Raw genomic sequence first — 72,089 nt, forward strand, 5'->3', positions numbered from 1 at the left:
GGGCTGCCCATGTGGGCAAGGGCAAAGACTGATATGCAAATGGCTATTTCCCATCTGTGAAAGGTACAGTGAGCAAAACGCGTGTGCTGCAAACTCTCATCTCAGAACAGGTTCTCATGCCATGTTCTTTCTGGAGAGGAGCGCCTGCTACCTTTGAAATGTTTGCAAGGAACTTGGGGTTGGTCACCCTGAGTTACCTGGGGGCAACCAGACGTGGACTCCCTGCTCACTGTGCTCAGAGAGACAAAGCTTCAACTCACTGATGAGGCCCAACAAGGATGAAACACGTGTATGGGGTTGCTTTTGGTACTCTTGTTCAGAGAGGAATTGCCACAGCATTTCGGTGCTGGACTGCCCATGTGGGCGGGACAAAGACTGATATGCAAATGGCTATTTCCCATCTGTGAAAGGTACAGTGAGCAAAATGCGTGTGCTGCAAACTCTCATCTCAGAACAGGTTCTCATGCCATGTTCTTTCTGGAGAGGAGGGCCTGCTACCTTTTTTTGAAATACCACATGAGTATAGCAATGTTCATGAAGCACTGGGAAGTTACCCATAAAGAAAGTCAACAGAGCGCTCATTACTCCCATAAGCGTGGAAGTGTCCTCAGAGAAATGTGAAGTTTCGCACATAAACCCTTAAGGGCTCACCATGAACCTTTAAACTCCTTCTCATCCCCAGTGAGGGTGGAAATTGGCCAGTCGCTTGTATAAGCCATGTAAGGGTCACGCAATGACCAATTAAACGTACTTGGCCCATGAGTATCTTGATCCAATATCCTTGAGGAAATGCCAGAAACATTCCAATGACATGAAGCTCTACACACTTGCCATTGATAATATAAACCACAGGAGGTCTGCAGTTTAATCACAGCTAAGATCTATATCAGGCCAACTTCAGTCGCTTACAAGGAAGGTTCTAGTGCATCTACTGAATCACGGCATGGCGTTTCCAAAGAATTATGACCGGTTCTAGCACAGGTATTTGAGATTACTGTGGCTATGAACCCAACATCAGGCTCTTTAGCCTTTAGTTTAAATGTTGTCTTGTCTGTAGTTTACATAAAGTTGACACCAAATTATATTTCCATATTGTGAACTTAACCCTCCTCCCGGGCCCCACACAAACCTCATATCTAAGTGTGTAGTAACCACAGTCCCACTGTTAATCCAGAAGCTCAGTGAAATTCTCAACTTCTCAGCTCTTATGCAAAATCACCTTCCCCAAAAAGGGAGGGGGTTGGAGTGTTGGGTAGGATGGCGAGAGAGGGGATCCTCATTTTGAAGGATATGTTGTAACACATCTGGGTGCTCAATCCTCTTCCAAACTTCCAACCGGTATCCAGACATTTTTTAAATATTTTTTTAAAAATTTTTATTTGACTTAGCTTTACAAAAAAAAAGTAAACTTTTTGTCAACATTATCTAAATGATCTTGATCACATTTTCGATGGTTCTTTCGCATGTACTTCCATCACTTCTTTTACCAGATATAATGTCTATTTATTATACAAGAGTTTATTTATGCATAGTTAATTCGAGGGGAGAATATTGTCCATAAAGTTTATTACTCCACACGTCAATTGTTGGTTTGTGCCGGAAATTAAATAACTCCACCAGTCTTTCATGTTATCATTTTTTAGTGCGTATTTCCCAATGTGCAGTGATCTCTATGCAGAAATTTCTGGACAAACTGATTATTAAGTGTTTTAACGATTCAATCTCTTTATTACAAAAGCGACATACATTGTCTGATGTTTTTGGATCATTTTTCAATGTAAGTATCTCTTTCGTTTTGTATAAGTTTAGTCGAAGTCTGATGAATTGATCTCTATGGTACCGTGAAGCTAATTTAGAGAGATATTTCGGAAGAACTCCGACTTCATGAGTTGAAAGACCAAAATCGCAAGCTGTCTACATTTGTATGTGTTTTTCTTCATTGGTAATCCAATTCCATCGACACATCCGTTTTTTTGCAATTTGAGGCATCTGCAGTACCCGTTCTAAGGATATGTCAGCCTCATCTAGTATTTTAATTAGTTTTGATTCCCATATTTTTAGTAAGTCGTTTGAACGGTGTACATCTCTCCGGTTTAAGATCTCATATGGTTTAGCTGACGGTTGTAAACACATTTTCCGTAGCATTGCTATCGATTTCCACACCACTGTATTATATAGTGCCTCTATGCTTAGTTCGTGTCGAATGGCAACCGCTGACACATTTGATGGTAATTTCAGTATCTTTCGCCAAAATAAAGCTTCCATTTCATCCCAGAATTTTGCACTTAAGCTCCAACCAGCTTCACTCCCAAATGTTAGTGTTGGGACTACCGTTTGTAGATAGAAAGTTAGAACTGGGGCCAATGTAAACTTGCCAAACGTAGCATGTAATTTAGCTCCTTGCACAGCAAACGTCTGCATTCTTGTTCTTAGATTTTGTTTCCAGCACCGTTCCTCGATTGAGGTATTAAACATCATACCTAAGTATTGAAATTGTGTTGGTTTGTTCGATCGTTTTTCCATTTACCTTCCACTGGAATGTATTCTGACGTGCTTGAGGTTTATGACCAAGAGATATTATTCTCGATTATTTTACATTTATTTCAAGGTCATTTTCCGTTAGAAAAAGCTGAAATGCAGAGAGAAGTTTTTGAAGACCTATTTGCATCTGATCTAAGAGCACAATATCATCTGCATATATTATCCAGCTGATGGATTTGCCATTGATTTTTGGAGGGAAGGTCCTTGGCTGTTTTAATGCTTTTGGTAGATCTGGGATGTACAATTTAAACAGGAGAGCTGCCAATGGACATCCCTGTTTAACCCCGCTTTTGGTTTGGATTTCGTCAGTTAGGAGTCCCTGTTTATTTAATCTTACTCTGATTGTAGTATTTGAGTATAGAGCCATTGTTGGTTGCAACAGAGTTTCTGGACATCCCCAGGCCTTCAATTTGCTCCACAAGATCTTTCTGTTAATGACGTTGAATGCCTGTTTAAGATCGACGAACCCCGCAAACAGTTCTTTGTTGTTCCTTAAGGTTTCTAACTTTGCTATGTTTAGCAGTGTTAGGTTTAACTCCACCCCTACTCCTTTGGTGAAGCCGGTTTGTCTCTCATCAATCACATTGGCATCTTCGGCCTATTTCGACAATTTGGATTGTAGAAATGTAGCAAACACTCTTCCAGTTGTGTCAAGAAGAGCGATGGGGCGATAATTAGCAGAGTCGCTCCGATCGCCCTTCTTAAACACTGGCACGATCACTGCTTTCTTCCAAGTTTCTGGGATAGTTTTCGCTTTTGCAATTTTCTCAAATAGGATCTTGATAAAAAGGGCCCATTCTGTTTTATTTCGTTTGAGTGTTACGTTTGAGATGCCATCTGGCCCAGGCGCTCGGGAGTTTTTTAGTTTTTGGATGGCTTTCTCTATGTCTTCTTGTGTTTCTGTTACTTCCCATGTTGATTTTCTTGGTGGCTGACATAATGTAGTCGTTGAAAAGTCAGATTTGAAGACAGTTGAGAAGTGCCTCACCCACTTTTCAGCATTTACTCTGTTTGACATAGCAAATGATTGCTAAAGCTGACCCGTGTTGATTATTTCCCAGATGTGTCTGGTATCTTTTGACATAATTAATTTTAACATCTGTTCAGCCTGATCTTGTTCTCACACTGCATTAAAAGATTTCAGCCAATTTCGATATTTCTGGCGCCGTTTATTTCTCAAATTTTCTTTTCCAGCGCTTGTGATTTTCTTATGATTCTTAGATCTTGTTTGAACTTTTTTTTAGCTTCATCAACTTTGGCACTGTAAGAATGTCTTGCGGTTAATAGCTCCATTTTCTGGCCATTTGACTTGATTTTAAATTTTTGTAACAATGGTTCATAATTTACTCCGCTTTCTTTTTTATTGTTGTACTTCAACGTCCCAGTTAAGTCTGTAATTTGTGACCCATTTACTCGTAGTCTATTATTTCCGCTATTTATTTCCAGAGCTGAGGTGTATCAAATAGTCCTCTCATCAGCCAGCGTCCGCCAGGAAAGCGTCAGCGGATCGTGAACACTTTTTTCAGTTGGTACAATAGTTAATGTGTCAATTTGGCTTAACAGATTTCTAGAGACCCAAATATAGTCAAGAGTCTTTTTTGATGATCCTCTATGCCATGTTTTTGCAGCGGCAATATCTCCTTTGGTGCAACCGTTTAGCATTACACATTCTCTTGTCGCCATCCTTATAGTCCATTGGAGGCCCCGGTGTTGATTGAAATCTGATTGTTTGTGATCTTTAAGATTCTGTAGTTGGTTAACTCATTAAACCAGGAGTAATTTAGATCACCACAAATTAGAAAAGAAGGGTCTTGAAAGGATAATAGGGATTTGTCGATTTCTTTGGTTACTGCCGATATGAAGTCATTCTGTGATATCCTCGGATTCCAATATAAGTTTATGATTATGATCTGTTTATTGTTTTCGGGCGGCTGCATGTTATCCTCGAGAATCGTGATTTGGATAAACAAGTTAGGATTGCTCGAACTTAGAACTTTCCAATCATTACTTAGTTTAACCATTGTGATTAACCCCAAATATGGTCTTCCAAACAAGTTTTTAACTGCTGGGTTTTGATAAATTGCGTATCCATCACGACTTGGCATTGAGCGCATCCATGTCTCTTGCAGATAAATTATGAAGTAAGATTCTTTAGTCCAAGCAGCATCTTGAAAAAGGTGCGTGAAACCTTGAGTGTTCCAAGATGTTAGCAGATGTGAACTGGTTCCTCCTGTCTGGTTATGCTAGTTTTTATTCTTTGAGTTTCCATTTTGTCTGATAGAATTTGTGTTGTATTTCTTTTGCTTTTGTGCATTGGTCGATTCTGAGAATGTATTGAACCTTTTCCATAAGTCCAGTCTACGTTGTTCATTTGAAACACTTGTTGTTTGTTCGTCTTCAATCTCGACAAACTTTTCTCCATTGTCAATTTGTGATTTTGTGTCGAATCCAAAAAATAGCAGATCGTCCCTTGCTTCGATTATGGATTTAGCACTGAATTTTGATCTCATGTGCAAAATCACTCAATCGGAGCGATTTTTCGATTTATATTCTACGATCACAATATCATCAGATCAAATGGTCCGAAGTGCTGGAATACTGTGTAAAAGCTTCATTATAGTGTTTCTGTTTAAATTGACTTCATTTTTTTCTTCCAAAATATTTTCTATCTGAATATTCCATACTTCGTTCTTAGGTTGATCTCTGTTTTTTATAAAAGGGTTTGAGACTATTAGTTCTTGTTGTTGTTGTTGTTTTATTGTTTGTCTTGGATTTAATTTCAATGAAGTCTTTAAGCTTGACTATGCACAAACATTTTTTGATTTCGCCGCTTCTTCAGCTTGCGAATCTGATATTCTTGATCTTGGTTTCTTCATTATTCTCTTTAAGGTAGGTATTTCCGCGTCTTCATTTATTCCAGTTGGTGGTCTGGTTTGGCCATCACACACTTTTGAACAGAGTATTCTATTACGTTCATTTGTATTTGCCACATTCTCAGACTCGGAATTGTCTTCAACATTGTCGTCAATGGAATATGTAGAGAGGTCGCATAGGTCAATCGATTTATCTTCCTCAGGAAGCTCGTGCTCTTTGGTTTCGGCACAGGCTTTTTGATTTTAAGGAGGGAGCCGGCACTAATCTATTCAGTTTCTCATTTGTCAATTATTTAGAGGTTTCTAGATTCTTTGCATTTCGCTCGAAAAGCCCAAGTCTTGGTGGTGTAGTCAGGTTGCGTATGAACTTTTTTGAGTTATTTGGGCGAGCTCTTTTGGCCGGAGGTTCTCTTTTTTTCTTGCTAGTGCCTTCCTTTATGTTTGTTTTTTTTGTGTAGGAGAAGTCAATTGGCTTCTCTAGGGAAACAGCACGGCCAGAAAAGATTCCAAATGAGGCTTTGTTTGATAAAATTGGATTTCCACAGGCTGATGAGGCGACTAGTTCACTCTCCTTATCCGCCAGTATGACAATTTTAGGAGCTGTGTGTTCTTTTGCTTTTTGAAGATTTACTTCTCCTATTTCAATTATCTCTTGTTGTGTTTTATGGTTTTGGTCAGCAATGGTTTGCGCCACTTGTAAATGCGTAGTTTCATGGTTCGCATTCATTTGCTCATCTGCTATGTTGATGCGTGGCAGCGACATTGGTTGCGTATCCGGACATGGCCTAATTTCTGTAGGCAGAGGCATCGCCTGAGCATAAATGCTTGCTTGGGCTGATTTACTTCGACCATTGCACATATAGGGATTACACATTGAAGAGACATTATGACACATCCACTTGTACATTCAATGATGGCATCAATAAGATCTGATCTTTCACTTGCCTCGCGTTTTATTATCTCATTCACGCGCGATTGCCAATTTCGCATGGTCTCTGTTTCGTATTCTAGTCTTAATGACAGATTTTCCATGAATTTTTCCAATGTCTCCAGTTTATTAGTAATAGAGACTAGAAGTGAACTTTGGTCCTTCATGGAATCATTTATAGTTTCATAAAGTTTCATAAAAGGTAAAAGTGAAATTGAGCTTGCTGCCAGTACATTGTTATGCATCTGCACACTAGCCGCAAGTGACACATTTTCTTTAGTTTCTCTGTCAATGGGACCTGTTGTTGGTGGTGTTTGGGGACCTTCAATTGTACTTAACACATTTGACTCCTTATGATGAGATTTGAGAACGGCAAGCTCCTTTCACCTTCGGTGTCTGTCCGAGTTTTACTGGTTTGGGCTCGTATGTTTTCTTGCACCAAGTTCCGGTTAGATGATTTGCTGCCAGTCGAATTTTCTTCAATAATGTCTTTCCCATAAAGAGCGTTGTTAGTCTGTGTGTGCTGTTTTAATTGCGGCGTGGTCGCATATTTCTGTGAGTAACTTGCTTCCAAACGCTCCTGTATTTGGAGGTAATCAGCTTTCAGCCGTTCCGCCAGGTGTGCCTCGCGAGCCCCTACGTCAAACGTGAGTTTGCTTGTTGGTGTTACAATAATCGCTTTTGTTTTTGAGGTACCATTGTCATCACTAGGTTTTCCGCTTAATTGATCAGTTTGGGCGTGTCGATTGCCCTTTCTTTCGTTGTTCGTTTGAAAATGAGAGTTTATTTTACGGGCCTCATTTGCTACGAGCAAAGTTGGGATGACCGCTTGGTTCGAACGTTTTTCCAGACACAGGGTCATTCCTCAGTAACTTCCTTACGCCATGAGTGTCAGGTGTCGATTCTCCTACCACCTGCAAGTTTCTTATTTATGATAGGCGTGGAATGGGTAGCTGTTAAATTAGATTTTGTTGTGGTTGTGATTGCAGTTTTACAATTACCATTGTCATCAATGACTGGACGTGGCTCTTTGTCGGTATCCACTTTTTGCAGTGCTGTATTTGTTCCAATGCTGGGAACATAGGTCAATGAACCACTGTCTGAAGGTAAGCGCAGTTCGAGCAGATCTGAATCCGTTATATCCGTGATATCAAAATCAAAAGGCGTTTCCAAGGCATCAACGTACGTTGTAGAAGGTAGGGGCCTTGAAAGGGAAGCTTATTTGAGGACAATGTGACGGGTTTTCTTGCACTGTTATCACTGATCGTTACACTTGTGAAGGTGTTTACAACAGACTTTGCTGCAATCGTTTCTGTTTCTAACATTTTATCTTTTGATGGCATTGTACACAGCCGCATTGTTTGTTGGTGTTGTAGAAACTGGGAAACTATTGCGCTTAAAGAAAGAGGATGTTGCATGGAGCAAACTTGTGTGCTCAACTCTCTTTCAGAATCACACTCGCTCACAAAAACAGTGACGGTGTTGGATGAAACGTCGCTTATCTCGCATGCCTCTACGGTCAGGTTAAGTTGAGTTTCGAGTTTCCTCCTCTACTGCAAAAGTTTATGCCGCATTTGCGGACCACTTTTTTCACCATTCATCGTCATGTGTTTCATGTTAATTAGGAGCAGATTGTTGTCGCTTTCTTCAGCGGACTGAAGCAGACTGAACTCTGCTTTGAACTCTGCGCCGCGCTCCGCGCGGGTAGTCCGTATATGTAGGTTGGGCTTGCAATTAAAGAAACAAGCACTCTCAGCATCAAGCCTTTTCTCTTTTCACTTCTCCCAGGGATCTAACTACTGCTTCAGCCTGAGTCCCATGAGGCTTCCTTCCCTTTCTCTTAGAGTGACCGACTGTCTCAGCTGCTTGTTTCTCCATTTGCAGTTCCTCTTTTCATTTGCTCTCCACCGCCCACATTGTGTGACTTACATCACGGACTAACAGAAGTGAGTGAGTCTCAGACTTCAACTCCTTCCCCTGAGCAGCTGAGCAAGTATGCATGAACACAGTACCTGCAATGTCAGTGACGTTTGGTGAAATGTTTTATTGAAGGGGGTAAATATGTCCCACAAATATACCAGATCAACTGAGTGTAGCGCGGAAGCCCGAACCAACCAACAGGAGTTTAGGGGGTTATCCCAGAGAAAATCTTTTGAATAATGGGTTAAAATGGTGCATTTTACAGCAAACCGTCTGTGAAAAATTGGTTAATAAGCCAGACAGTTTGTAATTGGTTTGTAGGGTAACTCCAATAGATGCAAGTCACCAACAGTGCACAGGAGCATTTCCCAGTTCATTTTCTTGATGCCTTTCCCCACAATATATGCCATTGTAAAAACATTCACACTGGCTGTGCCCCTACATATCCATGTTGGCTGCACCAATATATGTAGTATTCACAAATAAGAACATACTCATGTTTGCTTTGCGCATAATGCCAGTAATGATACTATAAGAAAACAAGCACTGGCTCTGTCATTATTTGGCAGTATCCCCACATAAGAACATACACCTGTTGCCTTTGCAGCAGAAAATGCAATGTCACAATATGGAAACATGGCCACAGGCTGCACCAAAATGCCAGTGAAGCCACGTAATAACATATCATGCTTGCTTTGTAATCGATTCCAAGAATAAAATGTCACCCCAAACAAAGAAATAGCTAGACACGTACTAAAACATATTATGCTTGGTTTATCATAGATGCCCAGCAAAAAATGCCATTTCACAGTAAGAAATATATAGACTGCCTGCTCCAAAATGACAGTCAACCTATGTAATAACACTTATCATGCTTGCTTTATTATAGTTTCCAATAAAATAAGACCATGCTAAAGAAATGGCTGGGCTGGCTGCACTGAGATGTCATTCTAGCCACGCAATAACACTTACTATGCTTACTTTATCATAGATGCACATTAATGCCATTTCGCACCCCTGCACCCACTAATCCTCTACCCATCAGAGCCCGGCCAGCACCATTTCACAAACAAACACAAGTGCCCCATACACACATTCACCCAACATTAATTCACTCATTTACACACAGGATTCACTCACTCATTCACACACTGAGCAAAACACTGAATTGTGAAGCCCAGATTGCAGTGTCCGAGTGCATTAACTCAGTAATCCTATGTTCCATCCCCTTTTCTGCACACATATGGGACATTCAGTCCTATGTGGATGGGACAGGATAGTGTTTTGCAGTACAAGAGAGAGTTGTTCTTCCAACAAATACACTGCCATGGCTCACCTCCCCGTGGCCTCACGCCTGAGTCCTTTTCTCCAAGTTGTTGGCAATGGACGTGTGCAGCATGCTGGGGCTTACCCACTATTTATGTCCTCCTTTACCTTTTTTTCAAGTCTTCTGCCCTTGTTCCCTGAGTTTGTGGTGTCTGGTTCCTCTCACCTATGACAGGGCTGTGATGAATTTGACCTTCCACATGGTGGGTGTGTACTCGCCTGGGCTTTTTTGAAATTTTAAATGAAATTGAATGATGGCAGATCAACCTCCAGAAAAATGTCAGGGCTAATTCGCGCACATTTTCCTATGCTCACTGCATGACATAGACATAGACCTGCATACTGTGGGTGGACCCAGCCTACAGGTGGGTTAGTTGGGATATGACAGGGGGATTAGGGGGAGGAGCAAACCTTCCCCCTGCTATAGCCAGCCTAATTAACTAACAAAGGCTTCTTGGAACCGTTCTGTCCTTTCTTTGGGCCCTGCAGCTGGTGGCAGTGATTTGCATACAATTCACAGGGTAATTCAAACAGGACCACATGGGGCCTGGCTGCAGAGGCTAACATAGGAGGCAGGAAACCCCAACTTCCTTTCATATGCCACTGTGTCTACCTGAAGCTAGCTCCCAAACTCAGTATCGATTGACAGTGAACTGCCATGTCCGGGACTGCATGTTTACAGTAGTTCTTCCCGAAGGGGAACCCCATTCAGAAGGTACAAGAATGTGGTTTGAAGGAGTCAGAAAGTCTGGTCTCACTGCAGCTGCTGCAAGGGATACCTTCCACTTTAATCAGGAACCACAAGGAGCTCCATTAACCAAAGAAACCATTTGATCCACAATGGATAGGAAGATGGGTGGGACTTACATTACATGATTTCACCCCTTTACCTTTTCAGTTGCAAAGCACCTATAACCTCACACAGACAGGAGATTGTTGGTGGGGACCTAGGATTGGTTCATTAGGTAGGCGTAGCCTACACCAATCCCTGTAGCCCATTTTGTTTTAAAAGAGGGCCAAGCCTCTCTTTTGGCAGATCATCTGAAGGCTTCACCAGAAGCAGAAAGAAGAACTCATCATTGGACACTGGCTGCAGGTACAGTCTGCCTTACATCTTCCGCCAGTGAAGGAAGGCCAGGACCTCCAAGAGGGAAGCAAGGTCCCGCCGCTAAACATCTCTCAGGGATAGAGAGGGAAACCGAATCCAGAAAACCATCCAGCAGCTCCAGAACCAGTATCCAGCCAGCACCCAGCGTGCCCTGCTGGGATCTGCAGCAAGGTTTCCAGGTGGAAGGTGCCTGAGAGTCTCTGAACTCAAAACCAAGGACAAGGCAGCTTCCTGAAACACACTTCTCAGCTTTGGGCCATCCACCTTAAAGGACGACACAAGCCCAGTGAAGAATCTAGGAGAAGTGCATCGACGAGCATCTACCGACGTCCACCATAAAGGACAATTTTGAGCCAGTGGAGTCCCTCGAGCTGCAACCGACTGCAATGCTGAAAGTTGTTATGCCACAGTCGCTTAAAGACTTCCGAGACGCCTCGAACAGTGCTTCAGGACCGTCAACCAGCACTGAGACAATGATTCCTGACTCCTAGCGGCCGTGTAGTCTAGCCTGGAGCAGGCCATCCAGCTTCACTTGCCAAACTGTTTGCCGCCTGATATCCAGAGCTGTCCCCGGTCCTGAACTCTGTCGCAGAAGCTGCAAAGTGCCCTGAAACCGACTCGACTCTGTCGAGCACCAGGAACCCACAAGCACAAGGTACATTGTGGTTCTGTCCCCCTGGTCCTTCTCCGAAGGCCCCTAGAGACATTTTACAACCCATTGCTTCCTTTGTGCTGAACCCAAGTATCCTTGAACTGTTGCAATTATTTACTATACCGACTACCCTCCTTTCAGTATCCAGAGTGTATCCCTTTTCCTTCTTTGAAACTGTCTGTCCTCTGCCTTCCAATACATGGTGGGTTGTATTTCATAGTGTTACTAGAACTGTCTGTTGTGATAATAATAAAGTAGATATTATTATACAACCTTGTCTGGACAGTCCCTTTTATCGTTGGGTAATAATTGTATTTTTGCTGTGTTGCAACTAACCATCAATCCACGACCTTTCAGAAAAAGGACTGCCGTTTCATCCGGAGGTTGAGGTTTATAATTGACTTGGGTTTCCAATCAGTTTGGATCCCTTCTGGTGTACTAGAGGTGTGGGGCTGATTGATGGTTTAGAAACCGATGTTCATCCCTGGACCACTGGTGCCCCGCAAATTGATTCGTCACAGGGACAAAAAGGATTTTCATGTTAGTCTTCCTGCAAATGTCTTTTGGTGGTCTTCGATCTGCATGCACTTTGCAGTGTCTCAGGCCAGACCCTAGGGTAGATTTCTTGTTTGTCCTGTGACAGTGACATGCTGCAGGAAGCATGCTTGGTAGAAGGCTCTGGTGCTGGGAAGAGGTACTAATTTCAGCCATACTTCACACATCTAGGAAAAAAAGTGTCGAAAGGTGAGATAGGTAAAGGGGACCCCAACCCAGGGATTGCTTTCCCTCAAGTGGTTACATCAGCTACTAGGGGCAACCCCAAGGTTTCCCAATCAGGGACCAAATGTTCCACCAGCACTGCAGAGCAGTGGTCAAAGCGGGCAGGAGCAGTTGGGAGCGAAGCTCCTCTACTTTTTAAATTAAGTTTGACTGTTCCTATACTTTCATTTGAAAGAGAAACCGTTCTGGAATGGTTTCTTTTTAAAATAAAAGTGTAGGAAGAAGTTGAAACTTGCACTTCAGTGCACTATACTGAGCGTTCCCTTAGCAATGGGGTTTGTGGGGAACGGGGGCAGGCCTGCAGGGGACAGTTCCACTACTTTTTGTAAACTTTGACCACTGCTGCAGAGTTTCACAGTCTTATACAGGGTTCATTTCTGAGACTCCCGAAAAAAGAGGGGCAGAACCAGCCTTTTAGCTGATGTTCCCTTGGTAAGGGCGAACTCTGGGGTTACCAGAGGCACCTCTGACAGAGGCTAAAGCCAGGTACATTCTTTGTCCCGCGAGATGACGTCATCCTTTGTCTCTATGAATATATGAGATTCACTTAGACACAAGCAACCACTTGTTCCTGAAGCATGAGCTGGAGTCCTTGATGTTACTCCACTGACTTCATTCAGTAAGTTATTTATTTATTTATTTAATGTATTTATAGGAGCAAACAAAACCCTGAGGCATCTAGGCGATAGTTACAGTAGAAATGGTGTTACAAGATGTAGTTGCAGGTAGGTTACATTTTTAGCACGAGGCTGAGGTCATAATCAACAGTTAAGTAACATTTTCAGCACAAGGCGGAGGTTCTAATTAGTAGTTAAATTATATTTTCAGCACTGGCCTTCGGTCATAATCAATAGTTAAGTTACATTTTCAGCACTGGGCTGAGGTCCTAATCAGTAGTTAAGTTACATTTTCACCACAAGGCGGAGGTCCTAACCAGTAGTTAAGTTACATTTTTGGCACACGGCTGAGGTCATAATCAATAGTTAAGTTACATTTTCAGCACAAGGCTCTGGTCATAATAAGTAGTTAGATTACATTTTCAGCACTGGGCTGAGGTCATAATCAGTAGTTAGGTTACATTTTCAGCACTGGGCTGAGGTCATAATCAGTAGTTAGGTTACATTTTCAGCACTTGCTCAGGTCACAATCAGTAGTTAGGTTACATTTTCAGCACAAGGCTCTCTAACAACTGCATTGTTCTACTGCGTTCTACTGAACACTGTGAGGCTCTACACTATGTAAATATAAGTCCTTTCTGAACTTCAAGGTTTTTAATTAGGTATCTTTCAACTGACCAATTTATGCCCCTCTTTTAATAGTAATTGCCACTTCCCCTATCTCCCCCAGGGCTGCCGATACTGAGGAAGGCGAATTGACTGAACACGCCGAAACGCTTTTATGTGCCATTATGAAGCTTTTTGGTTCATGGAACTTTGATTTCTTGCTTCGACCCTGGTTTTCTGATTTGCTTTCTAACGTTGTGCTGTTGGTTATAGCACCTTGTCACTTTTTCAGACACCCTCTGTGTACTTATGGCAATCCGCTTTTTCCTTTCACCATTTGATGGTGTTGCCTTCTGTATTGATTTCTCTTCATTATGACGCATTTGTTCAGTCTTGAAGATTTAAGTCAGATTACATCATTTCTGAATTTACTGCACATGTGATATTGATTAATGGAGGCTGTTGTTAAATGAAATTGACATGGGTGAATATGTTACTGTGTACCGTAACTGTTGATACAAATACAGGAGATGTATGTCTTTTCCCCTTGTAGGAGTTATTTGAGTCAGAGTCCAACAGGAGCAACCCCTGTTTGTGTTGGCTTGCACCTTAAACTAGTGTCTTATGAAATGTGTGTGAATTGTCACTTCCACTCTGAGGTTGGGCAAGCTGCAGGCTCTCTCTGCATTAAAGACCTTTATGATCTTTCATAAAGAAAAGGTAATGTCACGCTGGTGTCAGAATCTCACTTAAATACGAACTTTGCTTGACTACTTTTTTCCCTCACCCGTTATCAGATGTGGAAAAGGTGTTGCACTGTTTGGACCCTCATAGTCCTACCTTAATAGGACCAAAGGCTATCAGGCCTCAGACACTGTCACCTGGAGAGTTACTCTATTGATATGCTTAGCCCCGTAAGGGTCTCCATGCCCATGCGGCATTGGGGGGTTCTCCAAGGCATGTTTAGTGAGACGTGATTGCAAAAGTGGCCACTTGGGCCACTCCATCTGCCTTTCGGCAGCACTAGTGCTTCGATGGCAGCTTAAGAGCGGAGGCTCACTTTGCTCAGTCTCTGCTCAAAGATATATCCGGCTAAGTTGGTCCATTCTGCTTATGTCATTCAATGATTGGAATCTCCCATAAATATGGATGAAAGGGACGTCAGAGTAAGAAAAAGTAACTCACTGTAATGACTGCTGTACTCCTAGTCCATAGTGCCCTTTCCTCCAAACCCGCATCCATCTTTCCCTCTTAAATATAGCCAACCCTTAGGTACGGTCTAGGTGGATGGAAAATGACTGAAGAGAGAAGCCAGGAGTGGGGTCTGAGCAGTAGAGGGTGGGGGGTAACTGCATATGCCCCAAGCGTCAGGTAAAAATGAAAGCAGGACGAATATTTTTTTGTGCTTCAAAAACAGATTCAAGGAGTACGGTAGTCACCTTGGCAAGTAACTTTTTCTATGTCAAACACAATAGCCCCAGCTGAAGCAGCAAGCTGCAAAATACTGCCAACCCTATTTCGGGTGGCATTCCCAGCACCCACAGAACCACTGCAACCATCTCCATACTAACAATATCATCTGTAAAGACCACTACACCTACCTCGCCCTGACCTTGCATGTAATAACTTTTCTATTCTAGGTGCATATTGTGCTTTCAATTATTCCCCAAAAGACAATCTCGGATCCAGGGCCTTCAACACTATCCAAATTCACCTAATGCGGGGCCTAATGTTTGCTTGTGTACAATTTAAGCTTGCAATGTACATGCTATAAGCAGTATAATTAGTTAAGCAATGTAATAAAATGGGTAGCAAATGGTGCACTCTGGGAAAGTCACTTGTAGTGTCACTTTTGCCATATTGTCCTAAAGAGGGACTCCACATTGCATTTATCCATGAAGGCAACAATACTATGTGGCTGCAGCAAATATTTCATCCCCGATGGAAACAAAGACGATCATGTGGCTGCACCAGAGATTTCATCCACGGTGAAAACAAAGAAGACTGTGTGGCTGGAGCAGAGATTTCATCCACGACGGAAACAAAGATGAGTGTGTGGCTGCCAAATATTTCATCTAAGAAGGAAACAAAGTAGAACATGTGGCCGGAGCAGAGATTTCATCCACGAGGGAAACAAAGACCTCCATGTGGCTGCAGCAGATATTTCATCCACAAAGGAAACAAGGAAAACCATGTGGCAGCTGCAGAAATTTCATTCACAAGAGAAGCAAAGAAAACCATGTTGATGTAGCAGCTATTTCATCCACAAAGGAAATAAAGAAGAGCATGTCACTGAAGCAGAGATTTAATCTCCGACAGAAACATAACGTCCATGTGGCTGCAGCAGAGATTTCATCCACGGAGGAAACAAAGAAGACCATGTGGCTGCAGCAGAGATTTCATCTACGATGGAAACAAAGAAGACCATGTGGCTGCAGCAGAGATTTCATCTACGATGGAAACAAAGAAGACCATGTGGCTGCAGCAGAGATTTCATCTACGATGGAAACAAAGAAGACAAGTGTCCGCAGTAGAGATTTAATCTATGAAGGAAACAAAGAAGACCATGTGGCTGCGGCAGAGATGTCATCTACGACGGAAACAAAGACGACCATCTGGCTGTGCAGAAATTTCATCCATGATAGAAACAAAGAACACCATGTGGCTGCAGCAAAGATTTAATCCACTAATGATGTAAAGAAGACCGTGTGTCTGCACACACACATCACAATGTGGCTGCAGCAGAGATTTCATCCATGACGGAAACAAAGACCACCATGTGGCTGCAGCAGAGATTTCATCCACGAAGGAAACACAGAAGACCATATGGCCGCACCAGAGATTTCATCCACAAAGGAAACAATGAAGACTATGGGCCTCATTACACGGTAGGCGGTAAGGGTTTACCGGTACCGCCTTACTACAAGGTCCCTTTGCGGGTTGGGGAATTTAACGCCTGCTTTTTGCAGGCGTTAAAAATCCAACCTGCAAAGGGATCAGGGTGCTAATTTGCGGTACCGTAATTAGCGCCTTCCCCATCCCCATTATGCCCTATGGGGCAAAAATGGGAATGGGGAAGGGCAATGGAGGAAGAAGGAATTACCGCCCCACCAACCTTGGAATAGGGCGGTAATTCCCCTTTCCTCCAAGGCAGTACCGGTAAATTACCGGCATGAACCATGGCGCTAATAGCGCCATGGTTTACCGTCTACCGTGTAATGAGGCCCTATGTGGCTGCAGCAGAGACTTAATCCACAAAGGATGTAAAGAAGACTGTGTGGCTGCACACAAACATCAGAATGTAGCTGCAACAGAGATTTCATCCATGAAGGAAATAAAGACCACCATGTGGCTGCAGCAGAGATTTAATTCACGAAGAAAACAAAGAAGACCATGTGGCTGCAGCAGAGATTTAATCCACGAAGGATGAAAAGAAGACCGCGTGGCTGCACACAAACATCAGAATGTGGCTGCAGCAGAGATTTCGTCCATGAAGGAAACAAAGACCACCATGTTGCTGCAACAGAGATTTCATTCACGACCGAAACAAAAAAGATCATGTGGGTGCAGCAGAGATTTAATCGACGAAGGATGTAAAGAAGACCATGTGGGTGCACACAAAGACCACCATTGTGCTGCTGCAGAGATTTCTAGTGTACCATGTTTTCATCTCCTGGGAGAATTTTCTATGCCAGGAGCACAGCATGCCTACGTTTCCACATTGTGGGCCAGGATGCAGAACATAGCTCCTCTCTCACTCACTTGACAAGAGCTGTCAAACATAAGAAAGCAGCTTATCTTTATTATATCAATATTTTCCCACATGAATGATCAGTTCCCCTGCACTGCTTTCTTGGATCCTTGGTAAACGAAAAGAAAAGCTAAATATATTGAAATTCAACTCAGCATTCTTGGCAGGCCTCTCGCGCATTCTACAGCATTATGGTGTGGGCGAGTAGCAGGCTGTGCAGTGAGTGAGGACAACCTGTATTTGTAGGACTCAACGTATTGGCTGAGAGGAGTGGTGACAATAGAGCGGGTGGGTGTTCTCAGCTTCCATGGCGATTTCTAGAATGATGGGGAGACTGTGAGGGGATGGATAGGGGTGACATGGCTAGGGTGTGTGGGAACTGGAGGTGGTGATGGCTTCGGGTGGCAATTGTTGAGTTGTGTTGATGGAATATGAGACAGAGGTGTACCACACAATAAGTGGGGTGCCCTGAACAACATGTGGTCTCCAAAATGATAGCTTACCAAGTATCACTATGGTCCTTTGGCCAGTCTGGGTGCCCCTGAATTGTATTACCCCTTGCAATAAAGGAGCTGTAGGGGGACTACTACGCCCCTGGTTGGAGAGGGGGAACTTTGTGGTGGTATGCCTTGGGGTGTGTTGATAATCAGGGTGGCTTAGAAGGCCCATGTTCAGCTGAGTGGGGGTTTTGAGTGACTGTATTTGGGCGTGGCATGACTTGGGGTGTGTTGAGAGTCAGGATGGCTTGGGAGGCCCTTGTTGCGCTGAGCTGTTTGGGGGGGGGGTTTAAGTGACTATTTCGCTGTGGCATGCCTTGGGGGTGTGTTGAGAGTCAGGGTGGCTTGGGAGGCCCTTGTTGAGTTGTGTAGGGGATTTGAGTGACTGTATTTGGCCGTGGCATGTCTTGGGTAGTGTTGAGAATCAGGGTGGCTTAGGAGGCGTGTGTTGGGTTCTGTTTGGGGGCTTTCAGTGACTATTTGAGTGGCAGGTCTTGGAGAGTGTTGAGCGTCAGGATGATTTGGGACGACCGTGTTGAACTGTGTGGGGGTTTTGAGTGACTATATGGGTGTGGCTTGTCTTGGGGAGTGTTGAGAGTCAGGATGGCTTGGGAGGCCCTTGTTGAGTTGTGTAGGGGATTTGAGTGACTGTATTTGGCCCTGGCATGTCTTGGGCAGTGTTGAGAATCCGGGTGGCGTGGGAGGCGTGTGTTGAGTTCTGTGTTGGGGTTTTGAGGGACTATTTGGGTGTCGCATGTCTTGGGGTGTGTAGAGAGTCAGGATGACTTGGGAGGCCCGTGTTGAACTGTGTGGAGGTTTTGAGTGACTATTTGGGCGTGGCATGTCTTGGGGGCGTGTTGAGAGTCAGGATGGCATGGGATGCCCTTGTTAAGTTGTACGTGGGGTTTGAGTGACTGTATTTGGGCCTGGTCTGTCTTGGGGAGTGTGGGAAGTCAGGGTGGCTTGGGAGGCTCTTGTTGAGTTGTGCGGGGATTTTGAGTGACTGTATTTGGGTGTGGCATGTCTTGAGGAGTGTGGGAAGTCAGGGTGGCTTGGGAGGCCCTTGTTGAGTTGTGTGTGGGGTTTTGAGCGACTGTATTTGGCCATGGCATGTCTTGGGGAGTGGTATGAATCAGGATGGCTTGGGAGGTACATGCTCAGTTGTGTAGGGGGTGGCACGTCTTGGGATGTGTGAGGAGGCAAGGATGTGGAGGGCATGGCAAGGGCTGCTGAGACCCTCTTAGTGAGAGTCATTACCACCAGTGGAAAAGAACATTTCTGAAATTCAGGCAGTAATTAAGTGCGACACAGCTAACAATTTAGACACATTTATTAGTGGGCTGTGGTTATTTGCTCCATATAAAAATATACAGCGTTTGTACACATGTCTTCGTGCATGCAGGTCCTTTGGTGTCTAAAAAGGAGCAATTATGTGGGCCAACAATGTCGAAGAGATGTGCCAAGGGAGGAAAATATTAATTTCACAGTAGCTTTCAGTGGTCATTCATATTTATTCTAAGATTCTTTGCATCTTCGTGCATACACGGATTACAAGCCTGTACCAACATATACTCCTAAACCATACAGGTTCTAGATAATAGGACCCCCCAATTCCAGCAAAAAACTCAAGTGCATACTTAAGACCCTCATTTACTGAGTGTTGTCTCCGAGCAACCAAAACCTGAAGGTCCTCATTTGTCTGGGTGGATAGCTAACGATTATATACAGGGACCAGCCTACATTTCGCAAGCTCGAATCTCGCTTCAGAGCCCACCAGTCCTTCATCCTTCTGAACCCAATAAGTTGAGTACCATTAAACTTACAGCCCCAAGAAGCAGGAGGGCTAAATCATAAAGCTGCGCTCTTTAAATAATTGACACACCACCCCTGCGCTCATGTGGAGCCTACCTTACTTTCTACTTGTACTGTCCTGTGAACTCTCTGTCCTCGTGTCTCTGTCGCGCCCTGATGCTTGCAAGCTATCGGCGCGTTACAAATATATAAATAAATAAAAATAAGCGCTACTTAGGGACTCATTTGTTGTACAGCCACAAATTGCAACAGTGCATACATAGTATATAATGCATTCCTGACCACAGGTGTAGGCCCACAATGATAGCTGGTGCTGCTAGGAGGTGGTTTTGCACGTTCTCTGCAATTCATAGGTCTTGAAGAGGACAAAGGCGGCCATGTCCTCGGCAAATAAGCAGATTAAGCTTGTAGTCTCAAGCTATCCGGACTTAAAATGATGGTGATGGGTACAATGCACAAGAATGCGTGTAACCCTACAGTACCCAATGCAACATGAAGGGGGAGTGGAGCTCTCTGCGTCAACAATTCCTAGTTTAGTAGTGCATGTTGCATCCGGTAGCACTATCATGCGGACATACTGGAAAGGCGCCTCGTCGCTGTGTAGGTGGTCCGTAGATCTGTGCGCACTAGCGTAAAACATTTTGTGAACACAAAAGCACTTCCAGGCAACCTTGCCCTTATTGTTATTACAGTGCTTTCCAAACATGTGCTATTAATTCAAAGTTATAGTGTCACTATTTAAAATTACGGAATCAAAGTTTATGCTTGTTTCGCACCTGTAACTGGATCTTCTTCAGGGCTTGATTAGCCCATGCGTTCTGAGAAAAGATAAAAGGTATAATCATTAGTCCAATACTGAGTCAAGTTTGGTCCTCTGTGGGAATATCTAACCCACCCCCTAGCTTGTTACCATAGCAAGACCCGGCCTCAAAGCTAACCTACAATTTACACACTAGCAATAACCTTTTTTCAGATACAGTTCCCAAGCATGTTTCTGCCCTGGATCATTTTAAGGAAATATGTGTACAATTACTGTGTGCCCCTTGCACACCACTTTATCCTCTATGTGTAAACATTGTCCCTCTCTTTTTTTGTTGTTGTTCACAATATGGTTTAAATATGATGTAATATTGACCACACAAACAGTACTAACACACCATTGATGCAGACGTTGGTTTCTTGACTTAGTACTGGATTAATGATAATGCTATTTGTATTGTTTTCATTTGATGAAGCATGAATACCATATATGTTTGGCCTGCTTCTGGACAGGATCTGCAGAATAAAACAGCTTATTTGAGCATAAAATATTTGCCTCAAGATATGTGCATGGATTAAAATCATAATACTATTCCACTATGGCATACTTAGCTTACGTTTGAAGCTTGAACACGTAATGATACTGATACAACGCAGTAGACACACAAATTGGATAGTAGTGTCAACAAATTGATATGTGGTTGGAGCCCCCCTTTGTTTCTACGCTTCAATATAGCTGTAATTCCTTCCACATTTTAGGGCCATCCCTCCTTTTGATATCACCAGCCTTGCACAGCTCATTGAAAATGCTGGCGGGGCACTGCATGTCTGTATGTGCGAGGGGGGAGCTACTATGCCTCCTCACCCATACGGACAGAGCTGCCTGGTGCGGGGCGTTTCAGCACCCATGCGCAGGCCCCTGCAGAAGGTACGTTTATGTTCATTTATGTAAATATGTGTATGGATGCGTGTATGCTTGTGTTATGAGTGTATGGTGATGGGTGCTCATGTGAATGATAGAGTGATTGCTGTGTGAATGTGTGTGTTTGTTTTGGTCCTTTGAGCTGATTTTGGTGAGTGGGGGGTGGAGAGGGGAGGAGGACTGTACAACAAATGCATTTTAAAAATGCCTAAATGTCTTTGTTGCCCATCCCCCTAACCACCTGCCAAAATCAGCTCTCATTCTGAGGTGCTGTGGAGCCCAGGGGACAGGGATGGTATTTTTTTACTGGATATCTATCATAGAGGTCCAGTCAAAAATACCATGCTTTCCCCATTGGCCCCCCAGTGCCTTGCATACACACCTGACCATGTTGATTGTGTTAGGCCCAGTGGGGCCCAGGGGACAGGGATGGTATCTTTTTACTGAACATCTATTAGATGTCCAGTAAAAAGTGTCATGCCTATCCCCTGGGCCCCCCAGCACCAATTGCAAACTGTTTGGCTTTTTACCCATTTATTGTAAAGTATTCTCTACAATGCAACATTTTAACTCATATTGTTTTTTTAAAAAGCCACGGGGGGGAAACCCCCCCCCCGAATCCCTCTTGATTGGTTGGGGCTCCCTCAGTGCGCTCGGTCGCTATGGCATTTTTGGGAGAAATTTGGAGGCCCTCCACTCAAAAAATTCACCAGCCGCCACTGGCCCTCAGACTCTGTTGGGAATGGGGTGGGGTGAGCCCAGGGACTGTGGTGGGAGCAGGGTGGGGGTGCCCAGAGACTGTGGTGGGAGAAGGATGGGCGGGAGCCATGGGATAGTGGGGGGAGCAGGGTTTGGAGAGCCCAGGGTCTGTGGTGGGGTGGGGAGAGCCCAGGGACTGGGTAGGAGTGGGATGAAGGAGCCTAGAGACTGTGATGAGAGAAGGTGGGGGAGTCCAGGGACTGTGGTGGGAGCAGGGTGGGGGTGCCCAGAGACTGTGGTGGGAGCAGGATGGGCGGGAGCCATAGGATAGTGGGGGAGCAGGGTTTGGAGAGCCCAGGGGTCTGTGGTGGGGTGGGGAGAGCCCAGGCACTGGGTAGGAGTGGGATGATGGAGCTCAGCGACTGTGATGGGAGCAGGTGGGGGAGTCCAGGGACTATGCAGGGCGTAGGGTGCGGTGAAGGTGCACAATAGTTCATAGCCATTTGTACATACTGTCCATTTGGCATTTTTGGTTAGGCCCGGCCCAGGTCCAAAAATGTTGAAGACCACTGGCATAGAGGCATGAACGGTGCAATAGAAGCGAGATGGGTGGAAATCCAGAAACACAGGCAACAGTGGGCTAATAGCAGGTAAAAGTAGGAGCAACCAGAGGTTAACAGAGAAGGCTGTACAGCAGCGCTGGGCGGATGGAGCCAGGAAACACAGCAGGGGGTAACAAGTAATGCGCATTTAAATATTTCATAAACTGCTAAAGGAAGGAGCCTTGGTGGTGTCGGTCTCTTAAAATAATGCAGTTCTCTCGGTCTGCACCCAGTGCAGAACATGTTTGAGCTGGGATGAAATTGAGGTCAGACAGAGTAGCACAGAATCAAGGAAGGTGTACCTTTTGGAACTAAACGCATTGGCCGTGCAGACTCTAGCTACTTCCAAGCCCTGTATGATGACTCACATCCCCTGATGTGTGTGTCGAAGAGCAGGGCCTTAACTTGCGACAGGAAATTGGAAGAAGATGGAACTTTGAAACACACAACATGAAATAGACATAAGCAAAAGAAAGTGGTGACAAAGTGCTGTGCGCATTCATTTCCTAGTCAAAAGTGTGGGGGGTGGGGGCGCTATCTCGGAACTTTGTATGTCCTTAGGGGGCGGATGGTGAACAATTCGTCCTTATTCACGCGCAGTGTGTCTTTAGTTAGCTTTAGTGTGTACAGTCCGTGGAACTATTCATATGTTGTGACAATACAAGTGAACAGGCAGACAATTCGAGTAGCTATTCTTCCACTTTTTAAACATTCTGGAAGTTGTCGGTGTTCATTGTAAAGTAATTTTAAAAATGTGCCGGTTCCACTTTGCTGCGAATGGAAAATAATGTACTCGGGAAACCTCTCCTCCGGGTCGCAGGGAAGATGGAGCAGGGCCAAACGGTGTGTGGCCAGGTCACGCGACACAATGGACTTCATTACAATGTTGCCAGTCTGGAAACAAGGGTGCCGTTAAGGCTTCCAGACCGGCAAACTGCAAGTCTGCCTACCAGAGCCGCTGTGCCCGACAGGTCTGACCTTGCCTGCCACGGTAGGCAGACATGTCACAGGAGCACCGGCATCATTGCTAACGGCGGCGGTGCTCCTGTGTCCCCACTTCCTAAGAGTCCCGTAGGACTACATGGGAATGGGGATTAAAAAATTTACCTGCGCCTGAGTTCCCAGCCGCCGGACTTGGAATAGCCCGGTGGCACTGGGAAGTCAGGCGCCGGTAAACTATTACGGGTCCGGTGGCAAACATGCTGGTAGCACCGGCAGGGTTACCGCCGGACCCGTAATGAGGCCCAATATCTCTTAATAGAATTTAATCCTGGCGATTTACACAAAAGCAAAGAGCATTATGGGAACATAAGAATGGCCACAATTTAAAATCTGCAACATGTCTTATAGTGATTCAGCACAAAACTCTTTTTGAGCGCACAATGGATGTTGGACTGTTGCTATGTTCATTGGTCACAATACTCACTTAAACAAACATAAAGAATGATGTACATTGTATGACATATATACCCGTTTGAACGGCTGCAACACAGTAGGTGAGGCTTTGGGCTGTTTCTGAATTCAGTCCTCCATACCGAGTCTTCTGAGGCTCAGTCTGCTCTTTGAAGTATGGATGGTATGGTATGGAGCAGTATTTACTAAGCGCAAACATACACCTTGAAAAGGCATCACAACGCTGAACAAACAAGTCACAGAGAAGCCCTACCCAACCACAGCCAAGGCCCCCTCCCCCCGAATCCCAGAGCGCCCTATCACCTAATGCCTGAAGTCTTTGCTAGAACTCGAGGCTTCAGCACGGTGTGCTGCTACTGGGGACCTCCAACACTAACCTCAACCAATACAAAATAAAGCATTACGGGCTGCTTTAGGAATAAAGAAATGGGATCATATTTCTGAGATAGGGAGAGATGCCCAGTGGTTGCCCATCAAAGCCAGAATTATTTTCAAGACACTGTGCATCGCTTTTAAATGCCACTACAAAAAAGCACCCATCTACCTGAACAATTCCTTATCTAATAAGGTATCTACCAGATTACTGAGATCCAATAATAATCTACTCATGGCAACTCCCAGCTACAAAAAGACTAGAGCTTGGGTGCAGCAGCTTCCAATGTCTAACTCCTAAACACTGGAACTCCCTCCCTCTCAGCATGAAAAAGGAGGAAACCTTCCACGGCTTTAAAAAAGTGCAAAAAACCTGGTTATTCAAACAATTCCAATAAATGCACAGCTGAATCTGTAAATATGGCTGCATTCACTCTTTTCCCCCTGTGTTTCTAATTCCTTTGCGATCTCCTGCATGACTGTTTTATATGTTGTAATTATCTGACTCATTTTTGCCTAAGCTGTCTGTAACCATGCCGTGACACCCCAGGGTCTGGGTGTGTAACAAATGTAATAAATAAAATAAATAAATAAACGAATAAATATCTGAGGGTTTCCTGGCTTAGCCCCTGGGCCTGGGGACAGAGCAGTGCTCCGGCAAGAAACACTGTGCAGGGAATCACGGATCATGCCCATTCCATACCATGTCGGTCCACCTTTTCCTCAGAGGCTTTTCTCACTGCGTCTTTTAATCTATACCACAGCCACCGCAGAACAACTGAAAAGTCCCATGAAAATCGGATTCTGGTTCATTTTCGCCCAATATCGTTGCTCTCGGTGCATGACCTGCTATGGTTAATTTAGGATGTGCACCTTTTATTCCTTCTGCTGCCCGCGGTTAACCCATCATTCCACCCATCTCGTCCTGGATCCCCCTTGGGTATTTGGGGTGTGCTCGCTCTCTGAAAGGAACCCGTGGCCCAGGTCTCCCACTTTTGCTGGCAGTGGCTGTGACGAGAGCATCTACGGCAGATCGGCTCGCCCACACAAGGGAACTGTGAATGCACGCCATTCCAGCTGGCTTTGTAGTGCAGCGATAATTGGTCGTCTTACATAGTGTTTCACGTCTGATTCCTCCCGCTTCTAGGCACTTCAATAACTAGCACCCTGATTTCCCAAATGAATAGTAACAAATTTTCCGATCCCAGAAGGATGAAGGGCTGTGTTGTGCGGAGTGCAGACTGCCTCATGACAGAGGGGAGTATGTTGGTGTCACTCTCCCGTACATGCCGCAGACGCTAGTTCATTTCTGGTTTTATCTTTGCATTCTGGAACTTGTAGTCCTGGATTTCCCCATCATAAACCCAGGACTAGAAGCCCCAGGAGTTGACTGGTATCTTCCTAATGGAATGAGACTGGTGCACGTGTATGCTCTCCTCCCTCTTTGTGATCAGACACTCAGTGTACCATGGATTGCATCTGAAGTCACTGCTGCTAGGACAGAAGGCAGGAAGACAGAGAAATCAAGTCGGAGCACAGACAAGCTGGGAAGAGGCCACTGTTGGTTGGGTGTCATCAGATCCCACACCGAAAGTACCTTCTGTGTGGCACTCATGGATTGGCACCATGCAGAGGCCACCCAGGCTGCACAGATAGACACAGAGCGGACCATCGCCCGAAAAGAGCAGACTGTGGCGTGCACAGTACTAAGTGCAGAGCGCATTCACATTTCAGCTGAAGACTGCATGCTCCACTGCAGTGGAGCCCCCAGACATTTTTCATAGTGGTGGCCACACTGGAGATCTCAGGGTGGCACACCAAAACAAACACATAATTGAATGGGCCTGTGGGGGGGAGCGGGCAGTGTTTTTATAAGGGTGGCCATGGCCCCTCTTGGCCGCCCCTTGGTTGCGCCCGTGGTCCACAGCCCGTCAGGAGAGTGTGCACGGCCACACACACCCTCTGTGGGATGCATCCAGCTGAATGGAGCCTGGGACTCTATATGGGCCCCCCAGAAGAGCACCCCATGCACTGACCCACTCCATAACAGAAAACACGCAGAACTGTTCCCTTTTCCCTAACAAGGCCTGCAGAAGGCCGCCACATCGCCCCGAGAATGCGCGCCTCCATCCTTCTCAGGGGAGCTATACATTTTTGTTTAGGCATATGCACAAAGGTATTGTCTCCCCATCTAAAATGTAAGTGAGGAAGTAAGGGTACAACACATATCTTGAACGGACACATAAAAGATGGAAGGAACGCAAATTTAGGTTGCCGTTGGTCAGATGAAAGCACAGCAGAAGAACGTATTGCATAACTTCTAATCTCAAATTAAAAATGTGAGAAAAAGTTCCCAAGCAACATATGTTCAATACTCAAGAGAAGGAGTCCTGTTTACCTCGCAAGGGTACGTTTGGAAAAATGTATTTCCACGCTGGTTACGGTTTGTACAGTGCACGTTTTTTAATTTTTAGTGTGGACTCATAGTCCTAATGGTGGTCAGCTGACACGTGTTTCGACCTCTTGGGTCTTCATCAAGGCTAGAGTGCAGGAGTATTCATAATCTAGGGCCCCGTCTCCTCTCTCTATGTTCAGTACTCACACACAAGCAGAAACAAAAATGCACTCTATTGGACCAATCGTTGACATTTACTTTTAAAGTATTTCTTCATTGGCTTTTCAAAAGATATTCTAACTAGTCAATGCATCCCATCAAGCACACAACTCTAGCAAAGAACATAAGCCAAACGGCTCAAAGTGTACAAAGTGCAGTTCGAGTACACCGAGGACAACAAATTGCGACTGATTAGTGAGAATTCACATTGTCTGTAAGCGACTACCACCTGCAATACATCAGTTCGTTGGCCCACCAGCAAGAAGGCCTCTGCACACCCAGGGGCCACCCACTCAGCCTCCACCTCCTAATCGTTCAAGTTAGCCAATAGGAATCATGAAAGAGACTGGAATGTATTCAGGAGGTGTTGGTAGTCATTTCATGCAATAGGCGCTTGTGACTTTCTCAGATCTGCTGCCTGATCTTGCATCTAGTTGTGTTAGCTTGCTGTGGCACACTCCAAATCGCTAGAGCGACTTAAGTCAACTTTAGATTTGATTTGATTTGTTCACTTGTAATTCGCCGCAACCCGCAGGCATCATGGCACAAAGAGGAAGCAAAAATAGGACGGCAGCCATCAAACTTTAATTACTCAAAAATGCTAGTTTTCAGCTCTTTCTAAATCTCATCAGATTTGTCAGGTTTGCCCTGGCTTCCCATTGAGTAGTTAAGATTAGTAGTGGTATTGGGCCCACATTTTGCTGAGCTACGTCCATTCAGCTTTGTCATTTTGTAATTTGTTTGGCTGACCCGTGTTTTCCACTGTAGTGGGGCCTTTTCAAGCCCAAGATATCAATGTGGAAAAGCTATTTTCATGTCAATTCCAAACGATGATCTGAAATGAAAATATGATGAAAAGATGCTCATCTAGTGCTCTACTAGGAGGAGGAGAAAAAGCAGTCACTCACTTGGCTCCACTAAAAGCAGTCCACCACGCTGCTGCATGTCTTATTAAGGGTAAACGCAAATGTGACCGAATCATTAACGTCATACGTGAACTACTTTGGCTTCCTTGCCAGGCCAAGATACTGTTCAAGCCTGCATTTATCATCTACAAAGCAGTCACGAGTAGCACACCAGCGTACCTGGCGGCTAAGCTCCTCATAGCTGGCAGTACAAGCTCCTCGCGCAGCAAATCGACCAACCGGCTCGAATCGCAACTCGCCCGCAAAGAGAGGACCCGCAAATAATCCTTCTCTTCTCACGCACTGACCCTTTGGGATTCGATCCAGGAATTGAGTAACAATGCCCCGAAAATTCTCCAATTTCCCAAAATCTCTCAAAATATGGCTTTTTCAACAATACCTGACCAAAGACTAATCCCAATGATTGCACAGACCGATGCATAGACAGCAACTCACAGTCCTGCCCTACTGTTAAATGATGCAAGCCTAAACGTTGGATACACACACCTTGTACAGCGCACTGCTGCTTTCGAGCTAGGCCTGCACTTTAAACAATAAAATAATCAAAAATGTTTTTCAAAGTTGCCCCATATTACACCATGCGAGCAAGCCCAGCACCTTCCAAATAGAGCTTGGGGGATAGAAATTATCAAAATGGATGCAAACAGTGCATTTTAAAGCACACTTGTCCCTAAGGAATGAAAAACGAGTTAAACATAACAGAAAAGTGACATATAACAATTGTTAAGAGTGGGGAACAACATATGAGAAGCTGTTTCACAAATTCTTAAAATCAAAGAGTTGTGGGGGATGAGGAGAAATGGGTGGGAGAGTGGGCTGCATGGAAGAGGTGGAAAGAGAAGCCAGAAACCATGGTGAGGCCCACTGGGAACCAGAGTTCCCTGTAGGACAGTGCACCATTGAGAAGAAGGAGCATTTGTAAAAGTCAAGTTGGCGAATATGTTTCATTTAATGTTTAAAGTAACTCCAAATATGTGTTTTAAGCTTGCTCCTCGTTCATTTTAGAGCCAAAACACCAGTAAAAAAAACTTGTGGCGTAGTTGAATTTGATTATTTTGTGGTGTGAGTTTTCTCCATGGAAAGCAATTTGACCTTCAACTCTTACCTTGGATGTCCGGCAGCGCGAGGAGGATCACCATCTTCAATGTTAACATCAACCAGTAGAGAGGCCATTTTAGGATGCTTTGTCAATGCCGTAATGGAAAGCCGTTGTTTTGATAGCAGCCATCTTTAAATGTCTACAAAATATGGACCCATTTTTATTGGTGCCCAGGGCTATGTTTTGGCCAAGTTTGATTCTGTGTAGAAGGACTTGTTCTGTAAAGGGTTGAGCTGGTGAAAACGATGGTATTAACGTTTTCTACTTGCTACGCTACGAAAACGACAAAGATTTGAAAAAGCAAAGTTTACTGGGCTGAGAACGCCGCTGCCAGGGTTGAAGAGTTTAAATGCCGCTTCTATTATTAGCTGGAGTTTCTCAAGCTTATAACCCAGCGCTGGAAAGTCAACCCAGCATGAAATTGTGCATTGATTGGACCGACACAACCTAACTTGCAGCTTCGACTGACATTGGCGCTTTGAATTATATGTGAATACAATACACTCTTTTTGATTTAGATGCTTAAACCATCAAAACAATCTCTGAATCCAACGTGCAAGGGTCAACAGCCACTGAGGATCGCGGTGTGACATTCCGTGATCCCCTGAATTGAGGGGTTAACTATTTTCTAAGAAACAAGAGTTAACAAGCATTGGCAAAGCCAACAGGTTTCACATTTCTAGGCACTGTCATACATACATTGGGCCTCATTCCGAGATTTCGGTATCTTGGCAGTAAAGCCGACAGGAAACTGGCAAATGGAGATAGCGTTTCCGGCACTTAGTCCGGCGGCATTGCCGCTTGATTCCGAGTGCTGGAATGATGGTGTAAATCGTGGAGTTGTCATCATTACCGACACTGGTAATGCCGGTGCCAGTAATGAGGGCTATGTTTGATGGTAGGGTGACTGGCTTACCTCCAGCTTCTAGCTGGGGGTAACCCCCAGCAAACATGTAGTCGGGCGGTCCGGTAAAGTGCCGAATACCGGCACTTTTTTACCGGACCGCCCGACTTGGAATGAGGTCCATTATCCGGTCATATGATGGCAACAGCTTGGCAAATGGTGCAAGTACCTGGGAATACTATAGCAGTGCCTTGCAAATGCCTTTTGATGCATATACAAGAGATAACACTGTTTATTTTCTCAATTCTTGTTTTAACAGGAATTCAGTTCAATGGTCAGATGAAAGGACACACATATAAATGAAGTGACTGAAGAAAAACTCTGTCAAGACATATCTATTAACACAGGATCTGGTTTATAACTTCAATTAAGGGATTACCTTTCACTGCTCAGAAAGCGCAGACGTGGCTCAAAGAAATCTGAAAGGATGTGCTTTGTGTGGGGGAGATGCAGGTAAGTGGTGGGAGTGGCCTTGGGACATGCATGGCCATCGGCAGCCATCGGCAGTCAATGGGTGTCCGTCCTCATGTCCCACCTCACTTGTATTATCACTTATTATGCCATTCGTTTTGACTTATCGGGAGAGTTGCCAGCATCACATTAAAGCCAACATCAAAAATGAGACTCATCCTGTGCATGGAGCATTGATGTCAGACTTCTAATCCATAGATATTCTTAAATGGACATGGGTAAATATTGGGCTCTAGGCATGGACTCATTTTCTTTCCATAATCTCTGAACCTTTTGAATGTTTTGGAGACACGCATGGCGTCCTTTGGTTAAGGCACACACCTGGGAGCACACCTTAAACACTGCTTCCATAGGAGACTTGCCTTTATCTATTTAACAGTTCTAAGCACCACAGCATTTAGGCTTCCAAACAAGATCAAAACAAAAGATATTGCAGGTGTTCTTTTTCCCCAGGACTTCTGTATTTTTCAGAAGAATCTCCCTGTATACCTGCTCCCTGCTGGAGGATTACTTGGTGAATTTTGCGATTGCATTGGTGTTTGTGGATTGGAGAGTCAGGGTTAACCTTTGCTGAATTTCAGGATGTATGCAACAGTGATTAGACAGGTACTAACTACTGGCCAGCAAACTAGGATTTAGGTTTCTGCCGTACATAGTAACTCCTTCCCCCATCCTCAATTATCCCACGTAATTAGTCATGCTCGTTGTACTGCATAGTGTTGGTGGCATACTAGCGACAGCCCATCCAGTTCGCACTTAATTTTTCCCCTCTCTCCATTCCTCTGCACCCCTCAATCTCTTCATTCCTCCTTCCCACATCTCTCTCAATATGTCTCGCTCTGTCTGCTTTCCTTACACCATCCTTCCCAGCATCCATACATCTACCCATCCATCCACCCACCCACCCACCCATCCATCCATCCATCCATCTCTCACTTCGTTCCAATTATTCATCCAACCATCTACCTATTTATCCATCATACCAACCATCTATCCAATTAACCGTCAAAACATCCAAACATCTAGCCAATTAATCATCCAACCATCCAATTATTATTATTGATATTATTACCAATTATTATTATTGATAGTATTACTACCTTCAGCAAGCAACAGAATGCTTTACAAGTCATAGTGGAAAAGACGCAGTCGGGGCAAGCCAGATGCAGGAAAGGGGGAGCTAACAACGTTGGAGAGGGTGGGAAATTTGGCAGCAAGGATCTCCAAGCAACCGGGGGAGGGGAGCAGATCGTCCAGTCTGAGGTTGAGTGCGGAGTAGAGGGTGTGTGGACCTATCTGTTAGGGAGGAGTCATTCCTTGAAGGGGAGAGCCTTGAGCTCCTTCCTGAAATGTAGATGCAAGGGGGTGAGTCTGGTGTTGATGGGGAGGTTAGAAATCTGGGCACGCAGACAGGGTAGGCCTGTCTTCTGGTTCTTTCCTTCTTGCGCCAGAGTTCAAGTCTGCACATGTCCCTACGTTCGGTGGATTGTAGCCCTCCGGAGATGCTGAGATTCCCAGTGAGGTAGATTGGGGACTTCAGGACAACAGCCTTGCAGATGGTGCAGCAGGATTTCAGGAGGAAACATACTTGCAGCCGGAGCCAGTGAAGTTCGATGAGTGTCAGGCAATGTGGTTGAATTTACTGAGCCCTTTCATGAGTCATTCTGCAGCATGTAACACACATTCCAGAGTTGCCAGGTTAGTTACTGAAAGGCCTTTCAGAAGGACATCGCCACCATCCAGCTGGGAGAGGACCAAGATTTTGAGCAGACGTGAAGTGATTTTCCAGGATGAAGGGCTTGATTTTTCATAGGAGGGGAAGCTGGTAATAAGGAATTTGTGTCTTCCTTTCTATGTGCTACTGGAAGAAAATGTGTCTGTTGATGTCAAACCCAAGGGACTTGGTGCAGGTGGCATGCTGGGGTGTGAAGCCATCGAGGCCTGTAGCAGAGGGCCAAGTCTGGATAACAGGGTCTTAAGCGTTTGTTGGTGAGCAGTAGGAATTTGGTCATGGAGGGGATCAGCTTCAGGCAAGCACTGGACGTCCAGGACTGGAGCAATGTAAGGCAGGCCTTTAGCCTGTGGATGTCTTTGAATTAGGCAATCTTAAGGCAGTGCTGCATGTCATCTGCAGATTGGTAAATGTGGATGTTGTTTGGAGCCCAGAGGTTTCTGAGCAGTTCCATGTAAAAGTTGAAGGTCACAGGTGAGAGGATGGATCCTTGTGACACTCCACAGGTGATGGGTAGAGTTGGTGATCTGGAGGAAACCAATTGGACAAATTATTGGTAGTTAGCAAGGTACAATTTGACACTGCTGAGAATGATCTTGCTGATCCCCATGCTGCGATGTTGAATGTCACTGAGTGTCAACTGGTCTTCTGTGTCGAATGCTGCTGAGAGGTCAAGGAGAACCCAGAGACAAGAATTGCTATCATGAAGGACATTAAGGGCATCAGTGGTAGCGTCCTGCATCTGGGTCTAAAGGCAGATTGATAGGACTGAAAGATGTTGTTGGGTTCGATGTGTTGGAGGCATTGCATGACTACTGCTCTCTGAAGAATCTTACCTTGGAAGGGAAGATGGGTGATGGGGCGGTAGTTGGTGAGGTTGTGAGGGTCCAGTGTTGGTTGCATGAGAAGTGCGAGGATTCGCCCGGTCTTGAGGGTTGAGGGGAAGGTGCCTTGAGTGAGGAAGCTGTTGATTATTGTCAGGTAAGGGAGGAGTGCTTTATTTGGAAGGGTCTTGAGTATGGAAGCAGGGTGGATTTTGTGTACGTACGATGTGGCCTTGAGTGATGTTAGGGTGGAAGTGAGGTATTCCATATTGAGTGCCTTGAAGGGTGGAAGTGAGGTATTCCACTTTGAGTGTCTTGAAAGTTGTCCAGGTAGTGGTGGTTTGGTGAGATGGGGTGTGTAGTGTGCTTTCAGCTATGGTGGTGGTGTCTATGTGCTGGCAGATAATGCTGATCTTGTTTATGAAGAAATAGTTGATGACAGAGCATTGTGTGATGGATTTCGGTACAGGTGAGCCAGGCAGGGGATTGATGCAATGCTTGATGGATTTTGAGAGGGCCCTGGTTTCATTGTTGGCTTTGGGTAAGGTGTTTTGGTAGTAGTTGGCCTTGTCAGTGGTGATAAGTCATCTTCATCTAGCACAGAGTTCCTTGAACATCTAAGGCCAGATGCACTGTAGGATTTTCACCAAGTATTCTCCTGTTTTCTTATGTTCTTTTGTTCAAGTTGAGTTCTTGAGTGTACCAGGATGCAGAGGGTTTAGCCTTTAGGGTGCTTTGTTTCACTGGGACAAGGCGGTGGGTATGGTTTGTAAGGGTGGTGTTGAGTTCTTATGATATGATAGGATATGATATGGCATTTGTAACGCTCCTATACACAAGTGTTTCAAGGCGCGACGAGGCGGGGGGGGGGAAAGGGGAGACAGACAACGATCCTACTAGGCCAGGTGTCATTCAGATCGCGCAAGTGCAAGGGTAGAGGGGACTGGGAAAAGTGCAAGGGGAGAAAAGAGGGGAAAGTGCAGTACAGGGTTAGTAGAATACAAGATAAATAATAGGGCCAGCTGGTGGCAAGTGCAAGGAAAGTGCAGTACATGGTTAGTAGAATACAAGATAAATAATAGGGCCAGCTGGTGGCAAGTGCAAGGTAAGTGCCGGGAGAAGGGGCTGTAGGATACAGAGACAGTCCCGTAGTGCAGGTAGGCAGTGCAGGGAAGAGTGGCTGGGCCAAGGACTGAGATCAGTGAGTGGCCCAGGAGCAGATTCAGTGCAGGTTCAGTGATTTTAGCAGGGGAGAGAGGGAGAGAAAGTGAAGGCAAAGAGGAAGGTTTTGAGGTGCTTCCGGAACCGGAGATGGTTCTCCTCAAGTTTCAGGGAGGCAGTAAGGCTGTTCCAGAGGGAGGCGCCTGCTGCGGAGAGAGATCTACCCCCAGCTCGTTGCTTGGAGAAGCGGCTGACCCTGAGGTAGTTGGAGGTGGATGAGCAAAGAGCTCGAGAAGGAAGATATTTAGGAAGAGAGAGTTGAAGGTATTTTGGCCCAAGGCCCCAGAAGGCCTTGTGGACAATGCAGAGGGTTTTGAACTTAATCCTCACAGCCACTGGGAGCCAGTGTAGTGATTTCAGTCCTGGAGAGATATGATCCCTGGGCTTTAGGCGAAGGACAAGTCTCGCAGTCCTGCTCTGGATGAGTTGCAAAGGGCGGAGAGTAGAGGCAGGAAGATTTAGATAGAGGCTGTTACAGTAGTCCAGCTTCGAGAGAACCAGGGCTCTGGAGACAGTGAGCTTCTAGGGAAGGAGAGGAAAGGAAGGATACCTCTGAGGAGGTATCTTGGAGAAGCAAGTTGCAGTCTTTGTTCATCTGAGGTAAATCAGCCCATGTGAAGTGGAGGTTGGTCAGGTCTTTCTTGAGAGCCTCCACTGAGAAGTTATTGAATGATCTGAAGGCTTTTTTGCTAGATCTCCAATAGGTGCGCTTGACTGCGGTAGTGTGACTAATGCCAAAAGTGGATCGCCAGACTATCCGACCAGTCGAGCAGGATTGGAGATCCAACCATCTATCCAATTATGTATCCAAGCATCTCACCGACGACCCATCCAACCAATTATCCAACCACCTCTCCAATTTCCCAACCATCTATCTATCCAATTATCCAACCATCTAGCCAATTATCCAATCATCCAATTATCCATTCATCCATCCTTCCATCCAATTATCCAACCATCCATCCAGACAATCATTCACCCACCCAACCACATGCTTTGCTATGAAAAGGCAACCGGTGTGCATGAAATAACTGCAATACTTTAAAAATGATTATAAATGCAAAAGCTTTGGTTTCTTTTTTCCTACATGTATTTGCTTTGCAGAGTGCCACAATTCCACTGCTCAGCCCCAGGGCAGTGGGCGCTTTACAAATTCAAATAAATAAAGAAAGAAAGAAAGAAAGAAATAGCGCCAAACATGTAATGAGGCTTTCGTGGTTTTCAAAGTTGCGATACATTCGGACTGCCTGGCAGAGGTGTTGCTTGCTGTGGGTCAGGGGGCGGTTATAGCCCTGGGCCTTTGGTTGTAGCCAAGGATAGAAGCTTAGGCAGGGATTGACGTAAGCGGGAACGGTCGGGAGCGGTGTTCCACTACTTGTATTTTGATCTGTGTACCGTTCCTCTACTTTACACGACCATATTCACCATGCTATTTCTTTCTTTCTTTATTTATTTATTCATTTGAATTTGTAAAGCGCCCACTGCCCTGGGGCATCGTGGCGCTGTTAAAAAGACTTACTTGGTTACATAAGTGCATTAGCAGGCATACAAAGATGTTGCTTCGTGAAAATTAAAAAGTGCATGACATAAAATGCATGGTTATAGTGGTAGACCGTATGGTACAAACACATTTTTTATGGTAGAGGACTTGTCCATTCATGTCCCTGTGCAAGTGTAAAGCTGTGATGGGAGCCTTAGTTACAAGTCATTTAGACCATTGCAATGTCCCGGCTGCAGCACCTTGTCACATGTTGCACTATGCTTCCGCCTACCCTCTCCCCTGCCGAGAGCAACAGTTCCACTACTTTGTTTGGTACACTTCTACCACTGAGTTTAGGGGCTACAATCAAAAGGCTAACTGGCCCGAGTCCCGACAGTCCCGACATTAGCGTATCCCTGGATCTTTTCCAGACATAGCAACACCCCTGCTGCCTGAGTTTGCTTCTTTGTATTTTTGAGATCGTTCCGCTTATGTGATGTTGCCCCAAACCATGGTTGGCTTGACAAGTGATCTGAAGCGATGGGATCCTGTCTGTATTGTACGGCAGCGATTCAGGAGGGGTGGGCGGGCTCGCATCACGGTACGTTTAATCTCTCCCCTTCTGGCGTCCATTCCGAGCTATAACCAGCCCGCACTGTTCTGCTCAATTTGATCGCAACTGAAGTAATTACTTCTCGTTCGTCAGGTGTTCTGCAGGAGGGCTACAACGCCAGTAAAAAAAAAGTGGTGGGACCGGGCGCGCACGGCGCGTTTGGCACCACTGACACCTGGAACATTTCACGCTGATGTGATTTAAGCATGACCGACACTATATAGTCAGGAGCAGGTTGCTAGCTTGGTTTTTGTTTTGTGTCTCCCACAAGAGACGTCATCTGGAGTATTTGAACTAGTAAACGAACATAGAAAGTAGTGTGGAAGAGGAGTTAGTCGCCTGTGCCACAATAGAAACTATCTTGCATTATAAACAAGAACCAGGGCCTGATTGTGTTACCCGGTTGCCTGCAAGTCTGCATGATTCCAAGTCATGTGGGCCTTTCCGTTATTCCCCATTTTGCAGTCCCATAAGACACCATGGGGTCCTTTAATTACTGCGCGTGATCATTTCTGCACCTGGTAATCACTGCATGCGGTACTGCTTTTGTGTGGCAGTAATCACCTCCACACAAACGTCGCCGGTATAAAGAGATTCAGTCATGAAACCCGCAGATAGGCAGAGTGGTAACACATCCAGTAATGGTAATTAAGAGCATTTTACCGCTTCCTCCAAGCTCGCAATCCGGCCCAAAGCTTCACCACCCCTAGAAAACAAGCCACACACACACCAACCACTCTAGAGAACACAATCGCACAACAGCCGCAATTTGGTGCTGTAGAAGGATATCAAGCCTGACTTCCCCTGGCCCCACTGGGAAAAAAAAGTAGTGCTCATTAACTGCAATAAAGCGCCATGGAAGGCTGCAACCACCTGGGTAAAGGCTCCCTTTGGGAAGCCCACCGCGGCCAGATCACAGAACCGCACCCAGGCAGCTGCTGTCAGTGGCAAGAGGTCATGTGGACTGCACACATTGCCCTTTCACATGCCACCCAACATGGCGGAACTGGGCATTGCAATGATATGCTTTCCATTAACTACAACAGCATAAGGAATTGGAAGAAACTCAGTAGATTATGTAGGAATACTCCCCATTTCACTTTCCAATGCTTGCTTTAACAGATCCTCAGTGAAGGACACACATACTGTTTCACAAAGGGCTGAAGGCAGACCTATTAAGACATTAATATTACACCAGTAGCACATTTACAGCACTAATTAAACCATCAGCTTTCTGAAGACTGCTTTGAAAATACATCACCAGACACTTCAAGTGAACATTTGATTTTAATGCTTGTAGCTCAAAGAGATCCCAGGATGGTGTGTTTTGGGTAGGGAGGGCAGTCAGTGGGTGGCAAAGGCTATGGGCAGTCAGTGGGTGGGTAAATAACCAAACAACACTTGTAAGCATTGTGTCCCTCCTTACATGTCATCTCTTCGAAGCTGTGCTCTGGAACAGCCTACCTGCCTCTCTCACACTCGAGCTGGATCTCCTTAAGTTTTGTAAACCTCTCAAAACTCTGCTTTTTTCCCTCTTTCCCTCTTCCCCTCCCCTGCTAATCTCCCCACTGCCGCTGAGACTGGTGGCCTGGTCCTTCATGAATCTTACAGGTCACCAGGCCTTCTACCCAGTCGACACCAGCATCCTCCCCGCCTTAGCACTGCCCTTCCAGGCCCCCTGACTAGCGGTTGGGCATCCCATCTTGGGATACTCCGCCCTAGCACTTAGCATTGGCCTCCTCCCTTGGCTCCCCTTGGCACTTCCTTCCCGGGCTCCCACCAGCGCTTGTACTTACTTAACTCCCTCTACCCCCCTCCCTTCCCTATCTCCTACCCCTCCTCGCACTGCAATTGCACGTCCAAATGCCACAAGGCCTAGTAGGAGCACGATTGTAGATTTACTTTCTTTACCATTGTTATTTACTCCCTTTGTTCCCTCCCCACTTGCCTTGTTGCGCCTGTAAACACTATTCTGTTGTATAGCCGCCCAACAAATGCTCAATAAGTACAAATAAATAAATATTCCAATGCATTTGTTTTGGCTTATAGGTGGTGCAAAAGTGCCAATTTATAGTCAAAACAAAAATAAAATAAAATCAGTTGAGTTCTGAACTTTCTATTATATCAATAGAACTCAAACCACAGTGTCGATAACATTCTAGTTTCTCTCTTTCATGCTTTGATTACATAAATACGTGCTAATTTCATGCAAGAGCAACATGGATGGATTCTTATATAATGTGCCTCCATTTAGCACCTGCTAAAAGCACGTGGATCCCATTGGAATCCATTAGAAAATGCCTTCTCCAAAGCCCAATTTGCATGTGATATTTACTTTTTTGGCAAAAATGAAGAAACATTGTGGTTTTGCCTGGTTTTACACTTCACTTTTACACTAAGCCTTGCCAGTGTTTACAATTGCATGCAGGGGCCCCAACAGCACTTACATGATAGTGTTGGTGTTCCACTGCATGCGACTTGCACTTTTATTTTTTTTATTTTTTTTGTTTTTTTATTGGTTCATCAAAACCTTTAAAAAGAGAAGAAACACAAAATACCAAAAAACATCAACAAAAACACTCCACTTTCTCATCATCAAGTGCCGAGACTTCCGCCAGGAGCGTTGGTAAACCTAACAGGAACAACACTATTCGCTCAGTGCATCATTTGTTAAGTCATGATTGGCAGTCTTGCTTGACTAGGCAGGTTTTAGATCTTTCAAAAAAGTTACTAGCCCAAACATACGTTTTCGATCTAACCCCTCAAACACGAGTTTCCACCAGTCATTGGCGCCATAAGTTTGTCGCACCCAGAAAATAGGACCAAGCCGACGGGTCCACTTTTATGGAAATTACCACTGTTGTGTTAAAAGAAGGACTACAAGAATCATGGTGTATTAATGCACAAACAAGGATATATATATATTATATATATATCTATATATATACATATATAGATATATATATAATATATATAATATATATATGTTTGTGTATATACAGAGAGAGAGTTTAGAAGTTTCACTATGAAAAGCAAGTTGCTTCTGGTTTTACTCTCCGATATTCAGTCAAATAATAAATATGCTAATCGCAACAAACATTAAATCCACAGTGATTGGCCCACGTTGAAGCTGTGGCCTAGCCTATGAGGACAACGGAGTGCACGTGTAAGTCGTCAACAGTGAAATGGCCCACGCAGGACACGGGCAAGCCTCCCACCATCAAATGGTGGTAGGAAATAAACAGGGGATTTTGAAATTGACTTAAAGCAGAAGGATGTCTAGAGACTGGATGCATAAAGGCTTGCTAATGGGCATGTCAGGGACTTCTCAGCTTGGCCTGCAGCACTGCAGGATATTCCTCGGCCATCTTCGCATGAATATAATGACCAGTTTCCTCCGATGCTTCTGGAAAAAACCCTGTGCATCGGAAGACTGCACATTATCGTAAACACGGTACAAGATGGCTTCCAAAGTCAAAATGTCAGGCGTTCCTTTGGCATTAACTGCTACGTAAGCAAACTGCTCACAAAATGCCATATAAATGCCAGACTGGCAGACGCATCTAGATAGACGTTGGCCTGCGTCGCATGTGGATAGGACTGTTCGAAGGATAACACGCCCGCGCCTAGAAAACGTGAATGCTAGCTTATGCCACAATCAAAGCCGTGAACACCAACCTGCGTGGCGTTCGGATGGAGTTGTGAGCGCTAGCTTGCCCACTCCTGGACCGATCTCTAAACACTAGCCTGCGCCGCGACCAGATAAAAGTGTGAATGTTGGCATGATCACACCAGTATGGAGCCCCAATCATTGGCCTGCGCCGCGCCTAGATGGGAATGCGAGGGCCAACAAGTGCCACTCTCCCCAGAACCGTGAGTACTAGCATTGGTAAAGGTCAGGTAACCCACCAACCAATAAGCTCAACTCTGCATACTTATCTCACTCAAAAACTCACACAACCATCTCTCGCACAACAAACCGCACGCACTTCACAACACTGCAACAACACATAAGCCGGAACAACAGCACACGTGGACTGACTCCAATCCGATACCTGCACCAAAGCTCAGCACCCGGTGTATACTGAGTTGAAGCTGCCACACCACTTCTCTCACTATCCTACTCCCTTCTTCAACCTACTAACCCATCCCACCTTTATCGTTTGCAGATCCGCCTGAGCGCCTGGGGACCAATTCCGTTGGTGACGGTGCGCGGTACAAATACCTTTAACATTTAACATTTAACACTTAACATTTAAGCATGTTCTTGGCTCTAATCAGGCATGAATAGGGCTCGAAAAAGGTAACTTAACGAAATAATCAGTGGCCGTTTTCTAAGTAGTTTACTCAATGCTTAAGAAATAAATTACCTGCTTGTAGAAAACTGCTTATTGCTTCTTGGAAACTACTATTCCAATATTACAGCAACTTCATAAGCACTTGAGAACTGGTTAGCAAGCTTTGCGCTGCCTCGGGTGGTGCAAACCTGAGCTGCCGCGTGCTTTTCAAAACTCCATCCAGAGCCAGTCGTATACAGCTTATTACGGCAGGAGCGAGAAGGGGAGGGAGCACGTATTGGGAAATTAAAATGAGAAAACACTAGAAGAATAAGTTGTCAAAGTGAAAAGGTTAGTTCTAGGGTGTTCAAATACTTTAAGTGGTGTAAAAAAGTAACAAATGTTTACCAAAAATTCAACACATCTCCTTGGTCCCAAATCGTTCTTACCTCTATCTGGTGTGCGCTTGCTCTGGTACACGGGTACACTTGGGAGGGCAGAGGGGAGTTCAATTGAGTCTGTGGTTAAATGAGGATAAATATTGGATGTACCTGTCTAGACAGGGCCTCATTACAAGTTTGGAGGTGCAATACATGTTGGGGGGTTCTTGCATTACTGCCACATTTGACTCTACTCTTATCGCAAATTGTACCGCAATGACACATTCTGAGATTGGCAGCGAAGTGGAGGATTTACTTCCAGTCTACAACTGGCGGTAAATCCTCCAGATTACCGGAAAAATACAAACAGTGGATTTTTAGGCAGAATTATCACTTCCAGTAAATCCGCGTATATCCTCCTGGAGTCTTATGGATTCTAAAATTGAGGAGCAACATTTCTTTACCACAACTTGAAATTCAGCGGTAAATTTGCCAGATTGAGTGGTGGTAATGGTAAATGAGTAATTCTGCGGGAAATTCTCTGAATTACTACAATAATACTTGTGGTATGATGTTCATTCATCGACAGTCTTTTTTTTGGATGTTTTTCTAACAGATTTTCTTTCTCTGAAAAAGCTCATCGAAAAATAAACGGGGGCTGGGTGATGGTATATAAAGGGTCACTAATTTTGTAATTAATAGGGAAGGGTATTAGTGAGGGAATTCCCCAAAAATACAAAATGAACATTTTGATGATTTTATTTATTTGCATAAATAATTTTGGCAAAAAACCCACCGAAAAAATACTGTCGATGAATGAACATAGAAACATACTTGTAATGAGGCCAATAGTGTGACAATGTAGTGACCTTCATGCAGAAAAGCTGCAAAATGCCATCAACCCAAGTGCATAGGACTGTTTGGCAACGATACAAATTCAGGATGTCTTCGACTTGTCTACACAGCAAAACCGAGCAAATTTGCGTTCTCATAGTATTTTCAATGCTGACTTATGCAGCTGTGCCATCATCATCAGCAGCCAGCGCTATGTCCTTCTGTTCTTTCATCCACCCCCACCTTCAGTTCACCCTCTTCCTCGTCATTACTGCCCCACCTGACCACTTGGCTGAAACCAGGCTTAGAAAGATGCACAATACTGAAGCGCCACCACATGCCCCATGCCTTGCTCTTTCTTCTTCCTCTACTTATTGTATTTTATTTTTTGCATTTATTTCAGCGCACAAAACCTTGAGGCATATAGGTTCGAGTTACAAAAAGTGTGTAGTATATGGTATAATTTACAAAGTGCAAGAAGACACGAATAGGTTGCAGTGTGCATCTGTGCATACTGGCGCAGCCGCGCCTCAGGGTACGGGGGACTGTTTCACGCATGCATATAGGCATAATAGTCGTAATAGGCAGGCATTACATACTGGCGCAGCCGCGCCTCATGGTACGGGGGACTGTTTCACGCATGCATATAGGCATAATAGTCGTAATAGGCAGGCATTACATACTGGCGCACCCTCGCCTCATCGTATGAGGGACTGTCGGCACAAGCTAAGTAAGAGTCAGAAGTCAACGAATAGTAGGTAGGATGGATTGCAGAGGCCACCCACGCTGACGATATAGGGGTGATGGGATAGTGCGATGGCTGTGCAAAGTCAGATTGAGGGGATGCCAGTTTGCCCAAGTCTGTATTTGGACCACGAGAGCGGGAAGTGAAGAGTGAAAGGTGCTTACAACACAGACAGATGCAGTGACAAGGAAGTATGGTGGGGGAGGGCCAGTGAAAGTTCAGGGGCTAGAAAGGAGCAGGGGAGAGAGTGGTGGGTGCTCGATAGAGTAACAAGCAACAACAGGGTTTACCTAACGGTGTAATGAGGGCAAGATTTATGGCTAGCAGGGCTGTGAGATTGATCACGCAAGTGGAGGTTGGCTTCCGAGGAGGAGGAAGTAGAGGGGCATCCCACGGAGCAGGTCAAGTCTGCAGCAGGCGGCTCATCTGGTGCGGACAGGCACATACAGGCTGGTGAAGTCGGCCTTTGCCTGTACCTTCACCATGGGCCGGCATCGCCAGTCGGCTTGGAGGGGGCAGGACACATCTTGGGAGAAGCCAATCAGGTTGCACATAGTTCGGCACCACAGCCAATGAAGCGTGGTGCCAGCAGACATTATTGGAGGGCCGGTGATGGGGTCCGCCAGCTTGAAAAGTTGTGAGGCACCTGCCTCAAGGTGTGCTGTAGGTCTGTCTGCTGCTGAGGGGGTCTCCCAGGCCAGGTGCAGCAGGGCCTGGGACCTCTTCCAACAGCATCCAACAGGCACAGATAGGCAGGCAACTGCTCAATGGCTCATTCCTGACACGGTCCTTGAAAAAATGAATATTTGGTGGACACGATTCAATCCATTGAAATAATGGAATGTTTACCATTTCTTTAGGAATTTAACTTGAAATGTGAAAATGGTGTGAAGCCATGCACATTTTAAGATTTTAGGATGGTTCCTTTGAGCATCTCCAACCTTCTGGTTGATAAAGATTGGGAAATAGTCTAATGTTATGGATTTTTAAAAGATGCTCCATCATGAGTATTGTTCTATAATTATACCACTGATATACAAGCATATGCTCCAGGACTCTATGCTGCCATTGAGCAATAGTGTGTTATACTATTAAATCCTGAAGAAGCACCAAGTGTGCAGGTGCGAAACACGTGAAGACTGGCCTTGCCCTCTAGACTTTTAGTCAAATGTAAAATAGCTATAGAATAACACTTGTATTTGAACATCTGTTAATACTCTGTAAACAGCTATCTTCAAAAACATTTGACATTGCGTCTTTGATGGTGGGACCTCGCTTCCATCTCCTGTTTGCAAATTGTACCTGCCTCAAGAAGGCTTTTAGACTGCAGGTGACCACCTACATAAGCACCATGATGTTCCACTACGATATTCCCATTCTCTACTCTTCACAGACTGATGGAGGTTGCAGGACACTGAGAGGTTCATTTTAATAGAAGAACAAGTTACTTAACCCTAGTCATGTCCTTTCGATTGGATGTTCCTCCCACGTATTCCTCATTTTATGATAATTATCCTTCCAGCTTCAGCTGCTTCAGAATTTGTTTTGCGACAGGGGGCGCTGTGTGTCGTCTCGTCGAGTCGATGTCCCTCAAGGGCTTCTGTTCGACTGTCAACGTCATCATCAGTATAAGTAGTGCATGCAGCGCTGTTGGCTTCAGTTCTGTTTTTCCCCCTCTTGAAGAGGAATTACCAGGCGTACCATAGACAGTAGGCTCCAAGAAAACGCAAAGTGTAAGAAGACATAAATTGTACTGCGGGGTAGGCTGGGAAGGGCAATAAGGAATACATAGGAGGAACATCCAATCGAAAGAACGTTACCAGGAGTAAGTAACTTGTTCTTCGAATGGATTGTGTCCTCCCACGTTTTCCTCATCTTATGATGGTCTCCCAAAGCAGTACAACTTTGGTGGTGGGATTACTAATTATAATTAACTTTTGTCATGGACATAATGAAGGACTGCCTTTACAAATTGTACTTCCTGACTGCAAGATGAATCCATGCAGTAATGTCTCACAAAAGTGTGAACAGACGACCAAATGGCCGCTGAACAAATGTCTTTGATTGGGAGACCTCTTTGAAGAACAGCAGGGTTGCCATGCCCCTTGTGGAATGTGCTCTTAAGCCTCCAGGGGGGTCATTGCACACTCATCTGTAACATTCACCAAGAGCCAGGATGATCCATCTGGATATGGTTTGTTTTGTAACAGCTAGAACCAATTTAGTCCCTGTGTAGCCAATGAATAATTGGTCATTATGGCGAAATTTAGCCATTCTAGATATGTAACAACTGAGAGCCCTTTTTCAGTCCAGTCTATGCAATCTTTCCTCCACCTTTCCCGGATGCGTAGGTGGATAGAAAGTTGGCAAAATGATTTTTAGTGACAAGTGGAAGTCAGAGACTACCTTAGGTAAAAGAAAAAGGAAGGTTTCACCTTGAGAACAACCTTGTCCTTATAGAAAACCGTATGTGGAGGTTTACAGGAAAGAGCCTGTAACTTGCTTACCCTGCGGGCTGACGTTATTGCAATAAGCAAAACAGTTTTGAATGTTAAAATCTTAATGGGCATGAGTGTAAATGTTCAAGAGGAATGCATGTTAGAACTCTTAACACCAGATTGCAATCCCGTACTGGGACATTTAATGGAAATGGTGGAAATACATTAGTAGGGCCGTTTAGGAATTGAACAATCAGAGGGATCTTAAAATATGAATCCCCCTCTTAAGAGCGCTTCAAAATAGATAGCGCCACCAGGTAACCTTTAATTTTTCCAATCTGTAGCCCCAGATTTGCTAAATGTACAATAGGTGTGTCACATAGAAAGGGATCCACATTCTTATCCCTGCAGCAGCTGCTGAACTTGTTCCAATGGCAGCAGTACAAAGAATTTGTGCTGGCCTTCTGGCCAAAAGCAAAATCTCCATTACGTCATCCGGGAGGTCCCAATCCTTGTACCTTGGCCTCTCAGAAACCATGCATGAAGGCTGAGTGTCTTGCCTCTGGATGGAGAACCCTGACTTCCTCACCTTCCTCTCGCGAGAGCAGATCCTCTCTTTGTGGAAGACGTATTGGAGGGCAGATGGACATGTCCCGAAGGTTCGGGGACCACGTCCTCCTGGCCCAATCTGGGGCAATTAGGATCATAGGTTTCCCAAATTTTCTCAACCTCCTGATCAAGTGAGGAATGCCGGAGACTGGAGGAAATGTGTACAGAAGTGGAAACTCCCAGTCCACTATCAACGCGTCGCCTAGAGATCCTCTTGGGGGAAGTTCCCTGGAGCAGACCAGTTTGCACATCCATTTGACACTGGTCACAAACAGATACACTTGAGGGGTTCCCCAAAGGGTGAAGATCTTTTGAAGGACTTTCTGATCTAGTTCCCACTCATGGGAGACTGTGCTCTGCCTGCTCATGGCGTCCACCGCCGTGTTCTCTTCTCCGGCTAGGTGAACTGCTGATAGAGAGATTCCTTCTTGAATTGCCCAGAACCAGAGCTGCATTGCTTCTCTGAACAGTGGTAGTGACCCTACACCTCCTCTATGGTTGGGGTAGTACATGGCCACTGTGTTGTCCGTCATTATCAGGACATTATTTCCCCGTACAGAGGGCAGAAAGTCCTTGAGCGCTTGTCTGATTACCCTCAGCTCCAAAAGGTTGATGTGTAGTATGGACTCCGATGGAGACCAACGACCGCTTATTGACAGATCGTTGGCGTGGGCTCCTCACCCCATGAGTAAGGCATCCGTCACTACTGTTATCTCCTGTCATGGCTGCCAAAAAGATTCTCCCTTGAGAATGTTGTCCTTGCAAGCCCACGACAGAAGGTTCTGAGAGACTCTGCTAAGAACTTTCAGGTGGTCTGACATTCTTCCTGAAAACTGGGACCATTGAGTCCTGAGAGCCCATTGAAGGGATCTCATTCTCAGGCGAGCCTCTCGCACCAGAGGAATGCAGGATGCCATGAGACCGAGCAGCCTCAAAAAAATGAAAGCTGGAAGATGCTGGGCATTCTGAAATTTGGTGACCATCTACAGAATATGTTGAGCTCTCACTCTTTTGAGTTTGAAAACCTTTCCCTGGATTCCCACTGGCTTTGGCAATGACTTTGAAGTTGATGTCCCCTTTGTTGGCATTGACTTCGATACTGGTGTCGATGGCTCTGTCGCCGACGGTATCAGCGAATGTGTCAACGTTGTCGACTTCTTATGCTTCTTCGAAGGAACCCTCGATGGACTGGATTCCTGACTTGTCGAAGCCCTTAATGATTTCTCATCAGATCGAGATCTTTCTCAATGCAGTAACGGCTTATGGCTTGGTTTCGAAGATTTCGTCTTTGACTTCCCTTTTTTCGTCTTTATGCCGATCGACAGGGGTATGGGTTTTCTGCTTGTCCTTCGACAGGTTCGGGCCACATTCTCAGAGATTTTGAGCATTTCATTAAGAAACGCATCCTATTTTGCTGGGGAGTCTGATTTAGTCAGACTCTTCATTACTTCAGCCGAGGAATCACTGGAGGTGGAAAGTGACCTATGATGCCGTTTCTTGACCTTCTTTGAAGAAGACGAAGAATGGCGTGATCGACTTCTCAATCGAGACCATTTAGATTATTTACGTCGAGGAGAATCCCTCGACTCATCAGTCTTTCTTTTTTAACTCTTCGAAGGGGACTTCAAAGGCAACCTCCCCACTGCCAATTTACCTTAACACTCCCTGAGAGCATTTTTTCGGTCATCGCTTGACAGGAGCCACAGTCAGGAGTACGATGACCAGTACCAAGACACCACAGACATATGCGGCGGAGGTCGGTGATCAACGTCTTGGATACACAGTCTTGCACCTCTTGAAGCCCGTTTTAGGCGTTGATGGTTCCGACGGGGAAGACATTTTCTAAACGAAAATAACTATTGAGGTTCACAGAAGAACCGAAGGGCGCCGTAAGTCTTCAAAGCGTTAGATTGGAAAAACGGAACTGAAGCCAACGGGCGCTGCCTAAGCTACTCATACTGATGATGAAGTTGACAGATGAATGGAGGCTCTCGAGAGACATCGACTCGATGAGATGCCACACAGCGCCCCCTGTCGGAAATAAAATTCCAAAGCAGCTGAAGCTGGAAGGATAATGATCATAAGATGAGGAATACGTGGGAGGACACAATCCATTTGAAATGCAAATTTCCTGTATGACATTTTCATAATTTACAAAAGGGGATTGCCTTTACTCTTCACTTTTAAGCTCTGTTTTGTAAAAAATGAAACGCAGGTAATTATGCTTTGCAGGCAGCATTTTATTCCTACATAATCCACCTGTTATTTACCAGATGTAAAAACAAAGCGTATTCCATAGGAATGCACTGGAGTCTAATGCAAGAATGAAAACCGTATGCAGGCCTTAAAGGTGCTCCTCCGTGGAGGAGGAGGAAAGGAAAGCAGAGACGCAAACTCCACTTTCTGACCCTGAAACACCTTGAAACTGCACGAAAATGCCCTCAAGTTTAAAAGGTGTAAATAGCTAATGCCTTGCTTTTACACCTTACCTTTGGACTCAACAGAATTGAAAATGTCCACCCCTAAAGTTTAAAATTTGGAATTTGCTGTTCATGCGTTGTGGTAAAAGTCCCAATTTTGCAAATTTTTCCATATGTACAAACCACAAACTATACCGCCAAGTTCTCCAAACATCCCACATAACACTTTTTAATTCCTAAACCCAGCTCAAATGAAATCTGCCACTCACTGCTTTGGTTGTCAGCACTGTTGACGTGACGTCTTGAAATGTTGTGTGTGTTGGCTGTGTACAACCCCACAGCAGATAAGGGGCACCATTTAATGTTTCATACCCTTAATCAGCTGTAGACGAGAGCATTTTAAAAACGGAGACTTGAAGAGCCATGGAAACAACTACAAGTCCTAAAATGCAAAGTATTGTTGTTTAAAAAGTCAGGACTGGTTGAAAGAGTCACTCATTGAAAGCGGCCATTGGGAGCTATGCAGCACTTGAACCCATCACAGCATCTGAAAGAAGGCTGGGAGCCACAGTGACTGTACAGCCTTCGATCAGTCAATGGGTATGTGATTTTTTTACTAAACCTTCCAGCTGTTTCCTATACAAAATGACGTACCGATCTTCCGAGGACTGTAGATGATGCTTGCTCTGCTCCCGCAGCTCGGGGACAGATCAATAGCACTACTTAGGGACATTTACATAAAATCGATCATAAAATCCAACGTATCACAACTATTCAAATATTAATTTCTTCTATAATCAAAGCCCGAGTGTCCATTCAGCCGATGAGCCGCGGCTCAGTTGCTGTCATTTCAGAGGTGTTGCTAGGGCGAGGCTTACGGGGGAGGGGCTGGGGGAACTATAGCCCCGGGTCTTCTAGTTGTAGCCCTGGATAGAAGCTCAGGGGCTACAAATAAAGGCTAACTAACCCTCAGTCCCGACAGTCCCGACATTAGCGTAGCCCGGATCTTTTCCAGACCTAGCAACACCCCTGCTGTCATTAAAGAATACAGGAATGGCACTTTCTATGCTGTTGCAAATACACACACAGGGCTTTGCAAAAGCTCTTCTTATTTTCTACACATTCCTGTTGGAAGATCATCATTCATTTAATCTTGCAAAATATTATCCTGATCTTCCCTCTTTTTATATGAATTCTGTGAAAATATGTTAAATGTTAAAGGTATTTGACCCGCGCACCGTCACAAACGGAGTTGGTCCCTGGGCGCTCTGGCGGATCTGTAAATGAGAAGGTGGGATGGGTTAGTAGGTGAAGCGGGAGTAGGATAGTGAGAGGAGTGGTGTTCTGTTGGCAGCTTCAACTCGATATACACCGGGGGCTGAGCTTTGGTAAGAGTATTGGGTCGATGCCAGTCCTCGTGTACTGTTGGTGTTGCTTATGTGTGTTGCGGTGTTGTGAAGTGCGTGCGGGTTGTTGTGCGAGAGATGGTTGTGTGAGATTTTTGGAGTGAGATAAGTTTGCAGAAATGCTGAGTTTTTTTGTTAAAGGTGGAGCTGTGCCTCTCTAAGAATAGTAAGAATAGTGTGCAAGGGGTCCACGTCTGGATTCCCCTGGTAACTTAGGGTGAGTCCCAAAGTTACTTAATATGCAAAACAGGGGGGGTTCTGGGAATCCCTCTACCAGCACGAACACTGCCCATTGACCTGGTCTTGGGTGGATGGCCCCTGGGAAAGACTCTACCAAGTCTTTATCTCACTTTCCCTTTCACAGAATAGAACTAAATTCAGTGTTATTAAATGTTGATGAAGCGTCACTAAAACATGTTTTTAAAAATGTAAAACGTCCCTCAATAGAGGCAAAACATGTTGATTTCTGCATTTATTTAACAAAAAGAATGTCACTTCCAACAGAAAAGAAATACAAAAGATACATTAACCCCTTAAGTGCGATTATTATGTTTATCCTGAATTCCCATAAGAAATCATGGTAACTCCTGGCCAGCTTTGCTGATACAATGTCTGCAATTGATCTCTGGATAAGAGTAGACCAGGTAATGGAGGAGTAGCGTAATGAGAAATAGACAGAGGACAGTGGCACAGGAACAGACAGGTGCAGGAAGCCATTGCGGGGGCGGGAGGCAGTAGTGTCGGAGATGACGTAGCTATGGGCATATTTTCACATGCTTCGCTCTGCATACAGCTGCCTCTCATGAAGCTGCCTCGCCCTTAAATTCAGGCATTTTACGCATGTTGCGCGTTCTCTCTTGGTCTTCTCCCAAATCTCCGTCAAGTACCCTCAGTGTTAAGTCTTTAGTTCATCAGACCGGTTAAGTCAGTTTGTCTGTCGCGAGAAAACCTGTGTTAGATATGCAGCAGCTTAGTCCCTTGGTTACATTAAGGTATGTAATCTATGGAAAATTAACTACAAGCAGCTGATCATGGCTGGCCAGATAGCGCAAGAGCTGATTGCTTGTTCTGACATCCATGTGCAGACTGCTGATGCAGGTTCGAATCCCGACAGAGCCAACTCACTCTTTCATTCTTCTGAGGTCAATACATTGAGTACCACACAGTGGGATAATAATATCAAATTTTATATCCGCGCTTAGATATCTGCGGGTTTCTAGTGTTATGTAAAACTATATTATTTTTATTATTATTAAGGACATCTCATTTTTTTAAACATTTTGTATTAGAGTTAGTAGTGATTTCCGAAGAGAAACACTGTACATGAGACATAACAATAGGAGAAGCAACTCAGTTCCTGGCTGATTTACAATATGAAAGCATATAAGCCATAATACATTTGTTGGAAGGGGATAAAGGGAACCTGCAAAGGGGACGATACATACTAACATTTCAAATATATGTACAGCAACATATATTTATGTATTAAAAGTTCACTGATATACACCAAAATATATTTACACACCGTACAGTTGTGTACAAGGAAGAGGATTTGGTGGAGGGTGATTCTACTGTTTTTCAGGCAGTGCTTTTCAGGGTGATCTTTAGACCCAGAACAGTGGCGACATTTTCAGTTTCTGCAGGGGTGGGGGTTTATGCAGGGCTGGGGGCTGAATGGTCTTCCATTAGAGTACAGAGAAACCCCAGGCTGCAAGCTTTGAGGGGTGGGTTGAGGAAATCAAGAGAAAATAAGATTGGGGACGTGGTGGGACAGTGGGTGCCGCAAGGATCATTACTTCCATTTTGGAAGAGTTGAACAACAAGGAGCAGTGAAGGACAGCCGATAGATAGTTGGGGTTATTAGAGGATAGATCTTGGGTGAAGGAGCTAAGATCTGAGTACTGTCAGCAGATAAGTGGTCAGAGAAGCCACAGGAGCAGTGGGGGCTGGTGAATCTTTTTGATTGGAGGAGCGTAAACATCTCCAGTGAATATGCATGAGCGACCAAGCATAGCAAGGAATCCTGAACCAGTTTACAAGCAGTTTTGTAGATTAACACATAAAAAAACATTAGATGTCAAATTGCCAACCGGTGCAAAGGAGCCTTTTCCAGAGCATTGTCACATTGCCTTTGCCCACAATATATGCCATTATTCTGACAGTGCAAAAACATATTTTCCTGCTGTCGTGCTCACAATGTTTATACAGGCTGCAGCAATACAAGCCAGTATTCCCACATAAGAACATGCTCATGTTTGCCTTGTCTATGATGTCAGTAATGATATTAAAAGAAACCATGGCCACATTGGCTTGAAAAAAAAAAGTTATATTGGGCTTCATGCCAGAGTCCAGCCTCTAAGAGCGGGACCAGGTATCAAACGGATGCAGTCTTGTCTTGCTTCAAGGCAAGTATGTTACCCCTGGACTACCCTCCTGGCACGGCCAATATTGTCCGGTATCACCATGTACGAACATACTCCTGTTGCCGTTGCTAATAATGAGAAAGAAGTTGGTGTCCACAGACTGTGCAACACTCGCGTCCCCTGCACACCTGGTGTGTTTTTGAAAATAAACAATAGTTATGATGTATTTGTACTGTAGAGTTTATCAGAGTTTTTATACCCAAAGGATTGTTATTATAAGGATATGCATAACATCCAATAGATACATATATGCTTTCAAAATCTTATTGCAATTAATTCATCAGATTTTGTCAAGTCCATATAGTTTACATATACACATTATTGCTCAACGCATTTCAGGACTACCGTCCCTTCATCGGGAGCGCATGTTTCTTAAATCAACCTTCACCATGATCTGTATTTCAAAATAAAGAGTAAAGTACATTAGCTTTTCTGTACTCATTTGGTGCTATATACCATATTTGAATGTATATAGTTTCTCTTATGACACCAAAATCCTGTCTTACTGTTTTCAAAAGTTTAGATTCTCTAAATCTGCAGACGTCATTTTGACTGAATACCATTGTCCATAGGCAGCAAGAAGACATAGATCACCGAGAACTTCTTCTCAAGACACCCACTGTCAGGTAAGAGGACCACCTGACCACTCAACCTGAGATATTAAATACCCATCACCTCCGGGCTTAAGACAGATCCTAATTCATGCCTTACTCACTCTATAGGTTCTATCATCATCTCCCAGAAACACCTAGAATGGAGGACATCCTCCCTGGACTCCCACGTCAGATCTTTACCAGGTGAATGACAAGTGTGGTTCATGAGATAAGCTATACATTCAAATATGATATTTATCACCAAATGAGTACAGAAAAGCTAATATACTTTACTCTTTATATTGAAATACAGATCACGGCGAAGATTGATTTAGGAAACACAGTGGAACTTGTGCTCCTGATGAAGGTATGGTAGTTCCGAAACGCGTTGAGCAATAATTTATATATGTAAAATATATGGCTTTGACAAAATCTGATGAATTAATTGCAATGTGATTTAAAAATATATATGTATCTATATATGTATCTATATGTATCTATTGGATGTTATTCCTATCCTTATAATAACACTCCTTTGGGTATACAAACTCTATGATTTAATTTATTTCCTAAACTCTATGATACAAATACATCATAACTAGTGTGCACAAACACACCAGGTGTGCAGGGGACACGAGTGTTGCACAGGCTGTGGACACTGGTTTCTATCTCCTTGTGAATTGACAGCCCAGTGCTAGGGTTTTTTTACCTCTCCCCCGCACCCTCTTACACCTTAAAGACCACATTGACTCTATTTCTACCATATTCCCGGAGTGCACCAATATACTGATTCTTCTTAGCCTTTGCTAATAATGCCAGTAAAGATGCAATGCCAGCTGTAAGAAAACATGTGCATGCTGTTTGTAACAATTAACTCCAACCACATGAGAACTCTGAACATGTTGGCCATGTCCATAATGTCAGTATAACATTTCATGCCACTGTCAGAAAACATGTCCTTGCTGGCTGCATGAATGTAGGCCAGTACGACCAGGTGAGAGCACTCATTCTGTTGATTTTGCCCATAACAGCAGTAAAAATACTATGCCCACTGCAAGAAAATGTGGGCATGCTGCCTGTAACAATGAACAACCCTCCCCCTCACATAAGAACACAACATGTTGGCTTTGTTCGTGATGATAGAAAGAATGTCATGCTTCTGTGCCACTGTCAGAAAACATGAACATACTGGCTTCACAAATGCAGGCCAGTTTAGCCAGGTAAGAATACTCAAGTTGGATCTTCCCTTAATATCAGTAAAAATGCTATGAAAACCTTAAGAAAACATGTACTTGCTGCTTCACAAATTACCAACTCCACATAAGAACACTCAGCATGTTGGCTTTGTCAACAATACTGGTACAAAATGTTATGCCCACGGTATGGAAACATGCTGCCTGCACCAATTAACATCCATCATCATGTTTGCTTGGTCCATAATGCCAGTATAAAAGCTATGCTCACTGTAAAATAATTGGTGCACACTGCTTGCCCCAATGAATCCCCCCACCCCAACATAAGAACATTCATCATGGTGGCGTTGCCCATAATATGGGAAAAGGGCATCTGCAACAGCTGTCCAGGGCAGGGGTGCAAGGCTGTCTGGCACTTAAGCAAAGTGGCATTTTAGCACCACTCCCCTCAGCCCATCAACAGATCCAAATTGGCTACTTGTATGAGTAACCGTGAGCTAGCTTGCTGATGGTACCCTAGGCAGCTGAGTAATTTTACCTTGCCCAACAAAGGCCCCAGCAGTGTTCAAGCAAGGGTTCAGGCAAGGCGAGCAAGGGTTCATCTAAAGGGCTCACATGCCTAGTTTCATGGTAGTATAGGTACAATTTGCATGGTTTTTGTAGCTACTCCGAGACAATGGCAGTCTTGTTGGATGCCACCACCGGGACTGAGAAGGCCGCTCTACGTGCTCGGCCCTTGCCTCTGTGGGTCTGGCCTGGTTGGTTCAGGAACTATCACAATGTCTCCAGGCCGTGTCAAGCAGCGTCAGTTTCCTGAAGCAGCGTCAGTTTCCTGCCTGGGAACTGGCTTCCCCCAGAGCTGCTTAATTGTTGATGCAGCATCAGATGCAAGATATTCTTGTACTTTCTTCTTTTGCAGCCGCTTCGCTTCACGCATGACTGGATTTGCTGGTGCAGCTGTTCCTCACAATGCCCCATTGTTCCTGCCACCTGTTTTGGGACTTTTGGACCATCCCACGCAGGATGTGCAGCTTGAAGCAAACATAATGAAATCATTGCGATTGTTTGAGTCGGAAACAAGTGCACAGAGTTATCAAGATCTGAATCGTACAGTGATGGACTGGCAGGGGCCTCGTGCTGTTCTCTTTGTCTGGCTTCTATTTGATCATCTGCTTGAACATGAAGTGTGATTGGTTTTTGAGTGTTATCTTTGTAACGGCATATTCATAGCAGTGATCGAAGTGAGCGGGAACGGGTGGGAGCGCTGTTCCACCAATTTTATTTTCTTCTGTTTAGCATTCCTCTACTTTTTGCGACCATTTTCACCATTCTATATAGAGGATTTGTCCATTCATGTCCCAGTGCAAGTTTTAAGTTGTAATAGTTACTAGTCACTTAGACTACCGGAGAACCCCGGCCGCAACACCTTGTCACATGTTGCACTATGCTTCGGCCTACCCTCTCCCCTGCCAAGACCACAGTTACACTACTTTTTCCGGTGCACTTCTTCCACTGATTTATAGGGCTTGCTTGTCATGGGACCACAGTAAGGCTTGCCAACAGGTGGCTGTAAAGGCAGAAGTGTGCCTTTTTATCTGGGCTTAAAAGATGCAGATGTGTTCATAAGTTGGAGGGAAGTCCACAGCACCGCCCTTCTCAGAGCATATCCTGGACATATCCGTCACCCTCTATGTGATTATTAATCTTGTTTAGGCTCAATCAGGCCCTAAAATAATGCAAAACGACAGACACGGAAATCCAAAGGAGCGGGTGGCGCTGGCAAGCAGGGCCGCATATCTGCAGAAGGTGCCGGTCTAGCAATCCGTGCCACTGACCCTAAGCCAAATGATTAGATTACTAACGCTGTGAACGGTAGGCCATACTTGTACCCCTTAAATACATTGGGGTACCCCATATCACGCTCACACTAGAGAAAATGCACCCCTCTTTGTCTTTGAACTTGCACACATTAAGTTACCTTCTAGAGATCTAAAGTATATAAAAGATTTAAAAACAGGGCTTGAAATAAGGATTTGACTAGTAGGCACTGAAAGCCAACCAGGAGCTGTATATAGTGTTCCGCAAATGTAACTCCCATTTGTAATATGCAGACTGTGACTTTGTCAATTATATATGACCATCTTCTATATGTGCCCTAATGCACATTTATGCACATTCCCAAACACACAGATTAAATGTCACATAGTTATGTGTGCATGGCGCCTCTTGATCTTCAGGAAGGAATCGAAAACCTTCCTGTTTGCGTAACCTCACTCCGTTGGCGCACTCCCTCCCGACTTGCAACAGCGCTTAGATGGCTGGGCTCTTAACGCTGTAGAAGCATCCATAGACCGTAGTTGACCTGGGGAGCCAAATGTAGCTCCTGGTACCTGTTGCTGTAAAGCCAACTAGGTTCTCCTAAGATATACCGATCTCTGAAGCAACAATCAATGTCTCTCCAGGAGTCCCTATGTACCCTTGATTGGGGCGTTGCCGGACTACACCAGGACAGCTGATCATTTGACCTCCATTAGCATGTAAGCACTATGGTTAGGCAAGAAAGAGGAAAAGTTCATATCCTAGACCAAAGATTGGTGGCTTCTTCCAGGGTAGAGCTTGGCCAAGGTCACAGGTTGAGCGCTTCCTAATCCTTCGTTGCTCCCCCATAATCCATGTTTCTGAAGATTTGACGTGGCAGCATCAGACTCTGGGCGACAGAGGCCATGATCCGAGTTCAGGCTTTCATTGGTTCCCACCCGGTGAAATCCCAGGCAACGCAATGATGGGCTGACCTCCAGCTGGCAGCCCATTAACAGGCGGCAACAGGATATCACAGAGACTGATCACTGATCTGACAAATAGTTGATTTCATTGATAAAAAAAGAAGCTTGGAGCCTCTGCTTCGGTCGGGCAACCGGCCAAGGCTCCTTCTTCATTCATGGAACGGAACAAACAAATGCACTCGGGCAGAGGTCCAGACCAGAGCGAGGGATCTGGATGCCAGGCGGGCATTGGTAGCCAAGACAAGACGTCTAAAGGAGCGTTTGTGCTGCGGCAAACAGAGGAGAGATTACGGGATTCTATAGAAAGCCTGATCAAATGATTACGCACCAACACTGGTGAAACGTGATTGCGGAATTCCCGCAGCGAGCAGCAGATGCGGCTGGCTCCAGAAATAGCGCCAGATCTGTAGAGTCCTTCCCACGGGACAAGGAAGGTCGCAATTCCCAGGGTGCTTATTATTAATTTATTTAATTTCTGCCCTGCCCATCAAGCACGTTCCACTTTTGTAGTGCCCTAAAATACGCTTGAGCAAAAAAATTGTTGTGGCCCTAATGACAGGTGCGGGGGGTTTGCCCAGGAAGCATAAACACACTGTAATGCCTGCGAAAGCGAAAGTGGTCTGAAGTCCCGGCCTCTCACCCAGTGCCGCAGATATCGTATTGTAGTAGTCATTTATACAGCGCCTTTTCCCATTTGTATGGCCTCAAAGCGCTTTATTAGGGTTGTTGAGACAGCATTCTGAGGCGTTTGCTCCATGATACAGAGGGCACTGGGGTTTACTAAAGGATCATTGCTAGAACCTGCATCACCCCCTAAAAGCTGTGGTTCCCCCCTCCTTTCTTCCCCACAATGAGATGTACCCCTTTCCCACACCCTTGATTTCTCTAGAAAGTCTATAACGGGCGTCTGAACCAGGCGAACTCACAATGAAGTTTCACATTTCAAAGTTCACATGCAATTTACCAAATACAATTAAAACGGGTCATTTCATTATTTTTACCCAGTATAGTTTGACCCCTATTGTAGACAGCGGCGAACATTTCATACCATTTTTATAAAAATCGAAGCAATGCTCATATTAGTGACATCTGCTCACCAGTCGTCAACCTATCGCACAGGCCTTCTAATGAGACCTCTCAGACATGTCTAGGAAAATGAGTGATTATTAGAACTCACTTAAAGCAGGGTTTTCCTTTCCAAAGCTGATCAGCTGCAGGCCTGTCATGACCTACACGGGGTCCTTCATCCCCTCCTTAGCCTCTATCCCCGGCCTGCTCCCCCTGTGTGTCTCGCTCCACATACTTAGAACTGTACACTTAATAGTCAGTCCTTCAAATGGTATCCTCCTTATTCTTGGGGTCTGAGGTCTGTGCTTAGAAATCTCTGGGTATTAAGTGCGTTATAAATAAGCTATCATATCTTCTAAATGAATGCATACTGTATCTGGATTCAAAGCACTGCGTGCATAATGACCCCGCGCCGAGGATCTGCCACTGGGACAATCATTCCGAACTCCTCTGGGCCGCCTCATCACTCCATCCTTCTGAGGTTGTAAACGGAATACCACACATGAGGTTAAAGATGACGGTAGTTAGTAACAGCTGCTGCTAAGCACTATGAAACTACAATTTACAGTATGTGGTGCTTTGATTTTTTCCTGCCCTGAAGAAGGCCATGTGTGGCGCCATTACCTTTTTACACTGTTGGCCGAAACTCGAGTTGGCATGTGTTAATTAAAAATTAAAAATTGGGTTTCTTAACCCGATGAATCTTACAAGCTTTTTTCTAAATCCAGGTAGATGCGTTGGTGTTAATTCACTTTCTTGCCACGCCTTACAGAGTAATGACCCCCAGCGTGTTTATCAAGATAGCGCCCAGTGGATTTGTATACCAGTCTAGGGAGCTTGTTGCATTGCTCAGCTCTAGGTCTGAGCTTTACAAATGCCCATTTAACAACAAATACTAGGGGCTATATTTTACGATGCCTTCATCAGCGACATTATAGGGCGATTAGAAGGAAAGCTATGCCACTTTGAAAATGACAATACAATCTGTAACAAGGCTCATACATTGCATGACTGCAGAAGAAATGGCAGGGTTCGCTGTAAATGACTGGACGCCAGAAACCTGGTAGTCCAATGCCCACAGCATTTCTAAACGGTTGCTCACGGCGCTCCTTAGCTAAGGGAATGCTAGCTTTCACAGGGAGAGGTAGAACCAGCAGAAAACCTGCATTGGCAAATCCAATATCTTTTGGCTGTCATATGTCAAGTACTGCCTTAAATACCCCAATAAATGTCATGTCACAACTAAGTGACAGCAATAAAGTTGACTCCATTACAAGTGATGATTAAGCAATAAGCCCCGAGATGGGGGGGGGGGCATTACCTGAAGCAGAAATGCCCCCTAGCGAGGGGGCCATAAAACCGGGGTACTAATAGATGTTTTTTCTAAAGTTGCAAGACGTCTTCAGCGTTTAGAAACAGGAAACAAAGAAAAAAACAAGATGGCCACCATGGAAGCGGGAGAAGGGACTATACATAGTCCCTTATCCCTTTCCATGGTGACCATTCAAAAACGAAGAAAAAAAGAAGACCACCATGGAACGGGGATAAGGGACTACACATAGTCCCTTCTTCCTTTCTATGGCAGCCATTTAAAATTGATTTAAAAAAAAGTAAATAAAGAAAATAGCTGCCAGGGAACAGGTAGAAGGGACAACATGAAGTCCCTTCTCCTTTTCCATGGCGGCCAGTAGGAGAAAGGGACTGAACGTCGAGGGATGTGTAATGACAGCAGGTAATGCTTTGTCGGGCTGGTAACGACCAAACATGGGCCAATCAGATCGACTGTTACAATCTGATTGTCCCTCGCCAGGTACTAACAATTATTAAAGTACTTAACACACAACACACCCGAATGTCAAACAAAAAGCTAGAAGAAAAACAACACTGTTCTGTCAAGCCATGGACATTTGGGACTCTTTCCATTTAATTGGCAGCAGAGGCAAAAAGGAAGTTGCGGGAACACTGTATTTTATGAAATATTTGTGAGGCCTCCTCTGGACGCAGGGATGTGCATACACTATTAGTTGGGCCCTGAATGTTTTTTTTTTTGTTCGTCAAAAGAACAATTAAACAATCTGACGTCATTCTGTTCTTATGGCAGACATTCATTCAATGCTGTCTGCCGTGCAAATAAAAGCAGTAAATTAAGTCATGGTATTCGCCAAGGGTAACCAAAGTTTAAAAAAAAAGCTGAAGGAAGGGAGTGTGTGTTTTGGATGTCAGACACATGAATGTAAACGCCAGCAAATGTTGTGAATGATCGCCTATCCACACTTGACCTTTACTTTGCCAAAACACCCGACCAATTTGGCAACTATTAGCTTCAACAATGGTGATCAGATGGAGCACAGCTGCGACCCACTGTGGCTCCTTGATTACACCAATGGTATCAGTAACAGACACCGAAGTTATGATGCTAGATGTTCATTTTTGGTTTTGGCACATATGGTGGCGCTTTAGAGCCATCACGTGGCCAAAACATTGCTACCGAGGGGAGAGAAAGGGTATGACATTCACGTTTCTCGAAACATTAATTGGTTACCCACTGGTCACCAAGGTATGCTGTAAAACCTTTCTGTTCAGCATCTTGCTATTTAACTCCCCACCCCAAATTTGGAGGGCAGTCAGTGATTTATCTGTGTTGATAGTAAGTAAAAAAAAAATGTATTTTTTCAGCAAGCCTACTTTTACAAGTAGTTATACAAATGTTAACATTCTGTAAAAACATATCAAGTTGTAAGCATGCAGCAAACCTCTGTCGACCTCCAAGAGGTCTCATCTCCCACCCATACCCAGTGCGTGATTTAAATGCCCACATTTTCCATATGTAGTTGTGTACCGCAAGCAAAAGCACCTCACCAGCAGTGCTGCAAGCTCCCTCCAAGGCTTCTTGCAAGCACCTTACACAAGGATCATTAAGTAGGAGTTTCAGCCATTTATTCCGCAAGACAGTAGAGTGGACAGAGAAACAGAAAATGAATGATTGCTTCAATCGTAGGTCCACCAATACAGAAAGAGTCACTAAAGCCCCCTCCCTTCCGCCTCCCTAACACCACTGCCGGGGGGACGCAACCAATGCAGAATGTTATGCAAAGAGCCCTCATTTTGGAGTTATGTATTCTATCAAGGTATGATTCTCCCCCAATCCGATATTTCATTTCAGGATATCGAGAGATTCCTGGATTATCGAGAGTTTTGTCAGATACATTGTCATCCTCATCACCCAATATCTCACCTTCGACACTCCACGTGTGTACCTGTATTGATATCAAGAAGAGAAGCCTGATACTCAAGTGTTGGCATGGTGCAGCCACTCCATACTTTGTCGTATGGTTCACGGATAAGAATCTGATCAGACAATACGGTTGTCTACTAATTGACCTTTTCACAATTGACCGCGGGAGAATTGACCTTGGGAGAATTTACCCAATTTAGAAGGTCAATTAGGACATATATGCAGGGGGAAATCCCCCGCGATCTCCCACCCAATCCAAATCCCCCCCCCCCCCGCAGTCCCCCTAATCCCCTTATGTTATTTATAATCCAAAACCAACCCAATACATATATAAAATAACTAAAATAATATAAAGGTCAATTGTGTAGAAGGTCAATTAGGACCACTATAATTAGGTCAATTGTGCAAAAGGTCAATTGTAAAGGTCAATTTGGGTAATACCGACGATACCACTCATGGATTATGTCCTCCTACAGATGTGCAAAACGATGAGTCTCTACAGGTGACAGGCCTTTCTCTGCATCTTTTCCACGTCTGTGCATCGCAGGAGCTATGTAGTGCTATGAGGAATGACCAGATTCATAACAGGGTTGCTTCACCTAAGTAAGCATGAGCTTTTATGACTTGTACCCAAGAGCCGGCCCGTTCTATGGCAAGGACATTTTAGGAGGCTAAGTCAAGCATAACCAGCTACGATACAAGGTTGGGTCTACAGACAGAAAATCTGGCCCCATTGCAAGGGGGAGTAGTCTCAGTAGTAGTACATTATAGCTCAGTGGCAACGCGCTCGTCTTGGAAGCAAGAGGACGCAGAGCAACACTTGTTCGAATCCCGGGTCCGTGCTTAGAAACCTCCTCGATATTAAGCGCGTTATAAAGAACAATTAGAATTATACCATTTGGTTCAAGGTTGAAACTGCCATGATGGACGATCGGATGATAGATTTGGAACGCAAACAGAAATCATAGCACCTATGAGGTTGGCCAGGGTGCTAGTAGCATTTACTGCACCCAGGTGCAGTGTATACAATAGATCACGTAACTATCGCTCTACAATGGAGACTCATCTGGTATAACCTTCCGATCAAGGCACCCAATCAGAATCCTCATCTGCATGTCCACTTCCTCCCCAACGACATTCATTATCAGATCCCAATCCCTACCACCGCACCCAAAAGAGTCTGAGCATTGACCTCACAAACTCCTCACCACTAAAATCTTTCCACCTTATGCCACATCCATGCTTAGACGACACGCAAGGCATGTCACACTAAACGCAGATGGTTACCCTGCCTATTTCCTATCACCACCCCCACTCCAACGCATCCATTGTTACTCTCTGAACCCTGGGACGGCCCTTACGGCTAACCCATGCCAGCTGTTCCTTGCTTCCCGAACACAGAAGAATCTATACTGGCACACAAGTAGCAGGTGCTTCCGACCTGCACTCATCAACCCAACAGGTTTCCGCATCTGCCATTCCCACTGTCCCACTAACACCCCTCCAACCGCTTTCTTTTCCAGAGCCACATGCAGCAAGGCCAGCATGATTGGCCGAAAAGGCGCTATATACGCCTTCTTACCTATAGCGGCATGTTATATAGCCCGTAGTTCCTGTTACTCTCTCTTGCATGGCCGACATGGGCCGACATGTCCATCGCCCCGCCACCACGTCTGGGGTACGTCGATGATGCTAGTCACCTTTCCAGTATATTCAGAATCTGTGGGTCTCTCTCTGGTATGTGGCCAGACTGTTTTCTTCGCGTTTAGAGGGATAGCGGACTAAACCAAGGGTTTTGAATCTGTGTGTCTCTCTCTGGTACGTGGCCAGTCTCTTTTCTTCGCGTTTAGAGGGATAGTGGACTAAACCAAGGGTTTTGAATCTGTGTGTCTCTCTCTGGTATGTGGCCAGTCTCTTTTCTTCGCGTTTAGAGGGATAGTGGACTAAACCAAGGGTTTTGAATCTGTGTGTCTCTCTCTGGTATGTGGCCCGTCTCTTTTCTTCACGTTTAGAGGGATAGTGGACTAAACCAAGGGTTTTGAATCTGTGTGTCTCTCTCTGGTACCTGGCCCGTCTCTTTTCTTTGTGTCGCTCTCTGGTACGTGGCCAGTCTCTTTTCTTCACGTTTAGAGGGATAGTGGACTAATCCAAGGGTTTTGAATCTGTGTGTCTCTCTCTGGTACGTGGTCCGTCTCTTTTTTCACGTTTAGAGGGATAGTGGACTAAACCAAGGGTTTTGAATATGTGTGTCTCTCTCTGGTACGTGGCCCATCTCTTTTCTTCACGTTTAGAGGGATAGTGGACTAAACCAAGGGTTTTGAATCTGTGTGTCTCTCTCTGGTACGTGGCCCGTCTCTTTTCTTTGTGTCGCTCTCTGGTACGTGGCCAGTCTCTTTTCTTCACGTTTAGAGGGATAGTGGACTAATCCAAGGGTTTTGAATCTGTGTGTCTCTCTCTGGTACGTGGTCCGTCTCTTTTTTCACGTTTAGAGGGATAGTGGACTAAACCAAGGGTTTTGAATATGTGTGTCTCTCTCTGGTACGTGGCCAGTCCCTTTTCTTCGCGTTTAGAGGGATAGAGGACTAAACCAAGGGTTTTGAATCTGTGTGTCTCTCTCTGGTACGTGGCCCGTCTCTTTTCTTCGCGTTTAGAGGGATAGCGGACTAAAGCAAGGGTTTTGAATCTGTGTGTCTCTCTCTGGTACGTGGCCCGTCTCTTTTCTTCGCGTTTAGAGGGATAGCGGACTAAAGCAAGGGTTTTGAATCTGTGTGTCTCTCTCTGGTACGTGGCCCGTCTCTTTTCTTCGCGTTTAGAGGGATAGCGGACTAAAGCAAGGGTTTTGAATCTGTGTGTCTCTCTCTGGTACGTGGCCCGTCTCTTTTCTTCGCGTTTAGAGGGATAGCGGACTAAAGCAAGGGTTTTGAATCTGTTTGTCTCTCTCTGGTCCGTGGCCAGTCTCTTTTCTTCGCGTTTAGAGGGATAGCGGACTAAAGCAAGGGTTTTGAATCTGTGTGTCTCTCTCTGGTACGTGGCCCGTCCCTTTTCTTCGCGTTTAGAGGCATAGTGGACTAAACCAAGCGTTTTGAATCTGTGTGTCTCTCTCTGGTACGTGGCCCGTCCATTTTCTTCGCGTTTAGAGGCATAGTGGACTAAACCAAGGGTTTTGAATCTGTGTGTCTCTCTCTCTGGTACGTGGCCAGTCTCTTTTCTTCGCTTTCTTCGCGTTTAGAGGGATAGTGAACTAAACCAAGGGGTTTTGAATTGATTGTAGGTCATTAATAATCCAGCAACTAAGATGTACAGCCGAGAAGGCTGCCGGGCAATGAGATACTACTGAGCGTGCAGTGCGCGCCTGTCTGTGTGGTATGTGAATAGCTTGGGCTGGGGGAATGCGAGGGCACCGGATCCCTGGCTGCACTCCCTGAGGGACAGAGGTCCAGGAAGTCAGGGGGAGGGGGTGGAGGCACTCCAATACTCCTCCCGCAATACCGACTTTCATGTCTATAACCCCGAAGCGCGAGAGAGGGAGAGAGGAAGAGAGAGAGAGAGAGGCCGGGAGAGGCAGTGACAGAGGCCTCCAGGGTAATGTGGCAGAGAAGGATGGGCCAGAGCCTGCTAGGGGAGAGGAAGAGACAGAGACCTCCAGGGTAATGTGGCCGAGAGGAATGGGCGAGAGCCTGCTGGGGTAGAGGCAGCGACCAAGGACTACACAGTGATATGGCTGAGAAGGATGGGTCAGAGTCTGCTGAGGCAGAGGCAGTGACCAAGGACTACACAGTGATATGGCTGAGAAGGATGTGTCAGAGTCTGCTGAGGGAGAGGCAGGAACAGAAGACTATAGGGTAATGTGGCCGAGAAGAATGGGCCAGAGCCTGTTGGGGGAGAGGCAGGGACTGAGGACTACAGGGTAATGTGGCAGAGGAGGGTCCGTAGCCTGCTAGGGGAAAACAGGAGCAGAGGAGTACGGGGGAAATGTGGCAGAGGAGGAAGAACCACAGCCTGCTAGGGGAGAGGCAGGGACAGAGGACTCCAGGGTTTGTGGCAGAGGAGGGGCTAGAGTCTGCTTGGGTGAAGCAGGGACAGAGTACTAGTACTACAGGGTAATGTGGCAGAGGAGGATGGGCCAGAGCCTGCTAGTGGAAAGCAGGCACAGTAGACTCCAGGGTAATGTGGTGGAGGGGGGTGGTCCAGAGCCTGCTGGGGGAGAAGCAAGGACAGAGGACTACAGGTTAATGTGGCAGAGGAGGATGGGCCAGAGCCTTCTTGGGGAGAAGCAGAGACAGACGACTCGAAGGTAATGTGGCAGAGGAGGGGTCAGAGTCTGCTGGGGGAGAGGCAGGGACAAAATACGGTACCTCAGGTCTATGTAGCAGAGCTGAAGGGGCCATAGCCCCGCGGGAAAAAGAGGCAGGCACAGAGGACACCAGGATAATGTGACAGAGGAGGAAGAGCCAGAGTCTGCTGGGGAGAGGCAAGCACAGAAGACGCCAGGGCGATGTGGCAGAGGAGGGGCCAGAGTCTGCTGCGGAGAAGCGGGGACAGAGGACGCCAGGGCGATGTGGCAGAGGAGGGGCCAGAGTCTGCTGGGGAGAAGCAGGGACAGAGGACGCCAGGGCGATGTGGCAGAGGAAGGGCCAGAGTCTGCTGGGGAGAGGCAAGTACAGAGGACGCCAGGGCGATGTGGCAGAGGAGGGGCCAGAGTCTGCTGGGGAGAAGCGGGGACAGAGGACGCCAGGGCGATGTGGCAGAGGAGGGGCCAGAGTCTGCTGCGGAGAAGCGGGGACAGAGGACGCCAGGGCGATGTGGCAGAGGAGGGGCCAGAGTCTGCTGGGCACGATGTGGCAGAGGAAGGGCCAGAGTCTGCTGGGGAGAGGCAAGTACAGAGGGCGCCAGGGCGATGTGGCAGAGGAGGGGCCAGAGTCTGCTGGGGAGAAGCGGGGACAGAGGACGCCAGGGCGATGTGGCAGAGGAGGGGCCAGAGTCTGCTGGGGAGAAGTGGGGACAGAGGACCCCAGGGCGATGTGGCAGAGCAGGGGCCAGAGTCTGCTGGGGTGAAGCGGGGACAGAGGACGCCAGGGCGATGTGGCAGAGGAGGGGCCAGAGTCTGCTGGGGAGAGGCAAGCACAGAGGATGCCAGGGTGATGAGGCAGAGGAGGGGCCAGAGTCTGCTGGGGAGAGGCAGGGCAGAGGACGGCGGGGACAGAGGACGCCAGGGTGATGTGGCAGAGGAGGGGTGTCATAATCTGTGTGGGATTGATTATGGCTATGAGTGGTGTGATGGTGGTGATGTCACTAACATTCTAGGTGGAGTGTTGGTGTGGTGATGTCACTGGGACTCGAGGTGGAATGTTGATGTATGTTTGGTGTGCAGGGTTCTACTGATGTCGGTTGGACCTAAGGTACTGGACTAGATGGATGTCCTAGTGCTTTCTCTACTTTACAACTAAGAGAAATAAATATATGTAAACTACCTTGATTGGTGAAGGAGGCTTAGTTTATATCACTGGCGACGAGGATGGTCCTTCTGGGAAGGGGCAGTAGGTGAGGAGCGCTGCCTTCCAGGGTGACATCCATCCAGCAACAAGGAGCTGCAGGCCGGGCGGTGCAGTGGGGTCCAATACAGTGGTCCAGGTCGGGGACCCGGAAGGTCCAGAGTCCAGGCGGTGCCAGGGGAGGTGGCCCAGTGCCTGGAAGGCCCAGATTCCAGCCTGCGCCCGGGCTGAGGTGGCCCGGGCTGAGGTGGCCCAGTGCCTGGAGGGTCCAGAATCCAGGTGGCGCCCGGGCTGAAGTGGCCCAGTGCCCGGAGGGTCCAGGGTCCAGGTGACGCTGGGGCTAAAGTGGACAAGGATGGTGCTGCTGCGGAGGGGGCAGCTGAAGGACTGTGACATCGCCCTCCAGTGATGACATCCCGCCCGGTGGGTTGCTGACCGGCGATTCGGCAGCGTCCGGTATGTTGGCGGTGAAGCCGGACAGTATGATCGGATAGAAGTGTCCCGTGACTGCAGTGGGGTATCCATTGCCCCTGATCTGTGGAGAGTGAGCGCTGGGCTGGCTGTGTTCGGTGCCCTTGGTCCTGGTGGGCTGTCTTGGGCTGCGGCAGCCGGGTGCGCTGGACTGGAGAGCGGATTGGGAGTTCCTCTCTGTTTTGCCTGGAGTTGTCAGGGGCGGTTGAGCTGGTGTTTCGCCAGGCCCGGTAAGGTTGTCGGGCCGTTGGTGGATGTGGATACTGACGGCCTTTGGTTCCTGTGTCCACTAGGGGGAGCTGCTGTGCGCGACCGTAGGCAGGAAGACAGCGTTTGGTTCCTCCTAGGTCGTGTGCCCCTGCGTCCACCAGGGGGAGCTGCTGTGCGCGACCGTTGGCAGGAAGAGAGCCAGTGTGTCGTATGAATTGGACTGCATTTTTGGGCCTCTCACAGTGAGAAAAATGGGGAGTGCGCGGAACGTGGGGTCATCTTCTACAAGGGCTGGTGACATCGATGTTCTGTCTCCTTCTGGTTTGCCCATGGATTGTGTGAAACTTTCATCTCCGGTGCACTTGGAGAATATACACAGTGAGAATCAACGGAGCACTCCCGAGATGCGAGTGGTGGTGCAGAGGGATGAGGCTTCCTCCCACTCCTCGTGGAAGAGGTGTTTGGAGTCGAACACCGGAGTGAGGTATTGTGTGTGTCCAAAGTGGACATGTCAAAGGGGATGTCGGTCCTGTGGAGTTGGGGCAGGCAGCATGGAGGATTTTTGTGACGAATGTTGTTCCTTGCTGGACAGCCTCAGGGGTTTTGATCTGGATTTGTATCACGTTTACAGCAGCGGCGGGGACATCATCCTACATCAAGGCTGTGCAGGGTGTATGTGCAGTAGGCGAGCTGCAGGAAAAGACGGTAATGTCTGCGGTGACTGGAAGAAGATTTATTGGCATTGGTGTTTGGCATGCCAGATGACTTTCTTCTGTGCTTTAGGGTGTTTTGACCCTGGTGGGGTCAGTACTTAAACTTGGTTATACGTTAACGTTGTGGGTGATTAAGGCCGGTATGGTTGTGATCAGGTGGGCAGCTGTGGCGTCTGTTATGTGTCGTTTGGGCCGGTGTGATGGTGTGAATGGGTGTGAGTGTCTGTGTTGTGGCCCGTGTGGTGATAATTTAATGGGTGTTTAAAAAGGAACTTGGATATTGTTTAATAACGTGATTTTGTTTCCGCTTCCAGAGGGGTGAGGCGTGGGGTCAAGGAGAGTTTTGTTGGCATGGACTGTTGAAATTTTAATATTTGTACACAGGGGTGTTGCTAGGTCTGGAAAAGACCCGGGGCTATGCTGATGTTGGAACTGTTGGGACTGGGGGCTAGCTAGCCTTTTGGCTGTAGCCCCTGAGATTCTATCCAGGGCTACAACCAAAATACCAGGGGCTATAACCCCCTTAGCCCCCCCCTAGCCTCGCCTCTGTTTGTACAGCAGGGACATTATAGCCAATGTGTTTTAATACTTTCCTTTACAGCGTGGACTTGTGGTGTTTATGGGACCTGTTTTACATGCAATTTCTTTTACAGGTTGGACTTTGTTGGGCATTCTATGTTCATAATGATACTGAAAAAAAAAGGGTTTGTGTTCATTGGGAACCGTTCCTCGCTATGTGCTTAGGTTTCCTAACCCCCTGGGGTGTTCCAATGTTAGGGCTTTTGGGGCATGTTCAATTCATGTTTGAAGGTATGTGACCATGAATTTCGGTGGTTTATATGCGCATGCCTGGGGGAGAGTGGTGAGTGTATTTTCGTGATTCTTCTACTGAGTGGGTAGTTTTAAACACTAATGGTCCTAATTGTTTAGGATTTGGTGACTTTGGTTGTTAGAGGAGGATGAGAATGGCAGAGGTTGCCATTGACTGTGGTTTAGGTTGCCACCTGTGGTGTGATCGTGTATTTTAGTAATGGCTTTAGGCCATGTGGTGTTCGTGGAATTTTTGGCAATGGCTTGGGTCCAGAGGGAGTTGTTGGGTGTTGTTTTAAGAGGTAGTGAGGTGCTGCCTGGCAATTTAAAGTGGTTGTGAGGTGCTGCCTAGGGTTTTAGAGCAGTAGTGAGGGGCTGCCTCGAAATTTTATGTGGTAGTGAGGTGCTGCCTGGAATGTTGCAAAGAGGTAGTGAGGTGCCACTTAGGGTTCTAAAGGGGTAGTGAGGTGCTGCCTGGCAATTTAAAGTGGTAGTGAGGTGCTGCCTGGTTAATTTAAAGGGCGGTCAGGTGTCGGTTATTTTAAAGGGCAGTGTGGTGCTGTCTGTCGTTTTTCAGGGACTGGGAGGTGCTGTCTGGTTGTTTTAGGGACAGTTAGATGCTGTCTAGTGTTTTGGGGGTAGTTGGGTGCTGTGAGGCAGCGAAGCTGAGTGAGGTGCTTATGTTTTGCTGTTGTTGATTTAAGGGTAGGAGGTGATCTTGTGGTTATTAGAGGTGCAGTGTAGTGAGGTGTTGTCTGGATGCTGTCCATATGCTGTTATGTGGGGTAGCGAGGTGTTGTGTTAGTTTAGGTTTATTGAGGTGCTCCCTGGTGTTTTGAGGGACTGTGAGGTGCGGTCTGGCTGTTTCTGGTGTTTTAGGGACAGTCAGGTGCTGTTTGGTGGTTGGGACAGTGAGGTGCTGTCTGGTTGTTGTAGGGGTGTGAAGTGCTGTCTGGTCTTTGTTGGGATAGTGAGGTGTTGTTGGTTGTTTTAGGGACAGTGATGCGCTGTCTGGTGTTTTTAGGGACAGTCAGGTGATGTTTGGTGTTTTTAGGGACAGTGAGGTGCTGTCTGGTCGTTTTAGGGGTAGTGGGGTGCTGTCTAGTTATTTTCTGGTGTTTTTAGGGGCAGTGAGGTGTTGTTGGTTATTTTAGGGGTATATGCGAGTGCGTCTTGGTTGTTTTAGAGTTTAGTGAGGTGCTGCTTGGTTGTGTTCTGGTGTTTTAGGTACAGTCAGGTGCTGTTTGGTCGTTTGTAGGGGCAGTTGGGAGCTGTCTGGTGCTGTTAGGGACTGTGAGGTGCAGTCTGGTTGTTTTTAGGGGGAGTGAGGTGCTGTCTGGTGTTTGTAGGGATAGTGAGGTGCTGTCTGGATGCTGTCCATATGCTGTTAGGTGGGGTAGCGAGGTGTTGTGTTAGTTTTAGAGGCAGTGAGGTGCTGTCTGGTGTTTTGAGGGACTGTGAGGTGCGGTTTGGTTGTTTCTGGTGTTTTGATGTGTCAGTGCAGGGGAGGCAGATATATATATCACAATATGTTCTGGGCTGAATACGGCCATTAGAATTGGGTTGGTTGAAGAGAGGGACATATGTCATAATCTGTGCTCGGATTGATTATGGCTATGAGTGTTGTATTGGTTGAAGAGAAGGGCATATGTCATAATCTGTGTGGGATTGATTATGGCTATGAGTGGTGTGATGGTGGTGATGTCACTAACATTCTAGGTGGAGTGTTGGTGTGGTGATGTCACTGGGACTCGAGGTGGAATGTTGATGTATGATTGGTGTGCAGGGTTCTACTGATGTCGGTTGGACCTAAGGTACTGGACTAGATGGATGTCTTTACAACTAAGAGAAATAAATATATGTAAACTACATACCTTCTGGTGTCCTTGATTGGTGAAGGAGGCTTAGTTTATATCAAGGGGCCAGAGTCTGCTGGGGAGAAGCAGGGACCGAGGACGCCAGGGTGATGTGGCAGATGAGGGGCCAGAGTCTGCTGGGGAGAAGCAGGGACAGAGGACGCCAGAGTGATGTGGCAGAGGAGGTGCCAGAGCCTGCGGGGGAGAAGCAGGGACAGAGGACGCCAGGGCGATGTGGCAGAGGAGGGGCCAGAGTCTGCTGGGGAGAGGCAAGCACATCGGACGCCAGGGCGATGTGGCAGAGGAGGGTGGCAGAGGAGGGGCCAGGGTCTGCTGGGGAGAAGCGGGGACAGAGGACGCCAGAGTGATGTGGCAGAGGAGGTGCCAGAGCCTGCGGGGGAGAAGCAGGGACAGAGGACGCCAGGGCGATGTGGCAGAGGAGGGGCCAGAGTCTGCTGGGGAGAGGCAAGCACATCGGACGCCAGGGCGATGTGGCAGAGGAGGGTGGCAGAGGAGGGGCCAGGGTCTGCTGGGGAGAAGCAGGGACAGAGGATGCCAGGGTGATGTGGCAGAGGAGGGGCCAGAGTATGCTGGGGAGAGGCAGGAACAGAGGACGCCAGGGCGATGAGAAGCAGGGACAGAGGACGCCAGGGCGATGTGGCAGAGGAGGGGCCAGAGTTTGCTGTGGAGAAGCGGGGACAGAGGACGCCAGGGCGATGTGGCAGAGGAGGGGCCAGAGTCTGCTGGGACAGAGGACGCCAGGGCGATGTGGCAGAGGAGGGGCCAGAGTCTGCTGTGGAGAAGCGGGGACAGAGGATGCCAGGTTGATGTGGCAGAGGAGGGGCCAGAGTTTGCTGTGGAGAAGCGGGGACAGAGGACGCCAGGGTGATGTGGCAGAGGAGGGGCCAGAGTCTGCTGGGACAGAGGACGCCAGGGCGATGTGGCAGAGGAGGGGCCAGAGTCTGCTGTGGAGAAGCGGGGACAGAGGATGCCAGGTTGATGTGGCAGAGGAGGGGCCAGAGTCTGCTGGGGAGAAGCGGGGACAGAGGACGCCAGGGTAATATGGCAGAGGAGGAAGGGCCATAGCGTGCTGGGAGAGAGACAAAGACTGAAGCAGTCAGGGTAATATGACAGAGAAGGAGTGGAGAGGGACAGCGCATGCTGGAGAAGAGGCAGAGGCAGAGGACTACAGGGAAAGGTGGACGTGGAAGAGACGGAAGAGCCACAGCCTGATGGAGGAGAGGCAGGGGCAAAGGACTGCAGAGTAATGTGGCAGAGGAGGATGGGCCAGAGCCTGCTTAGGGAGAGGCAGGGAACGAGCACTACAGGGGAAATGTGTAATGTGGCAGAAGATGAAAGGCCAGGGATAGAAGGCTACATACAATTCACTTTATTAGAACTTTATTGGCATGACATGTTAGATGAATATTGTCCATGTAAATACATGAAGTACAGCAAAAAGTACCTTCTTTTCAGTAGTGATCATTTTGGGGTTCAGTTTTCTTTCTAAAAGTTCATATGCTTCCGGCACTTTGCCTTCTTGGGTGACATGCAAAGATACCTGTTTCCAGTTCTCTCTGATAATTCTGCAGGTTCTCTGAAGATGATGAAGAGCTGTTCATGTCCTGTTTTGAAAGTAACAACTTACTTATTCTCGCAAAATGTGGTGAAACGTGCCCCAGAAGTCTGTGTATGCAGTTCAGTGCAGGGCAAGTGTCTCCCGGTTTCTGCTGATTGCTGTGTGGGCTCTGTTGGCATGTCATTATTGCCAACTGGTGGCAAGCCTGTGTTTGGTGAGTGAGTTCTTGTGCTCCACAGTCCCCCTGCCAGATAGTCAGGTTTAGAGTTTTGCCCCAGTGATCTGTAGCATTCCATATGGCTGCCTTGTCCTATTTCCACTTGTCCTAGTTCCAATGCATTCTGCGTTGCTTCTTAGGGCCTGTTCTAAGTCTATAGGCTAGTTACCCTCCAGTCCTCCCCGGCTTCCCATGCTGGGAATCGCTGGGGCTTTTCTGCAGTAAGACTAATTCTTGTTTCTTCTGTTCCGTTCTGGGTCTTGGGCTGGGTTTTC

The sequence above is a fragment of the Ambystoma mexicanum genome, chromosome 4p (genome assembly GCF_040938575.1).
Source record: "Ambystoma mexicanum isolate Mex_15411 chromosome 4p, UKY_AmexF1_1, whole genome shotgun sequence".
NCBI lineage: Eukaryota > Metazoa > Chordata > Amphibia > Caudata > Ambystomatidae > Ambystoma > Ambystoma mexicanum.